General features: G+C 45.3%; 1 long non-coding RNA gene across 1 annotated transcript; it reads left to right on the forward strand.

Annotated features, from left to right (window-relative positions):
• The first annotated feature begins 18934 nt into the window (after positions 1 to 18934).
• Positions 18935 to 47920, forward strand: LOC131508794 (uncharacterized). Its single transcript, XR_009260152.1, has 2 exons — positions 18935 to 19563; positions 47494 to 47920. It is a non-coding gene; the product is annotated as an uncharacterized LOC131508794 (long non-coding RNA).
• The last annotated feature ends 9336 nt before the right edge of the window (positions 47921 to 57256 follow it).

Genomic DNA, 57256 nt, shown 5'->3' on the forward strand with positions numbered 1-57256 from the left:
CATGGTAGCCTGAACACATGCAGTTTTTCTGAATTCCTTCTCGAATACCCCTGTCGCTGAGTGAAATAATAGAAACAGGACAAAGAGAAGAGAAAGAAACCCCACTGCCCGGAATGGGGTTCGTTGCCTAGCGTTGGAAAAACCATCCTGAAAGCATGAGGACAGAGGCCCTCACTAAAGATGGCCTGAGACAAGCAGAAAGAAATCCTGGCACATTGATGACACCTGGGGCCTTGCTCCAGCCCTGGGCACTGCTCAGCAACATGCTTCCTGTGACCTGAGGACATGAGGACAGTAAGTATGGCTCAAGCCACTGTCATTTGGGTTTCTCTCGCCCTGCCCCTCCCTCCCTCTCACACTCACACACACACTCTCTCCCTCTTCCCTCTCAAAATAAATTAATCAAATAAAAATAAATAAATAATAAATAAATTAATTAATTAATTAAAGAAAAAATAAGTATATTTTCTAAAAATTATTTGGGAAGACAAGGAACAAATTAGCAATAGATGCAACACCATGAATAATGTCAAGAACAATAGTGAACAAAAGAAGCCAGATCCAATGACAACATTTTTTAAAGTTTATTTATTTGTTTTTGAGAGAGAGAGAGGGAGAACAAGTGAGCACTAGAGTTGGGGAGGAGCAGAGGGAGAGAGAGAGAGAGAGAGAGAGAGAATCTTAAGCAGACTCCAAGCTCAGCTCAGAGCCTGACTGGGGGTTCGATCTTATGACCATGAGATCATGACCTGAGCCAAAGTCAAGAGCCATACATTTAACTGACTGACCCATCCAGGTGCCCCTAATGACAGTATGCATGTATTTATTTATTTTTGAGAGAGAGAGTGTGAGTGAGTGAGGGGCAGAGAGAGAGAGTGAGAGAGAGGGAGTGTGAAGCCCAAAGCAGGGCTTGAGCTCACCTGATTCGGTGCTTGAGCTCACAAACCCCAAGATCATGACCTGAGCCGAAGTTGGATGCTTAACCCAGGTGCCCCTAATGACAACATTTATATGAAATTCTAGAAAGGGGAAAACTGATCTATGGTAAGAGAAGTAGATCTGTGGTTGTCTGGGATGGGGTGAGGACAGGAAAGGGCCCCAAAGGAACTGTTTTGAGGTGATGAAAATATTCTACATCTTGATCGTGATTTTGTGTATGTACACATTTGTCAAAACTCATTGACCTGTACGATTAAAATGGGTGCATCTTACTGTATACAGATTATTCCTCCCTAAGGATAAAAAATTAAAAAGAAGCATCTAAGTAAAACAAATCAATTTACTTAAAGAAAATATTGCGTAAATAGCCATTAAAGCGGTGCTTGGATTTCACGAAACCCACAGGATGGGTTTCACGTGGCTGTGACTCGAATGTCTCTAACTTCACTGAGAGTTTAACCGGTGCTGAGCTCAGAGTCCTACAAATACAACAGGAGTGCACGTTCCCTGGGCTGGAGGGGGTGGGGGTGGGGTGGGAGCTAGGGGGCAGCCTGGGGAAGGGGGTCCCAAAACAAGTGGAAGGGTAGATGACATCATTAGCCTACCTGAAGGCTGGGTTTTGGCCCACCTGGAAACATGGCAATTCTTTAGGAAAATGGGCCATTTGGTCATAGGGGTGAATACTTTTCAAGCGCTAACCTGTGCTTTTCTTTGGAATATACTGGAACCCCTTCCATGGCCCTTGCTGTCTTCAGATGACATTTGTTTGTTTATTTATTTATTTATTTATTTATTTATTTATTATTTTTCAGATGACATTTAAATGCCCGTTTAAACGGACCTCTGGGTCCTGTCTTCCACAGGCCCATCTCTGCAGGCTGTCCGCAGCCCTGCCCATGACCCCTGCTCTCCCGCCACACCCGAGAACCGCCTGCCATTAGCCTCCTGCTGTCCAGTTCCCATCCACCCTGCGGGTCACGGTCACGAGCTGCCTATTGGCCTGGAAGGAAAGCAAATAGTTATTTAGAGGGAATCTTTCTGTGGACAAAAACATCTGCAGCCAGCTCTGTCTAAGCCGGTCTCCCATATGCATTCTCCCTGTAAAAATCTCTGCTAGGACTGCCTGGCTGGCTCTGGCAGTGGATCATGTGACTCTTGATCTTGGGGTTGTGAGTTCGAGCCCCATGTTGAATGTAGAGATTACTTAAAAATAAAATCTGAAAAAACAAAAAAAATCTCTGTGCTCTTGATCTCCAGGTCCTGAGTTCGAGCCCCACTTGGGGCATAGAGTTTTCTTAATGTTTATTTATTTTTGAGAGAGAGAGAAAGAGAGAGAGAGAGAGAGAGAGAATGGGTAGGAGAGGGGCAGAGAGAGAGGGAGACACAGAACCTGAAGCAGGCTCCAGGCTCTGAACTGTCAGCACAGAGCCCGACTTGGGGCTCCAACTCTCGAACGGTGAGATTATGACCTCAGCCAAAGTCAGACATTCAACCGACTGAGTCACCCAGGCGCCCCAGAGTTTACTTAAAAAAAAAAAAAAAAGAAGTTAAAAAATCTCTGTGCATGGGATGTAAACAGCCACCCTTCTGAAATGCTGGAGGAGAATATAACTGTGGAAACAACAATAACAAAATGTCGCCTTTGGGCAGAGATCACCAAGGAATGTGGGGGGAAAAAGGCAAGGGTGATGTTATAGTGATAGAAGGCCAGGACGTTCCCTTCCTTGCAAAAAGTGACTTGTAGAACACATTTTTCGGAGGGCGATAAAAACGTCCTAGAACCGGATTATGGCAATGGTTGGGCAGTTCTATAAGTTTGCTAAGAATCACTGAATTGTATGGCACGTAAATTGTGCCTCAATACTCTGTAAGCTGGTTATAAGCTTTTACTTGTGCTCTGATATGATTTTAGCAACGAGTGAAACATTAGAAAGTAAAAAACAAACAAAATCCAAAAAATCTGAACGGGAATCAGGTGCTTTATCATTTCAGTGGTCGTACAAACGTCTGGGGAGGTCGTGCTGGGTGTGGGGCCCTGTGTGGTATGTGCGTGGAAGATGGTGGGATGATCAAGAAAGCTTATCTTCTAGGAGCTCAACTGAACGCCTCACCCGTGGACTGTGGTGTGTGCGACTCTCCAGGGCCAGACTGGATCCAAGTGATGAAACTTCTTTTTGCTTACTGGCAGGTGAATAATCACTTAATCCCTGAGAGCCGTGTCAGTCAGAAAGGAGGACCCCCCCCCCCCACCCTGCTCCGAACGTGCGAGGCCAGAACTGGGGGTCCATGGAGGGGGTGCCACACGTCCGGCTGCTGGAAAGGAAGTGGCATTGGGGTCGGGGAACGTGGGCAGGCCATCTGGGGCCCTCACAGCATTGACTGAACCAGGTAAACAGGAGCCTGAGTCACTCAGGTGACGGAGCTACAGGTCAACCCATGGAGACAGCCCGTGTTCACTGGGTTTTCTATTTATTTAGTTCTTTATTTTTTAAATGGTTATTTATTTATTTATTTATTTTAACGTTTTATTTATTTTTGAGACAGGGAGAGACAGCGCATGAACGGGGGAGGGTCAGAGAGAGGGAGACACAGAATCTGAAACAGGCTCCGGGCTCTGAGCCGTCAGCCCAGAGCCTGACGCGGGGCTCGAACTCACGGACCGCGAGATCGTGACCTGAGCCGAAGTCGGGCGCTTAACCGACTGAGCCACCCAGGCGCCCCAATGGTTATTTATTTTTGAGAGAGAGAGAGAGCATGCAGGTGAGCAGGGGAGGAGCGAAGAGAGAGGGAGAGAGAGAACCCCAAGCAGGCTCTAAACTGATAGCAGAGAGCCCAGTGTGGGGCTTGAACTCACGAACCATGAGCCAAAGTCAGATGCTTAACCAGCTGAGCCACCCAGGTGCCCCACGGGGTTAAAAAAATTTTTTTTTAATTAATTTATTTTTAGAGAGAGAGTGTGTGTGCGCACACAAGTGGGGGAGGGGCAGAGAGAGAGAAAGAGAGAAGAAAATCCCAAGCAGGCTCATGCTGTCAGCTAAAAGCCCAACTTGGGGTTCAAACCCATGAACCGTGAGATCATGACCTGAGCAGAAACCAAAAATCCGGCGCTCAGCCAACTGAGCCACCCAGGCGTCCCAATTAAGGGATGCATCTCACAACCTCCTGGCCCCGACCAACTTATCCCTCTGTATTCCACACTCTATTATTGTTGGGCCTACCCTCCAGCCTCGGTGCATCAAACCACACCCCAGAGGCTCCTCTAAAGGCATCTTTGGGGTTCATCTGTCCCAGTAGAGAACAAACAGAGGGTTGCTGGAGGGGTTGTGGGAGGGGGACATGGGCTAAATGGGTAGGGGGCATTAAGGAATCTACTCCTGAAATCATTGTTGCACTGTATGCTAACTAACTTGGATGTAAATTTAAAAAAATAAATTAAAAAAAACTGTGAAAACATTTTTAAAAATATTGATTTTGAGAGAGAGAGAGAGAGAGAGAGAGAGAGAGAGACAGCATGCACCAGCAGGGGAGGGACAGAGAGAATCCCAAGCAGGTTCTGCGCTGTCAGTAAGAAGCCCAACTCGGGGCTCGATCTCACAAACCGTGAGATTGTGACCTGAGCGGAGATCAAGAGTCAGATGCTTAGCTGACTGAGCCCCCCAGACACCCCAAAACCTTTTACAAATTATTACACTCTTTGGGTCTCTGATGAAAGTTATACATCTACGCTCACAAAAGTGCACACATTCAATATGCAATGTCAGAGTGTTCACTGACCCCCTAGCCTGACCACGAACTCAGCTTAAGAAAAGCTCTGAATCCGAGGAATACGGATGGCCAGCTGCAAAAGTCATTCAGGTGTGTCACATCTTCCCTCCTTTTCTCCACCTGCTTCTCTGTCCCTCTGTCCCATGCAGAGCTGCCCTGGGGCAGCAGTGCCTGCCCAGCCTTCAAAATTACCACACCCCCCTCCCCCCAGTCATAAAAACCCTTATTTCCCTAGATCACATCCAACAATAAGAAACGCATTAATATATTTTATACATCTAGTTGTGAGATGGAAAGTTACTCAGCTTTAAAACTGAGAATTGTACAGGCACGTGGGTGGCTCAGTCGGTTGAGCATCTGAGAATTGATTTCCACTCAGGTTCTGTTCCCAGGGTTGTGGGATCGAGCCCCGTGTTGGGCTCTGCATTGAGCACGGAGCTTGTGTAAGAGTCTCCCTCTTCCCCTCTCCCCTGCTCTCTCTCTCTCTCTTTCTCAAATTAGTTAATTAAATTGAAAATTGTTAAGCTGGGTGGTACAAAGGAAGTCTCCCACATAAAGTTCAGTGGGAAAACAGAAAGCAAAACAAAGACTGCACTTACGAGACAGACTAGCAGCAAATAAGAGTGTAGAGAATAAGCCAAGAAAACTGAAAATCTGAAGTTTGATATATCGGGACAGTGTCTGTGTTTCCTTTGCATCGCGTATATATAACCTCCAATACTCGTGTTGTAGTATTGTTTGGGTGATCATCAGAAATCTCATCCCTTCGTTGCTTCCAGATGGGCTAGTCAGAATAACGAAAAGCAGAGTAAACAAATCCCCGTGTGGTGTAAACAACCCCACATAAACGTCTGTATCTGATGTAAATGGAATTCTCCAGACCCAAAATGAACCTGTAAAGGGACGTTAAGCAACCAGAACGGCACGAACCCTCTGTAAAGCTGAGCTGCGGCTTCTTCCCATGGTTTTCCCACTTGAAAAAGGAAACAAGCAGGATGAAACATTTTCAGGTGTTTCTTCCACGCCAATCAGCCCTCCTCTTGGGGAGGCTTGGGTTTTGAAGGTGGCACTTGGTATTCACAGGCTGGGATCCTGAAGGATGTGGGCCCCAGGACAGCAGCAGGGGAGAGGCAGGGGGTGGGGGCGGGGTACTCCTGACACCTGCCTGGGCTCGTGCGCTGTGGGACAGGTGGAGTCAGGGTCTGCGCCTCCGGGGAAGGACTTTGTGCGAGGGTCTGCGGTGCTGAAAGCCCCCTTGCGGGGGCAGAGCAGCGGTTCTCGGTGTTTCCAGGGTTCTCCTTCAACAGGCTCTGCCTGGAACTTGCGGCCGTTGTCGAGCAGGCCCCGGGCTGAGACAGGGCCGGGGCGTGGGGAGCGCGGAGCCACCAACCACAGGGAACAGCCGGCCTTCATAACGACTCTCACCGCATCCTTGTCCAGGGGAGAGGATGGATCCCGCGGCATCCTTTGGTGTCAGGTGAGGCGGCAAGGCCCCCGCAGACTAAAAACAGGAACGCTCTGGGCGTTCTGGTTTGGACAGGCTGACCCCTCGGGAGCTTTTTTTCCGTTTTAAAATCTTACTTCTTTCTCCTCTGTACTTACCTCTTTCTTTCTGCCTACACCTCTTGCCCCATTCCCAGGACCAGCTCTTCCCACAGATCTCTACCCCCAGCAGGCCATGCTGGGGTGGAAAGGACCTGGGGGGGGGGGTGCTTGGGGATCTGGTGTTTTCCCCCACGCTGCCACCCCTTGCTGTGTGCAAGCCATTTTGTCTCTCTGCGGCTCTCTTCCCTCCTTTGTAAAACGGGAATGAGAATATCTTATGGGCCCAAATGGGCAGAAGTGTGAACGTGTAGGGCCCTGAGGGGACCTCGGTGCCACCGTTTGCTATGTTCCCAGTCTAGACTCGCCGTGGCCAGGACGCTCATCTTTCTCCTTTGTGACTCAAAACCAGTTCAAAAATTGCCTTGTTCAAAGTCTGCCTGTCGGTGAGTGCTGCATTATTAAGGGGCACTTCTGGGAAGTTTTATTGCCTTTTTTTGCATCCATGTTGAACTGTGTTCAAAGACAATCCTTTATAGTTGGAGTCAAATAATGTTGTCGAAAAGCATATAGTTTACAGCAAAACAGCGTTCAGCTCTGCAATATAGAAAATATCACGCCTATGAAACAGAGAGCAGGTAATAATAATTATTACAGTAATTAAGCACCGGCTGCTTGGGACCGTGCTAAGAGCAGTCCTTTATGCTCCAGACCGTTCTGTGAGATAGTACTATTGTTAGGCCTGTGTTTAAAACATTCATGGGGCGCCTGGGTGGCTCAGTCGGTTGAGCGGCCGACTTCGGCTCAGGTCACGATCTCGCAGTCCGTGAGTTCGAGCCCCACGTCGGGCTCTGTGCTGACAGCTCGGAGCCTGGAGCCTGCTTCAGATTCTGTGTCTCCCTCTCTCTGACCCTCCCCCGTTCATGCTCTGTCTCTCTCTGTCTCAAAAATAAATAAACGTTAAAAAAAAATTTAAAAAAATAAATAAAACACTCAGATGCAACTGACCTGTAACCTTATGTTAGCATCAGGTATATGCATAATGCAAATTCGATATTTCTACACATTGTGAAATGACCACAATAAGTCTGGTTAATATCTGTCAACACACACAGTTACATAGTCACAAATTTTTTTTCTCATGAGAACAGTTTAAGATTTACTCTCAGGTGCCTCTGGGTGGCTCAGTAGGTTAAGCAGCTGACTCTTGATTTCGGCTCAGGTCGTGATTTCACAGTTCATGAGGTCCAGCCCCGCAGAAATAGGTCGCTTAACCAACTGAGCCACCCAGGTGCCCCTGGAGGTTTGTACTTTTGACCACTTGTACTCGTTTTGCCTAACCCCTACCCCTCCCAACCCTCTCCATCCCCCTACCCCCACCTCTGGCAACCACCGATCTGTTTTCTGTATCTGTGATTTCGGTTTTTGGTTTTTGTCTTTTGGTTTAGATTCCACATATAAGTGAGATCATATAGGCATTTGTCTTTCTCTGTATATTTCATTTAGCATAATGCTAAGGTCCATCCATGTTGTTGCCAATGGCAAGCTTTTCCTTCTTTTTTATGGCTGAATAATACCCCATCATATATACCACAATTTCTTTGTCCGTTCATCATCAAATGGACACTGAGTTTGTTTCCATGTCTTGACTATTGTAAATAATGCTGCAGCGAACATGGGGGTGCGAGTATCTTTTCAAGTTAGTGTTTTCATTTCCTTCTGATAAATACCAAGTAGCGCGATTACTGGATCGTAGGGTAGTTCCGTTTTTTATTTTTTTTATTTTTTTTTTTATTTTTTATTTTTTTTTTTTAATTTTCGTCTTCATACTTTATTTTTTTATTTATTTTTTTTTTAAATTTTTTTTCAACATTTTTTATTTATTTTTGGGACAGAGAGAGACAGAGCATGAACGGGGGAGGGGCAGAGAGAGAGGGAGACACAGAATCGGAAACAGGCCCCAGGCTCCGAGCCATCAGCCCAGAGCCCGACGCGGGGCTCGAACTCACGGACCGCGAGATCGTGACCTGGCTGAAGTCGGACGCTTCACCGGCTGCGCCACCCAGGCGCCCCCCGTTTTTTAAATCTTGAGGAATGTCCACACTGTTTTCCACAGTGGTTGTACCAGTTTGCATTCCCACACGCAGTGTACGAGGGCTCCCTTTCTCCACAGCCTCACCAACACATGTTGTTTCTTGTCTTTTTTATAATAACCATTGTAGGGGTGCCTGGGTGGCTCAGCCGTCTGACTTCGGCTCAGGTCATGATCTCGCAGTTTGTGAGTTCGAGCCCTGCGTCGGGCTCTGTGCCGACGGCTCAGAGCCTGGAGCCTGCTTTGGATTCTGTGTCTCCCTCTCTCTCTGCCCCTCCCCTGCTCACACTCTGTCTCTCTCTGCCTTTCTCTCAAAACTAAATACACATTAAAAAATTAAAAATAAAAAAACCAATATAATAACCATTGTAGCAGTTGTGAGGTGATGCCTCACTGTGATTTCGATTTACGTTTTCCTGATGAAGAGTGATGCTGAGCACCTCTTCATGGACCTGGTGGCCATCTTTGCATCTTCTTTGGAGAAATGTCTATTCAGATCTTCTGCCCATTTTTAATTGGATTGTTTGTTGGTTTGCTATTAAGTTGTTTGAGTTCCTTATGTATTTTGCATTTTAATCCCTATCAGGTAGATAACTTGCAAATATTTTCTCCTATCCCACAAGTTGCCTTTTCATTCTATTGAAAGTTTCTTTTGCTGTTCAGAAGTTTTTTAGTTTGGTGTAAGCCCACTGTTTATTTTTAATTTAGTTAATTAACTTAACGATCTTAATTTTTTATTTTTATTTATTTATTTATTTTTAATTTTTTTTTTTAACCTGTATTTCTTTTTGAGACAGAGAGAGACAGAGCATGAACGGGGGAGGGTCAGAGAGAGGGAGACACAGAATCTGAAACAGGCTCCAGGCTCCGAGCTGTCAGCACAGAGCCCGATGCGGGGCTTGAACTCCGGGACTGTGAGATCATGACCTGAGCCGAAGTCGGACGCTTAACCGACTGAGCCACCCAGGCACCCCACGATCTTAATTTTTTAAAAGTAATCTCTACACCCAATATGGGGCTTGAACTTACAACCCTGAGGTCAAGAGTTGCATGCTCTACAGACTGAGTCATCCAGGTGCTCCCCACTGTTTATTTTTTCTTTTTCTTTTTTTTTTTTAATGTTTATTTATTTTTGAGAGAGAGAGACAGAGTGTGAGGAGGGGAGGGGCAGAGAGAGAGGGAGACACAGAATCCAAAGCAGGTTCCAGGCTCTGAGCTGTCAGCACAGAGTCCGACATGGGGCTTGAACTCACAAGCTGTGAGATCATGACCTGAGCTGAAGTTGGGCGCTTAACCGACTGAGCCACCCAGGTACCCGTATTTTTGCTTTTGTTGCCTTTATTGATTGATTGATTGATTGATTAGTGTCAAATTAAAAAAAAAATCATCACCAAGGCTGATGGTGAGGAGCTTACACCTGTTTTGTTACACTCATTTTATGTTTCATTTTTAAAAAGTTTATTTGAGAGACAGAGAGAGAGAGAGACAGAGCACAAGCAAGGGAGGGACAGAGGGAGAGGGAGACGGAGAATCCGAAGCAGACTGCATGCTCAGTGTGGAGCCTGATGCGGGGCTCGATCCCGCCACCCTGGGATCACGATCTGAGCCAAAATCACGCATCTGACTGAGCCGGCCAGGCGCCCCTATTCTTATGCCCATTTTAATACTGAGAAAACTGAGCCTAACTTGTGCATGAGCACACGTGGCTGCTAGCAGTAGAAATGGAATGTGATGAGTTGTGTCTCAGTCAGCTCAGGCTACAAAAACAAACGACCATAGACTGGGGGGCTTGGACAGCAAGCTTTTGTTTCTCAGAGTTCCGAAGGCTGGAAGTCTAAGAGCAGGGCGCCAGCAGATTTGATTTCTGGTGAGGGCTCTTCTCTTGGTTTGCAGAAGTCTGTCTTCTCACCGTGGCCTCGCAGGGTGGAGAGAGAGAGATCATCTCTCCCGTCTCTTTTTAGAAAGGCACTTGTCCCATTCATGGGGGCTCCACCCAAAGACACCACCACCAAATAACATCGTATTGGGGATTATGGATTCAAAATACGGATTGAGGGGGACATAAACGTTCCGTCCCTAGCAAGGTGACAGGAGCCTTTTGGTTTTAGCCTAGCAACCTTCTCTAGGCACTCGGGACCTTTCTCTGTATGTGACGTTGAGAGCAAGACGCCTGCAATTAAGTCATTGGATCCTGACAGCACCTATGCTATAGACGGTGGCATTCGTTTGTCATGAATATCCACCGGGTGTGCACTGAATACGGGAAGCTATAGGCATGCAACCTCACTTCTGCTGAGTGGTCTTGCTTATTTCCTCCTGGAGGAGGCAAGTGAAAATGACAAGCTGTTTCAAGGAAAGCCAAGAGACTGTTGCCGCTTGCTCTGGCTGTTTCCTTCCCCACGAAGTGACCTTGTGTGGCCTCAGAGAGCTCACTGTCCCCTGTTGTAGGCGGCCCTTTACCCTCCGCATGCCTGGCGGTTTCCTCCTCCCCCCCCCCCTTTTTTTTTTTTAATTTTTTTTTTCAACGCTTTTTTATTTATTTTTGGGACAGAGAGAGACAGAGCATGAATGGGGGAGGGGCAGAGAGAGAGGGAGACACAGAATCGGAAACAGGCTCCAGGCTCCGATCCATCAGCCCAGAGCCTGACGTGGGGCTCGAACTCACGGACCGCGAGATCGTGACCTGGCTGAAGTCGGACGCTTAACCGACTGCGCCACCCAGGCGCCCCTTTTTTTAAAAAAATTTTTTTTTCAACGCTTTTTTATTTATTTTTGGGACAGAGAGAGACAGAGCATGAATGGGGGAGGGGCAGAGAGAGAGGGAGACACAGAATCGGAAACAGGCTCCAGGCTCCGAGCCATCAGCCCAGAGCCTGTAAAGGTAATTTATTTATTTTGAGTGGGAGGGGGGAGGAGGCCGAGAGAGAGGGAAAAGGAATCCTCAGCAGGCTCTGTGCTGCCAGTGAAGAGCCCAATGTGGGCCTCGAATCCACAAACCGTGAGATCATGACCTGAGCTGAAACCAAGAGTCAGATGCTTGACCGACTGAGGCACCCGGGCGCCCCCTAGCAGTTTACTCGTAACCAAACTCTTAGCCACGAGCACATCCCTCCGTGCCTGATGGCATCACACGACCATCAATTTCCGTCAGTAATTGTCAGTCAAAAATTACATGTGTTCTTTTCTTGGAAATATATTCTTTTGCTATTAACATTCCTTACTACATGTACTGTTACACTTTTAACGCAGCTATTTTCTTTAGCAATTTTCACAAACTGAATAGCCTACCCTATAAATTGGATTGTGCTTATAATTTTCTTTAAAATGCATTGAAGTCTCTGTCTTTTATTTTTATTTTATTTTTAAGTAATTTGCACATCCAACATGGAGCTCGAACTCATAACCCCAAGACCAAGAGTCACATGCTCCTCGGACCGAGCCAGCCAGGTGCCCCTAAAATTCGGTAAAAGCTCTTCAAGTCATAAATAGTCTCTCTCTCTCCTTGGAAATGCCTCAGGCGGGACGTATATTTCGACACATCCGTCAAAATTTTGGGACAGTGGCATCACACTTTGCATCAGAAAAGTGGAGTTGAGTTCTGGTTGGGTCACTTCCCAGCTGTGCATCTTTGGGTGAACCATCCAACCTCTCCAGTTTGAAGTCCCTGATCTGTCAACTGTGCTACAGGGACTTTACATCATACTTTAGTGTTCTCATAGACTTTGGACAGAAACATAGTGGCAGGTAAATCATTTATTTGGCTACTTGAGGACCGAGGGTTTTTCTCTTTTTTTTTTTTTTTTTTTAATTTTTTTTTTTTTAACGTTTATTTATTTTTGAGACAGAGAGAGACAGAGCATGAACGGGGGAGGGTCAGAGAGAGAGGGAGACACAGAATCCGAAACAGGCTCCAGGCTCTGAGCCATCAGCCCAGAGCCCGACGCGGGGCCTGAACTCACGGACCGCGAGATCATGACCTGAGCCGAAGTCGGACGCTTAACCGACTGAGCCACCCAGGCGCCCCCCCCGGGTTTTTCTCTTATGCGTTCCTTGCCACAGTGCTTGCTAAAAGCGGGTGCCAGTAACTATTGATAATCTCCTTATTAAAATGATGGTGTTCATGACTTCATGTAAAGGATGGAAAAGAGAGGAAAACTCAAGGGTTAGCTCATGGACTTGCAGGATCCATTCTGAATTCAGGTGCTTAGGGATTAAAGGAAGTCCCTGAGGCAATTATTTAATTATTTAATTATTTAATTGCTGAATTATTTAAATTATTTAAATTTAAATTTATTTAAATTTAAATAATTATTTAATTAAATTTTTAATTATTTAATTTTAAATTTAAATTTAATTTTAATTTTAAATTATTAAATTAAATTAAATTATTTAAATTAAATAATTATTTAATTATTTAAATTGCTGAATAATGCCCAGATGAATACAAATCAAGGAACCCTTTGAAAATAGCACTGTCCAACAAGAGTAGTCTGGGAACTCATCAAAATGGTCAAGTTTGGAGTGAATCCTCTGTCCTGCTGAGTTTCATCAATATTCTTGGCAGTTTGGAATCGCACAAGGTTGGCTGCAGCAGATTAAAGATTAGAAACTGGGCACCTTTTGGTGCTTGCATGACTTCTGAAGCCACCTGGATCCCGTCTATAGTTGAGAACGTGGATCCTTGGAGATGAAAACTGTTCACGCACTCAAAAGTATTCTTGGGGGGGCGCCTGGGTGGCGCAGTCGGTTGAGCATCCAACTTCAGCCAGGTCACGATCTCGCGCTCCGTGAGTTCGAGCCCCGCGTCAGGCTCTGGGCTGATGGCTCGGAGCCTGGAGCCTGTTTCCGATTCTGTGTCTCCCTCTCTCTCTGCCCCTCCCCCGTTCATGCTCTGTCTCTCGCTGTCCCAAAAATAAATTAAAAAAACGTTGAAAAAAAAATTAAAAAAAAAAAAGTATTCTTGGGGCGCCTGGGGGGCTCAGTCGGTTAAGCGCCCAACTCTTGGTTTCGGCTCAGATTGTGATCACAGGATTGTGAGATCGAGCCCTGTGTCTGTGCTGTGCTGGGTGTGGAGCTTGCTTAAGATTCATATTCTCTCTTGCTCTCGCTCTCTCTCTCTCTCATTCTTTAGAATAAGCAACGCTTGTTTACAGAGCGTTGCCAGGCTAATGAAATGGATACAATTGCATTCCCAGCACTAAAGAGGTTCTAATTTGCCTGGGGACATAAGACACATTTATAAATTATTATAGAACAACAAAGGATATGTCAAGTAGTAACATACAATAAAGGTATAAAAAGGGTCTTTTGTGGTTCCCAAGAGGAAGGAACAGACTGAAGGGAGAGAATTGTCCCAGGAAATGGAATCAGCAAGGACCCTGCCCTTGGTTATAACCAGAGGGAACACACCCAGCCAGGTACCCTCACAGACAAAAAAGGAAAAAGAAAAAGTAGGCTTCTCACTAAAGGAATGCTGTGAAGTAGCTAGTCCTCTGAGGTTTCTAACAGGATAGCTGCTGTAAAGCCGTCTCCCAAAAGCCAGACTGCAAATCTGGCGTGAGTTTGGCTAGCATTCTAGTTGGACACATAAGACACGGGTTAGCCCAATGAGCAGAAAGTTTTACTCACAGTCTGATAGGTTACTTTAAAAAAAAAATTGTCAGGTTTTACATAAAGACCCAAATCTGAATTTGCTTTTGTGAGCTTGTTCCTTCCTAAATTTGCCCAAACACAGATGCTTTGATTTCTTTTCCCTTCCCTTCTCTTTTTTTATTTTTATTTTGTTTTAATGTTTATTTATCTTTGAGACAGAGAGAGACAGAGTGTGAGTAGGGGAGGGCCAGGGAGAAAGGGAGACACAGAATCTGAAGCAGGCTCCAGGCTCTGAGCCATCAGCACAGAGCCCCACGCGGGGCTCAAACTCAAAAACTGCGAGATCGTGACCTGAGTCGAAGTCGGATGCTTGACCAACTGAGCCACCCAGGCACCCCTCTTTTCCCTTCCCTTCAGGAGAATGTGTGAAAGAACAGTAATTTGATATTTTGTATATTTTCTAAACCCATCAAATCGAAATATTATCTGAGTAGAGGTGAAGTTTAACCACAACGAAGAAGAAACTATACTTTGTTATTGTGTTGATATTATTGTATGAGACACACCTAGAAATCAGAGCAAACAAGCCAGATAGCTTTGTAATGAAGAGCAAAGACCGAAATCTGACTGCCTGGCTTAGATTGCTGCCCTGGCATTGACTCTTTGTGCGCCCTGCCCTCCAGCAAACCTTCTCTGCCTCACTTTTCTGTCCATAAATCAGAGACGAGAGCACCTAATTCAGAGAGTAATCATCAGTGGACATGTCATACATTTGCTAGATACAAAATAAACTCGGCAGAATTCATTCATTGAATCATCTGTGTAATAAATCTAAAGCAAGCATTATCCCATTCACAATAATCACCTTGGAAGAATCATTCCAGGGATGTAGTCATTGGCGAAAAGAGATCGGAAACCAAGTGAAATTGTCTTCGGAAGCTGTGCCATAGTCTTTTTTAGTATTCCTTGTGGTGGTGAATCTTCCTCTTTGGAAGGTAGGGGTTTTTTTTTTGTTTGTTTTTGTTTTTGTTTTTTTTAGAACAGTCAAACAAAGTCAAGAAGGGTGAATACAATGAGAAGACGCTGGGATTGGTAAAAATGAGGATTGATTAAGCAGTTCACTTTCTCGTGTGGATCAGCCTTTGAGACTTTGGAAACAGAAGCCTTCGAAATCTGCTTAAGCAATGGCCGCGCTTTTTGGTAAAGGGCATGTATGTATCAGTTATCTGCTGCTGCCCAGGATCAAGCCCAAATGTAAAAACGTAAGACAAGCATTGGCCTTCTCACCATCTCTGGGTCAGGAATCTGGCCACAGCTGGGAGCTCAGGCTCGGGGTCTGTCACTCTGAAATGGGCTGAAATGCAGACATTAGCTGGGACGTGGTCATCTCTAGGCTCCACTGGAGAGAGCTGCTTTCAAGCTCATGGGGCCTCAAGCCTGACTGCTGTTGACTGCTGTTCTCTACCTTCTGGCCTCCTCCAAGAAAAGAGGAGAACGAGCAGGAAAGAGAGAGAGAGAGCACAAGAGCAAGCAAGAGAGTTCCAGAGGCCTCATAAAATCTACAGACTTTTTCCAGTCTAATCTTGGAGGTGACACCCATTATTTTTGCCTTATTCTTTTTCTCGGAAACGTGTCAATGCATTCAGGCCTCCCTCAAGGAGCTGGGAGTACACACGGGGATGGAGACTAAAAGGCAGGATCATTGAATAATTCCAGAAGTGACAAGGTTGGATGAAACCCTCATTTCCACAAGATCTCCCTCTAATTGATTTTTTTAAATTTTATTATTTTATAAGGATGCTACATTTTTTCCCTATGATATCTTTGTGGGAAGATTACCTGACACTAACAACATGATCTGAGGCATTGGCATCATAGGCCTGAGTCATGGGTTGGAATTATATAAGCAAAAGCTTACTTCTAGCCATCTCCCACACTACAGACCTCACCTGACAGGTTTTGAGTCATCTGAAGCAGGGAATGAAATGCCCGTCATGTTTACAACATTGACCAAGCTTCTGGTATTCTAACATTTCTAGACAACCAGACTTCTCGAATTTGGAGACTTTGTATCTTAATTCTTTTTGATTCAGGATTTAACTTAAATATTAAGTTTAACAAGCCCGACTGGCAGGAAGCACCCATTTTCAACAAGCCTCCATCAGCCTGTGAATGCAATCTGCAGGTGCTTCCCAGGTAAGTATGGTCCTCATTAACAAATGATGCCCTTTTTTGTCTGTCAAGATTTAGTGGACCTAGAACCTTTCCTTCGGGTTTTTCACGTGGGGTTGTTTTTTTTTCTTAAAGCACGTTCACAATAGAGGGTGCAGATTCTCAACAAAGCTGTCAAGTTTATTTCCCAATGAAGTCATCCAATGTGTTGCAACCTGTTGCTTAAATCTTAGTGTCAACTCTTAACAGATACAGCAAAGAACCAACACCTCGTCTCCAACCTGGTTTTAAACTGGGTATTGATCCCAGTCTTCCAAACCTACGCACTTTATATATGAAATAAGCAAGCCTTCGCAAAAAGCATACATTCTGAACTTACTCACAAATACCTACAAAATAATTAAATTTATGGCAACAAACTTTCTATATGTATTTTTAATTCTGAAAGGTTCTTTAAATGCCCTCCTTGAGTTATGTAAAAAGTGTTAACAATTCGATGTATATCTTCCAGAGTTTTTCTATCCATCTACAAACATGCCTGTATTTATATACACAGATACATGAGATGATACTATATATATATATTCTTGAAAGCAAGGTTCTTCAACTGATTTTTTTCCATCTTCCCTCCTGATTTATAATGAGAGATACATTGCTGTTTAGCCACAAGTTAACAATCTTCCTTATAGGATTTCTAAAATCCAAATATGCTCTTGAATAGGTTTAAAGCTAATTAAAACTGTCATTCTTGTAGGTTGTTTTTGTTTTTGTTTTTCTGCAGGCACTTTGACGGTTAATGCATAAATGCTGCTGGCAAGCTATTTTTACTAAAAAAATTACAGACAACTAGATGATTTTGAAAGCCTTTTCCTTTTCCCATCATAAACTAAGGTTACTTTTGTATGCACTTTGGTTAATTTATGTAAACATTGCCTATGGTGGCCACTCTAGATGGGGCAAAAGGCAAAGCCAGTCAAGTATGGTTGTGGGGGGAGACACTGTTAAACAGCTTAACAATAACCCACAACCCTCGGACCAACTATGAAATAAGCTGCGTCTCCGATTATTTATAGTTCCTATCCAGACTATTTTCTAAGTAAGGAGACTTTTCATGGCCTGTGCCATAAGCATGAAAAATAAGGCGTGTACAACTTCCCTATTAGAACAGAAGGTAAACCAAACAAAATCGCTGTTTTTAAAGTCGTATCTGTAAGAATTTCGTTACCTACTAACCTTTTTTTGCATTTCATTTTTACAAATGCATTGTGGGTAGTGCTTAGCTGAATATGAAAGTAAACCGGGAGGGTGGCTGGCAGCCACGAGGGTGAGGGTGGCGCCTGGGTCTGGGTGAGGACAGCTGGCCCTGGGCCGGGAGGGGTCGCGCGCTAAGCTGCAGAGGAAACCGAGCCACGCGCTCGCCTTGCGCCTGCAGGCGGGGCGCCCGGGGCTGTCCCGCTGTCCTGGTGGGTTTCGTGTCAGTGTCGCGAGCGTGTGGCCAGCCAGGGGAGGGAGGGGGCGCCGGCGCCGGCCTGCTGGTCGCTCTCCCGGGCCTGGCAGGTGCCACCTTTCAGCTTCGTTCCATCATTAGGAGCCCCTTCCCCCCCAGATCCTGGACGTCTACACCCACGTCTCTAGTGGTTAGGGATTAAAGGTGAGTTAGGGAGTGAAACAGGTGGCTCCAGCAAGACTCCCTTCTCCCCGCCCCAAACCTCGTGTGCACTAAAAGCCCTATCCTGGGAGTTCTTCAGCAGCTTGAATCACCCATAAATTACTTTTTCTAGACCCCCCCCTCCCCCACCAGAGGCCCGGGGTATTCCTTTAAAAGCACTGATTAGGCAAATGCAAAACCATTGGTGACCTTTCAAAGCTTTAAATATTCGTCGTGAAAGTTAACAAACTGAGAGGAGATTGCCCGCGGAGTATTTTGCACTTAAAAAACATTGCCAACGAACACTTGAAGTTCTTTTTCTTTAGGGAGAGGGCTTCGAGGGAGGATGTAGGGTTGAACCTTGGCTTTATACGTCAGATATGAATCACACCCTGGAAACCAAAATGTGAAATAGATTTAATAAATGAGCCCTTCGGATATCGGCAGCATCTGAATTTTTTGGTAAGGATAGTTTCTATTTGTTTTTTTTTTTAATTAAAAAAAAATTCCTGTTGGGGAAACTGACAGATTTCCTGCACTTCGTCAAACTAAAGCTCTTAATCAACATATATCTTAGGGTTTTCCTACTAACTTACTGTTCTTTCTTCCTGTAAGGACAAAACCAGGAAATTATTCAGAAAAAGGCTGAGCTGACTTCCTAATTCCCTATTGTGATTAGTGAGAAAAACTTTGGAAATTGGGAATTTTGGGGCTGGGTTGAGAATTTTGGAAAAATGGAGAAAACCTCCAATTTAAGGTAGTAAGATTTGAAAATTGTACTGCTAAAAATGTTCATACAAAAAACTTAGATTCTGAAGTCTGAAGTAGCTGTCTCGGTGATTAAAAATATATATAATTTAAGAAAGGCAGTAGATTAAGAAAGGTATTAGGTTGTCAAATGCTGTATTTTAAAGGCGGATAATTACTCTAGTGGCATTCTTATAAATTTTAAGATTCTTTGTTTTGACAAAGGTAGGAATTTCTGTAGTAGTAATCATTAGCTTGTACAACAACTCCACTTTTCTTTCTATATCTCTGGTATCTTTATCTTTAGAAGTTGGTGAAGCACATCAGCTTTTTCTCCCCTTTGTAATGCTTACAGTACTTGAAGGGAATCTGGATATGTCACCCCAAAATATGCCACTTCGACACGAAATTATTTTGAGTTGAGGGCAACTGAGAATCCACAGATGAGTATCGACTTTCTGGAGTTTCCCTTATCTGACCAGAAGCAGCAACTTCCGGGAAATAGGGTTGCCATAAATTTCCTCTTTGGGGAAAGTCTACTTACTCATAAATGCCCTCCCTGGGAGAGTTTTATGGCTCTCCAGAAGACAGAAAGACCCCGCCCCCCAAACCTGTACAGACAAACATTATCACAAACTTCCTCATCTCTGCATTTGTTCTCCTGAAAACCTATCTGTCTTTCCTAAAGAATCCTGTGTGTTCTTCCCACAGAGCCTTCCCCTCCCACTTCCTCTCCCCTACTAAGTATATAAATTCCAAATTCTAACCCCCACCTTGGAGTTACTCATCACGGAGTGTTCCCTCGGCTCTGAGTGCTACACACGCAAATCTACTCTGTTTTCTTCTCTTACTACTGTCTTTAGTCAGTGCAATTCATGGAGCAGGACACTGCAAGTGAGAGGGTCCAGGAAAAGTGTTTTCCTCCTCTACTGACCTGAAGGAATTAACAGGAAATCTCGGAGCAAGTACTGATCAAAGAGGTTGATGGGGTGTGGGAGTGGGGGAGAGGAGTTTAGCCCTTGATCTTTATAGAAACGGTCTCAGTCCTAGACCTGCAATGTCCAAGGTAAGTCAGCTCTCTTTTAATGTTTTTTGTTTTGTTTTGTTTTTTGAGATTTACTTCCCTGCCGAGCACTGTACTGAGAGCTTTACTAGTATTCGCTCATTTCACCCTCAAAACAACTCCATCAGGTCAGTAAATCAGAGAAAGTACATAACGTTTCCTGTTCTTTGTCTTGCCGTGGTTTGTTGGAGTTTCAGGTTTTCTCGCTCTTTCTGGGCTTTATCGTTCTTTCCAGGCTACTTTGTAGCAAGTTGAGTCCTGAGCATCAACTTCTACTGGAATCCAAAGATCTAGAAGGAGCTTCGGTCTGTGAATAGGCTTTCAATGGTATAATGTTTTGATAGTCTAGGATATTGGCTCTGTCTTGTCTTTTCTACCTTGATATCAGTGATTTGTGAGGAATCCTGTAGTTTGCATTCGAAGGACTTCAGGATGCTTTAGTTCCACTTTTTGATTTGAGCCAAGGAAGCACTAGTAGGTTTTGAGTGTTGCCTGGGTGTTTGAGAAGCCTGAAGTCATTAAGATAAAACCTAACAGGGGGCGCCTGGGTGGCTCAGTTGGGTAAGTGTCCGACTAGCGCTTTGTAGAGTAGGGCTCTGTGCCGGCAGCTCGGAGCCAGGAGCCTGCTTCGGATTCTGTGTGTGTGTGTCTTTCTCTTTCTCTGCCCTTTTCCCGCTCAGGCTCTCTTGCTCTCAAAAATAAATAAAAACATTTTTTAAAAGATGTTAAAAAAAAAAAAAGGATAAAACCTAACATCAAATTGGAAGCCAAGTAACTTGTGCAGGAGGCACATAGAGAAAATACTGGGTGGTTTGGCTAGACCATAATTATAACTAGGGCAGGGTGCAAAGACTAGATTTTCTGGTTTCCAAAAATTGGAATCGTGATGCATTTTTTTTTTTTTGATGTGCTAGTTTAATTTTCAGTAGCAAATGTGTATGTAGAGGGGTCTTATTAAAATTGAAACTTATTTGAAAACAAAACAAAACATCTCCTGGGGCCACATACTGTAAAAAAACCGAGCAGAGGGGGCGCCTGGGTGGCTCATTTGGTTGAGCATCTGACTCTTGATTTGTGCTCAGGTCATGATCTCACGGGGTTCATGGGATTGAGCCCCGAGTGGGGCTCTGTGCGGATGGCTCAGAGCCTGCTTAGGATTCTTTCTCTCCTCTCTCTCTGCCTCTCATGGTCTTTCTCTCTCTCTCTCTCAAAATAAATAAGTTAACATTAAAAAAAAAATGGAGTAGTTACCTTCTCTGAGCTACAGGGCGCTTAATCTAATGCCTCAATAAAGATTTGTTTGAATTCGTTCATTAGTGACTACTGAGTCTGATTCTCCAGAGTTTTAATTTTAATAACTGGCCAACATTGCATCAGTGTCCTCTTTTCCTTTCCTGTTATGCGTTTCTATTTTCCTGGATTTATGCTAATGATGCCTCCTTTTCTCTTTAAAAATTTTTTTCAATGTTTATTTATTTTGGAGAGAGAGAGGCAGAGTGTGAGCAGGGGAGGGGCAGAGAGAGAGGGAGACACAGAATCCGAAGCAGGCTCCAGGCACTGAGCCGTCAGCACAGAGCCTGACGAGGGGCTAGAACCCACAAACCATGAGATCATGACCTGAGCCAAAGTCAGATGCTCAACCGACTGGGCCACCCAGGCACCCCTCCTTTTGTCCTTAAAGCTATCTAGTCAAATACAATTGACTCTTGAACAACGCAGGGTTGAACTTTGCGGGTCCACTTATAGGTATGTATTTTTTTATCATACAGTACTGTAAATGTATTTTCTCTTCCTGATGTTTTGGTTAATGACATTTTCTCCCTGTAGCTTATTTTATTGTAAGAATACAACCTGCAATATATATAACATACAAAATAAGTGTAAATCAACTATTATCGGTCAGGCTTCTGGTCAACAGTAGGCTATTAGTAGTTAGGTTTTGGGGGAGTCAGAAGTGCTATGCGTATTTTGGACTGTGGCAGGTGGGGGAGATCGACGTCTCTAACTCCTGAGTTGTTCAAGGGTCAACTGTGTAGCCAGCCGTATTCATACAGCTAGAGACAGAAGTATCTGCCAGGTGGACCACACATAGGAATGAGACAACTCAGGTTTTTTATTTATTATTATTATTTTTTTTAATAAGAGAGAGCATGAGCAAGGGAGGGGCAGAGAGAGAGGGATAGAGTCCTAAACAAGGTCTGCACTGTCAACACAGAGCCTGACACAGGGCTTGAACCCATGAACCCTGAGATCATGACCTGAGCTGAAGTTGGACGCTCAACCGACTGAGCCACCCAGGTGCCCCTCATTTAACTGTTTAATCAATTTTATTTCAGTGTGAGTGATGAAAAGCCAGTCTCTCACCTCCCTTGCCTGGCTGTTCCCTCTTAATTAAGATTTCTAATTTCTGTGGGTTTTCTTAGCTTTAACACATCTCCAGGTAGCGTTAAAATAGTTACATTCTAGGGGCGCCTGGGTGGCTCATGTCGGTTAAGCGTCCGACTTCGGCTCAGGTCACGATCTCGCGGTCCGAGGGTTCGAGCCCCGCGTCGGGCTCTGGGCTGATGGCTCAGAGCCTGGAGCCTGCTTCCGATTCTGTGTTTCCCTCTCTCTCTGCCCCTCCCCCGTTCATGCTGTGTCTCTCTCTGTCTGAAAAATAAATAAAACGTTAAAAAAAAAAATAAAAAAAAAATAGTTAAATTCTATGCTGTAGGTTATTTTCTGAGAACAACCTGTGCTCTTTCAAGAACTAACGTGCTAAGTGACCCTGCGTAGCTCTTTCCACCAGCCTGGGCCCCAGAAATCCATAAAATGAGAGACACGCGCTGGACCTGCTTGCCCCCCGAGCATTCTGAGAAGCGCAAGTTTGGCAAGGCTCAATGAGAGAGGAATCCCATGGGCACATGTGTTTAGGCAATTCTGAGCTACGTCAGGTGTAATTTTTACATTTTATTTTCCCTCTAATATTATCGGTTATTCGGTAGCATTTAGTGATCACCTCCTAAGCCAGGCATCATGCGAGGCGGAGCCCCTCCCCCCCCCCACCAAGGAGACCCCGCCCAGTGAAGTTCATGGGTGTCACAAAAACACGCCACGGTGGATTCCAAGGGAGCTATGGAGGGGGAGTCAGGGGGCAGCGGAGGGGCAGCCGTCAGGAGCTTGGAGCCCTGACAGTGGTAGGTTAGGGGAAAAAGTGGCAGAGAAAAACGCAAATAACTGCTCCCTAAGTGAGAGGGCGCGGACTGCTGGAGAAATCGGAGAAAGGCCTGACTCCAGATCATTATGGAACTTTAAAAGCCTTTGGGGGGATTTGGGGCTGTATCCTAGGGCAGAGACAAAAAGCTATCGAAAATTTTAACTGGGGGAGTGACACTTGTGTGCATTGCAGAGACCCTTCTGGCTGCTTTGTGGGGAATAGACAGAACCGATGGGAGGCCTGTAATATTTTAGAGGAGGGGTACCGGTGATGCTGGGTGATGGGTGTGAAAACGGGGCAAAAGCGGCCAGCTCTGAGAACAGCTCTGAGGAGGAATTGCAAGAAGTAAGGGAAAGAGCGTAGTTAGAAACAGCGCCCCGGTTTCTGGTGGGATTGGGGGGGATCCGGGCACCCGTTCCAGGAGGGTGCCGCAAGTGATACTGATACGGAGAAGGTTTCTGAGGTGTGGAGGCCGATGCACTTGGTTTGGGAGCCGATATCGCGAGCCCATTTCTTCTTGGTAGAGCAGCCCTCTGGGCCAGGGTTCCACGGAACACGCTTTGGTAAACGCTGTACGAGTTGCTCTCAGAGGTCTGTTCCAGCTCAGATAGTATCTTTCCCCACGATGCTAACAATAACCAGAAAGCAAACCGCACCGCCTGATGTGTTACACTTTGAAATTCAAGTGTAAGGGACTTACAAGGTGCACAACTGAATTCTTATAGGGAGCAGGCCTATGTCACCGTCTGATTATCAGGTCTGTAAATCAAACAGCGGGTGGCCCCAGGGAGGCTGGAGGGGGTCAGTAGATCCCTCCCCAAACTCAGTGGCAGAGAGTGGCTTAGATGTCCCCTCGGCCATCCCTGTACACGGAGTGCAGCAAGAGTCTGGGGCACTTGGGTTCTTTCCTTGCAGAGAGGCTTAGTAACCAGCACACGAACCGGAGGAAGGCCTTCATCTAGGGATGGCCTTGCCCGCCAGGTGGCCGCCGTACAATCTCAGGAAGAAAGGGAAGTGTCCTCATCCACCTGCCCAGCAACCTCCAGCGGCTCTTGATTCCCTGGGTTAACGATGGAACCACACGGGGTCAGTATTTCTAGGGTTAACAAGTGCTTGAACATCAGCCTCTGCTTCCTGCCTCGGGAATGGACTGTAGATGCAGATGCCTCCGAGAGAGGCAGCTGGTGGCAGTTCAGTGTCTGAATGAATGAATGAATGAATGAATGAGTGATTGACTTCCTGGACTGAAGCATGCCTCCCTACCTCTTTGCATGGTTGACTCTCCAATCTGCTGGCCCCAGTTGCAATGTCTCATTCTTAGAGAAGCTATTCCTGTCCCCGGAGCGGGTCAGGCTCTCTCCTTATATACCTCGCACCACCTTCTACCCCCTCCTAACACTGAGCACCGTTCCCATCAGCGCTGGGAGGCCCCAGGCCCGTGAGGAGGTTGAACAAGGTAGCCTAAGAGCGTGGCCGCTGACGTTGGACCTCTGGGTCCAAGTCTCTTGCTCCGTCTACTGCTTACTAGCTGTGTGACCTTGGGCAAGTTACCAAGCTTCTCTGTGCCTCAGATCCTTTACCCGCTGAACGAGGATCAGAGGATGCTCATCAGAGTCCTGCTGTGAAGAACAGAGGAGAATATCCATGTAGAGTACGGGGCGCGCTGCTCCAAGAACCCGCACTGGACGAATGAACGCTGAGTGCGTCTGGCTGTTCCTGCTGAAGGTGGAGGTTCTGGGAGGTCTGAACATCCGAGGAGAGAGGCGGAAAAGCCAGCATGGGGTGGGGGAGGGCAACAGGAGGGAGACTGGGACTTCTAATACACGTTTCATTTTAGGGTAGGGCCTGACTTGCTTTTACTGTATAAAAACATGCTTCTGAGCACTTGTCCAGGTTAGAATGAGTCCGGCCAGTGTTTGGATATAAATGTCGCAGAGCCTATCCTTTCTGCCGGCTTCTGTCATGGGAACGCGGGTGGGGGTCAACTCTGTTGGTGACATTTGGCTCCTGGTGGCTACTGAGTCTGATAACCTAGTGACAATGTAGGACTGGAAAGGGTGGGGCTGGGCTCCGATGTGCATGTGATTCCTGTGGACGTTCGTCCTTCGCAAGGGGAGCAATCATGGCTCCTAGCACTGGAAAAGTCTTTTTTAATTCCTTTTTTTTTTTTTTTTTTAATTTTAAATGTTTATGGGGGTGCCTGGGTGGCTCAGTTGGTTGAGCCTCCAACTTCGGCTCACGTCACGATATCACGGTTCATGAGTTCGAGCCCCATGTGGGGCTCTGTGCTGACAGTTCAGAGCCTGGAGCCTGCTTCAGATTCTGTGTCTCTGTCTCTCTCTGCCCGTCCCTCACTCGCTCGCTCGGTCTCTCTAATATAAATTTTAAAAAACATGAAAAAAATAAAATAAAATGCTTATGGATTTGGTCTCATTCTACACGAAAAATATTTTTACGGTTTGGGGCTGTGGAAGCAGCAGGAAATTTCTGAACAAGCCTTTTAGTTTCTGGCCTAGTTAATATGTGGTTTTGAAGACTGTGGGGATTTGTCAGTTCTCTAGATCACTTCCAGCCCCGTAATTCTATGATCTAATAGAGTTTATGACAATATGTATTCCAGAAGTGACTTACTTTGAAGGGACTGGAGATGGTTCTGTAAGTATATACTTTTAGAAGAACATAATGCAATTTGCTTTCTAGCCCAAAGCCCTAAAAATAATTAGGTAGGAGTTCAGATGGGTGTTAAAAGGCGGTTGTTTCTGGTGAATCCAAATGGATTTAAAAAATCAATTTCCTTTATCCGCAGAGGAGGGTTTGCATTGTAGATTTCTTACGGTTTCTTGAGTGGTAAAGCACAGTGACCACACTCACATGAAAAAAGTAAGCGGGGAAAAAAATCAGTGCAACGTTGCAAGTTCAAGTGAAACATAATGGAGCGAGAAGAAGGAATTTCAGAGTGCTGGAGCGAGCGATGTAACCAAGGCCTCCAGTGTTTGCTTTTGGGGCTTCTTCTTCGGTCAGATGTGTGACTTCTACCTATGGCTTCTGTCTGATGATGTCTGTAGCCCCTCGTGCCTTGGAATCGCCCCGACCCATCTGGTTTCCTCTCATGAGATCTGAGGGAGACTCTGTCACTGAAGTTCAGGGCAGAGTTCAGCCTCCTCTGTGTGTAGAAGGGTGGAGACCGTTCGGACGAGGCAGGCAGGGCAATTGAGGGCATGGGAACAGTGGTGGCCACATGGTGGAGAGTCTTTGTGGAAGCACGAGGGACCCTTTTGGGGGTCTTCCATGACCTTTTATAGTAAAAGGAGGATACCTTTAATGTGGAAAAATTAGAAAAAACAGAGAAGTATAAAGAGGAAGTTATAATCTTGTTTTTTAGAGCCATTGTGATTGCTTCCCTTTTTTGTGGGGGGTGCTAGTGGAAGTGGGGAGGGACATTATCCAAGTGATATTTTTAGGAACGAATATGACATGGCAATTTAGGGTGTACCAAGGGAAGAGCTAAGCCAGGGAGACTATTTAGGAAGCTAATTCATGGGTCACTGGGCAAAATGGTGGTGGCAGCAGTGACTAAAAGGAGGAGGAGAAGATTTGAGGCAATTGGAAATGGGAGATCAGAGTCCGGATGAATTTAGATGTGGACAGAGAGACTGAGATGGAGTAAAGGTAATGTGGAGAGTTCCACTGGATGGTGGGAGAATACGACATTCATTCATTCATTCATTCATTCAACTGAAATGGATTGAGTTCCTACCACCTTCATGAAACTTACAGCCTAATGGAGGGGGACAGACAAAAAAGAAAAATAAATAACTAGAAGACATAGCATGTTAGATGGTAGTGAGTGTTGTGGGGAAAATTAAGCAAATTGAAAACAACCTGATAATACAAAGCCAAGGCCAGAGCTAGGAACTATGGGTCAAGCTCAGCATTTCCCAAGAAGCCATGGCTGTACCGTTGTATTCTCATTTTGTGACTTACCTCGATGAAGGATTGATCCTGCTGTAGGGCAATATATGGCCCTGTCACCTTTATTTAAAAATTTTTTTAAAAAAGATTGAATTTTTGGGGCGCCTGGGTGGCTCGGTCGGTTAAGCAGCCGACTTTGGCTCAGGTCACAATCTCGCAGTCCATGAGTTCGAGCCCTGCGTCGGGCTCTGTGCTGACAGCTCAGAGCCTGGAGCCTGTTTCAGATTCTGTGTCTCCCTCTCACTGACCCTCCCCTGTTCATGCTCTGTCTCTCTCTGTCTCAAAAATAAATAAAAACGTAAAAAAAAAAAAAAAAAAAAACTTAAAAAAAAAAAGATTTAATTTTTAAGTAATCCGTATATCCAGCATGGGGTTCAAACTTAGAACCCTGAGGTCAAGAGTTGCATGCTCTACCGACTGAGCCAGCCAGGCAAACCCCCCCTCACCTTTATTTAAAAATTTTTTTTTTAATGTTTATTTATTTTTGAGAGAGAGAGAGAGAGAGAGAGAGAGAGAGAGAGAGAGAGACAGAGCACAAGCAGGGGAGGGGCAGAGAGAGAGAGGGAGACACAGAATCCGAAGCAGTCTCCAAGCTCTGAGCCATCAGTACAGAGCCTGACGTTTGGCTCGAACCCACGAACTGTGAGATCATGACCTGAGCCAAAGTCGGATGCTCAACCGACTGAGCCACCCAGGCACCCCATCCCTACCTTTATTTTAAAGGGTGAATGAATGAGTAGCCAATTTAAATCTGCTCTCCGGCCAATGTTGAAATTCAGAAGAGATTCTAATATTTAAAGGTTCTTATGCCTTTTTTTGTGGCGTCAAGAAAGTCCTTGAGAATACGGTGGAAATTATGGATCTCATTTCCCATAAAACTGGACTTATTCTCATTACGTGCGGTACCCAAGAATTCACACGTGGGGAGTCAGCCAGCCTGTGAGGAGGTGGCCAACAGAGAACCTGAAGGCGTGGCCACATTTTTCCTATGAGAACTAATTAGAACTTCAAATCTTTACCCCAGAAAATACTGGGCCCACTTCATCTCCTATAGCAGGACAAAGAAGCTTTGGGCCTGGAAGTTTTCAAGGGCACTGGGGGGCCAGGGTGTCTGGTTAGGAGATGGCAGGCACCATTTAGGGGAGAGGCCATGAAAGCCCTACTGTGGCTCTGGGAAGGTCAAAGCCAACATACATTCAGGAAGGGCGTGGGTGGATCGGCTGCACAGAGAGTGAAGGAAAAAGGATACAAACAAGACTTGAGTAAGGGGTGTCTGGCTGGCTCAGCTGGTAGCACAGCCACCTCTCAATCTCCGGGTTGTGAGTTCAAGCCCCACGTTGGGCATGGAGCCCACTTAAAAAAAGAAAAGGACTCTGGGCTTGCAAGAGAGGCCCTGTGACCTAAGGCAAACAAGGGAACAATTTTGATGGCAGGTTCCATTTGTTGCTTATAGAATCTTTGTCAAGCCCATACTCAGTTTGGAACCTTCTAACCCTAATCACTGAACTCGTAGACATGACAGAAATGATAAATCGCATTCACGGGCATTCTGAACTTTCCTTTCATGGCCAACATGGACTTTAACTGCTGTTAGCTTCCGAGGTGTAGCTCGTCTTTTTCTGTACAACATCGGTCTTCATTTGTCGTTAAGACCTGTATGATTATATTGTACATAGTTCTGTGACAACAGGGCCCTAACGTTAAATGCAAATTGCTTTAAAAAGGTACTTATAGGGCATCTGGGTGGCTCAGTCGTCCCACTTCAGCTCAGGTCATGATCTCGTGGTTTGTGAGTTCGAGCCCTGCATGGGGCTCTGTGTTGACAGCTGGGAGCCTGGAGCCTGCTTGTGATTCTGTGTCCCCCTCTCTCTGCCCCTCCCCTCCCTGTGCTCCCTCTCTCTCTCTCAAAAATAAATAAACATGAAAAAAATTTTAAAGGGTACTTACAGTTTCTATCGAATACCCAACCTAAATCATAAAAGCTCAAAATTCTTGGAGCACAACGTGAAGAGGTTATACTGTGACGAAATTCAGATTGAATATACAGGCCATGTCTAAGGGGGAAAGGACAACCCTACAGACTTATGGAGGCTTAGGTTTAGAGAGTGACGTTTAGAATGGGGTGAGTTGAGGGGATCTTTTGGATCTTTCAGTTTTAATTTTTTTTAAGGAGGCTCTGCCCCCAACGGGCGGGCTCGAACTCTTGACCCGTTGACCCCGAGACCGAGAGTCACATGCTCCACTGACTGAGCCAGCCAGGCACGCCTCATTTAAGTCTTTTATTTTTTTATTTCATTTTTTTTTCAACGTTTTTAATTTATTTTTGGGACAGAGAGAGACAGAGCATGAACGGGGGAGGGGCAGAGAGAGAGGGAGACACAGAATCGGAAACAGGCTCCAGGCTCCGAGCCATCAGCCCAGAGCCTGACGCGGGGCTCGAACTCACAGACCGCGAGATTGTGACCTGGCTGAAGTCGGACGCTTAACCGACTGCGCCACCCAGGCGCCCCTTTATTTCATTTTTTAAGTGTTTGTTTATTTTTTTTATTTATTATTTTTTTTTAAATTTTTTTAACGTTTATTTATTTTTGAGACAGAGACAGAGCATGAACAGGGGACGGGCAGAGAGAGAGGGAGACACAGAATCGGAAACAGGCTCCAGGCTCTGAGCCGTCAGCACAGAGCCCGACGCGGGGCTCGAACTCATGGACCGTGAGATCATGACCTGAGCCGAAGTCGGACGCTTAACCGACCGAGCCACCCAGGCGCCCCTGGTGTTTGTTTATTTTTGAGAGAGAGGGAGACAGACAATCCAAAGCGGGCTCCGTGCTGATATACGCGCGGGGCTCAAACCCACGAACCGAGAGATCATGACCTGAGCCGAAGTCAGATGCTCAACAGACCGAGCCACCCGGGCGCCCCTCATTTGAATCTTTTAAATGGAGAGTGTAATTTACAAATTACTTGTGAAATTTAAAACAATCAAAGAAAAATGGAGGCAAAAACCTCAAGCTGGTGCAAATCGACACCTAGACCTTCTAGAAAGCGGTAAAGGTCAACTCATCCTCAGAACACTGTAGATAGACTTGCCTTTTTTGTGGTCTTTGGTAAAACTTGTGCTCATTTGGTTTGCCGGTGTGAGGAGTAAAATCAGTGCTGCTTTCAGAACTTCTACCTGAAGACGTAACCTGCCCTTCGGCAGTGCCCAGGACACGCCGTGGGCCAGGTGGCTGGACCCCCTCATGGGCCGGGATCTGTTCCACATCCACGCAAGGAATTGGCACTCTCGATGCGTTCTGTTCTCAGACTGTGACCGAACTTGTCCTGGGTGTGAACCACCAAATGTGGGTTAATCATTGCCCCACCCTTTCTGAGCTGGTTTTAGAAAAGAATTGAATGGAAACGAATTATAACCAGAGTTTTCTAGTTATTTTACACAAAAGGCTCCCCACAGTCCTGTGGCACCTGCCTCACAGCCTGTTTTATTTTTTTATTATTTAAAAATTGTTTTAATCGTTATTTATTTTTGAGAGAGAGAGAGTGTGTGAGCGGGGAGGGGCAGAGAGAGAGGAAGACAGAATCCGAAGCAGGCTCCAGGCTCTGAGCTGTCAGCACAGAGCCTGATGTGGGGCTCGAACTCATGAACCAAGAGATCGTGACTTAAGCCGAAGTTGGAGCTTAACCGACTGAGCCACCGAGGCGCCCCCCAGCCTGTTTTATACAGTGACAAAAACTCTCGGGAAGATGAGGGGTCTCGTCCAATGTCTACACGTGCCTGGGTCAGCCTCCTATGGCTGTTTTAACAAAGTGCCACCAGTTGGGGCACTGAGAACAACTGAACTAGATTGTCAGTTCTGGAGGCTGGAAGTCCAAAATCAAGGTGTCACCGGGGTCAACCTCTCTTTGAGACTCTGGGTAGAATCCTTCCTTGCCTCTTCCCGCTTCTGGTGTGGCTGGAAACCCTTGGTGTCCTTGGCTTGTAGATACATCTCTCCAACCCCTGCCTCCTCCAGTCTCTGCGTCTGCAGTCACGTGACATTCCCTTGTGTGTCCCATGGTGGTCTTCCTGCTTCTTGTAAGGACAGCAGCCATATTGGACTAAGGGCCCACTCTACTCCAGTATGACCCCATCTTCACTAATTATATCTGCAAAAATCCTATTTCCAAATAAGTTCCCATTCTGGGGTGCTGGGGGCTAGGACTTCAATATATCTTTTTCCACCCCATAATAACATAACAAAGAACTAGGGCTCCGTTCTCTCCTTCCCACCAAACCAACCTTATAATGACTCACTTCCCATCGCTCCTCCCTTTAAAAAATCATTACCTGTAGACCTTGGTAACTGACAGTATTGGGTGCACCAGGAAAGTTCTGGAGGGAGGATTGCTGGGGGAACTAATCCTGGACAGAGGAGAATTTACCTGGGGGTGACATCCTGGCAGGAAATTGTGGTACGAACTCCTGGCTACTGTTAAAACACTTCTGACTCTTCATCGTGAGATTTCGCCAGCCGAGAACATTGTAGTAGCCATGGCTGATGTCATTTGAAATTCTGTAGGCTTGACATCTCATCAGCTGAGCGAGTGTGTGTGTGTGTGTGTGGGCGTGGGCGTGTTTGTGTGTGTGTGTGTGTGCATGTGTATGTGAGGTCGGAGTTTTGATGTGACGATGATGTCAGTAGACAGTCTCAGGATTTCTACAGAACATCTCCTGCTAAGGGATGCCTGATCTAGAGCCTGTAGATTTGAATATTATGGCAAATTATACGGAGGAGTTTAAGTGATTTTCTTCTTTTAGCGACTAGTGGAAGTCAGGATTATTATTCTTTTTTTAATGTTTATTTATTTTTAAGAGAAAGAGAGAGACAGAGTGTGAGTGGGGGAGGGGCAGAGAGGGAGGGAGACAAAGAATCCGAAGCGGGCTCCAAGCTCCGAGCTGTCAGCACAGAGCCCGACATGGGGCTCGAACCCACAAACTGTGAGATCATGACCTGAGCTGAAGTCGGGCGCTTAACGGACTGAGCCACCCAGGCACCCCAGGTGACCTTTTAAATAAAGCTTTGGGATAAGAGTGGAGAGAGCAGAAAAGCTACCACGGGAAAAATTAAGAAAGATTCGCTTATGTATTACAGAGTTAGTAATTAATTTCAAAATTTGTGTAAAAGATGTGTCATCCTTTTTAAAATTTTATTTTATTTTTAAATTTATTGTTATATTTTAATGTTTATTTATTTTTGAAAGAGAGAGAGAGGGGCGCCTGGGTGGCTCAGTCGGTTCAGCATCTGACTTAGGCTCAGGTCATGATCTCACAGTCTGTGAGTTCAAGCCCTGCATCGGGCTCTGTGCTGACAGCTCGGAGGCTGGAGCCTGCTTCGGATTCTGTGTCTCCCTTTCTCTCTGCCCTTCCCCCATTCTCTCTCTCTCTCTCTCTCTCTCAAATAAATAAAACATTTAAAAAATTTAAAAAGAGACCAAGAGAGAGAGAGACAGAGTGCAAGCAGGGGAAGGGGCAGAGGAGAGGGAGACACAGAATCCAAAGCAGGCTTCAGGTTCTGAGCTGGCAGCACAGAGCCCGATGTGGGGCTCGAACTCATGAACTATGAGATCGTGACCTGAGCCAAAATCAGTAGCTTAACCAACTGAGCCACCCAGGCGCCCCAAAAGGTGTATCATCTTAAATCCAGCCCTTGTGGTAGTTGTAAACATGTCTGTACACGTAAGGGTGTATTTACTATTAGACTGTGCATTGAAGGCATCTCTGATCACGGGATAGTGACAACCCTCCGTGAAAACTTGGGTCACCTTGGAGCTGCCTCTCCGGTGAGAATGGTGGAGGTGTTCGTTGGGTCAGATTCACCAGGTCAGAAAGGAGAGAGCGGTGTTTTTAGAGATCAGACCATTCATCCCAAGGCTTGGATATTAGAGTCCGTAGTCTTAGGAAAGGAATCAACTATCCACTTAACCTCTTTACCGAATACATTGGTAAGACCAAAGTAAACTGTAGAAGTAAATTAAAGCAAGGCCTATAAAAAAAATTCCTTTGGAGGCACAGCCAAATAAGTAGGGAGGTTTGCGTGTGAGGTAGAACTTCACCAAATCCTAAAGCCCCAGGAACTACAGTGAGACTGGATGTGAAACAGACACCCAATTCCTGGCAGGGTTTCTGGATAGATTTCCTCTCACAGGGATGGTTGTGTTGGCATTTTCCAAGTCAGAGTTAGGAAGTGGGTAAGCCCTTTATGGACAAAGAGGAATTTGAAAAATATGGCCAATATTAATATTATTCATATGTTAATTCAACAATGAAAATTTATTGAGTGTTTGCTCAATGCATGCATTTTCAGTACGTGCGATTTTTTAGACGCCTGCTTTTTAAATTATACTTCTCTTGCATTCCAAGACAGTGCTCTCTTTGTTTTGTTTTGTTTTGTTTTGTTTCAGGAAAGCCTGTCTGATTTTATAAGGGTAGGATTCATTTAGCAGGAATTCAATTTAAGAAAACTTTAAAAAATTATAGTCAGTGTAAGGTAAGAGATGTCTACATCCACGGAGAAAGTGATATTAATAGGTACTTAATCAGCAAAAATGCTTACTTGATATCCAGTATGTGAGCTTAAATCACTAAAGAATAAAATGCTTCACAGTATGTTCTTTTTCTTTTTAAAGTTTATTTATTTATTTTGAGAGAGAGAAAAAGAAAGAGAGAGAGAGAGAGAGAGAGAGAGAGAGAGAGAATCTCAAGCAGGCTCTGTGCCATCAGCAAAGAGCCTGGCGTGGGGCCCTAATCCCCCAAACCGTGAGATCATGACCTGAGCTGAAATCAAGAGTTGGATGCCCCAGGTGCCCCCAGTATATTCTTTCTTAAAGGGAGAAACCATGTCCTAAGAGACCTCTGCAAAGGCAGAGACCACACCCTTACTACCTTCGGTTCACCCACAGCCCCCAGCTCAGAACTTGGAATATATAAAATATGCTCAAAGCATGTTCTTGGAAGGAATGTTTGATTTGGGTATCCAAACCTGGAAGTGCCATTTCTTGACCTACGACTGTCAGTTGTTTTGTTTTGTTTTTTTTTAAATGACATTTTCCCTGCTCTCGGTGATAATTAATGCTCAGTTCAGACTGCAGGGTCTGGATGAAGAAATCTGAACAATAGCTAGGCAAGACAAAGCCTGTTAAATCTTCTGCAGGCTTCTCCCTGTACTAATGTGGTTTAGAATTATATGTTAGGAGCATTGTATACCAGAAGAATATTGATTGCATTTCAGATAATGCGATTTACAGTTAATAAGATGGTTAGGCTGGTCCAGGGAAATATTTGTTTTGTTCAATAACGTTAGACAGAAAACATACATTTTAATAAATACTGCATGAGAACAATCCTTTTGGGTGAACTTTAAGGAAATAAACATACTTACCATATGGCCACACGTCGGCAAATTTTCACATTTCTGAAATCTGGAGAGGTATATTCTCAGGAATTCTTTGCTTTACAAATATATGATTTTTCAATTGTTCTCGTTTTAGCATCAGAACCTTTGCCTGGCATTTCTTTTTTATGCAACCTTTGATATCTAAGGGCAGTTGTTACAGACCAGAATACATAGTATGATTCCATTTGTTTAAATATATATATTTAATATGTATATAAATATACACACACACAGACACACATACACACATCTATAGGTACACACAGCTCTGGAAGATGATCTAACCTCAGTGCTCACGATGAGGAGCCGGGCAGAGTGAGATGAGGCTTCTTTTTACCTCTCGAGTTACAGATTTCGATGATACTCAAATTTTACAACAAGTGTGTATTTCTTTTGTAATCAGAAAAAGACATATTAATATACAGAGCTGAAGTGGGTGACATCGACAATAAAAACAGTATTGCCAAGAGCTTGAAAGTAATCTACTTGCTATAATCCATCAAGATTGCTTCCTTCCTGCGTGCGCTGTCTGAAAGGGCAAAAGGTTTGCCACCATTTGAAAATCCATTGTCAGAGGGAGAGAAGGAGGACATTTGGACGTCTGTCTGTCTGGCCAGACTAGGAAAGGGGGGGCACGAGATGAGAAGCTGGTAAACCTTAAGGGGAGCTGTGTCACATGGGGGGGGGTGGCGAGGAGGGTTTGTGTCTTTGCCACATGGTTTTCAAAAATGTAAATATTAGGGGCGCCTGGGTGGCGCAGTCGGTTAAGCGTCCGACTTCAGCCAGGTCACGATCTCGCGGTCCGTGAGTTCGAGCCCCGCGTCAGGCTCTGGGCTGATGGCTCGGAGCCTGGAGCCTGTTTCCGATTCTGTGTCTCCCTCTCTCTCTGCCCCTCCCCCGTTCATGCTCTGTCTCTCTCTGTCCCAAAAATAAAAAAAAAAAAAAAAAAAAAAAAAAATGTAAATATTAAAAGGCTCTGTTTAGGGCCACCCCCTCCCCCCCAGTTATCGGTCAGGATAGGACAGGATTCTGGTGGGATAGTTCTTGTCTCCCCCCGGTGGCCTTCTCCCAAGGGTGTCTGTTATATTCTTCCCCCAAACAGGGCTTCTCCAACCATTGAGGGGGAAACACCGGTTTTGTTTAGCTTTTTTTTTGTTTCCCCCATGCCTTTGCAGACTGATACTTGAATAAAATCATTAAAAATGAATTGCTGGAGAGATGAAATTAAAAAACAAGGAAGACGTACAAAATTCAAGGTCCAATGTTTTTAGTATTGGATTGAAAAGATAGAAAATCCCTTGGGCAAATTGCTTTTAAAAAGGGGCTCTCAACTGGCAGGGGGGTGGGCATGATTCTGCGCCCAGGGGACAGGGGGCAATGTCTGGAGACATTTTTTGGCTGTTGCAGCTGGGGAGGGGGTGTTTACTGGTGTCTGGTGGGCTGAGGCCAGAGATACTGCTAAATGTCCCACAATGCACAGCACGGGCCCCGCCCCCCACCCCACGAAGGAATAATCAGCCTCAAAATATCAGCAGTGTCAAGGTTGAAAAGCCTGGCCTTAGAAGTTTTGAGGTGGTTAGTTTTTGTATTTTTCTCTGGGCAGCTTGGTAACAGTTTGGACCCAGCTCCTCAGACTATGCTTTGGGAAGTCTGCCCTTCCTGATGTACTTGCTTTGAACACTGACCCAGGAAGGTTGCTGGACACTTCCCAGCCAGAATTCTCTAATGCTTGTAATTTGTGAGACTTCTGCGTAAACAGGAGACTAGAATGAGCACAGGAACATGAAGTGTAGCCATGTGATCAAATGAAACAAGAACAAATTATTCTCGTAGACAGCCAGGAGGGGCTAGCTGAAGGAGCCTGGGAAGGCTAGTTACTATCTCTGGGCCACCATTTTCGCATCTGTGAAATGGGAACCCTGCCCTCTTCTTGAGGCGATTGCGAGGAAGAGGTGTGAATCAGAGGACCTGAAAACGCCTGATCCACAGGGGCACCCTACACACAGCCTTAGGTTACTTCTCTCCGCAACTCCTCTGTCGAAGGACTCCACCTGACCCAGGCCATCGCCAACCTCAGAGCATTGTCTGTTCTTAATCTTTCCTTTTTTTGTGGTGGGGCGGCGCGCAACATTCCTGACACCTCTTTAGACAAGACCGGGGCTCACCAGAAGCTTTCGGCCTCCAAACCAGAGAAGGAGAGCAGGGCGGGAGCAAAGCCTACCTTTCCCTGGAAGACAGAAGGGACTAGTGATGCAGAAAGTACCAGGCAGATGGGAGGAGCCACCCCTTGGTTCGGCGGATATTTACGAGATGCCTTTGAAAGAAAGCAGTGGGAAAGGAAACTCGAGGGAAAGAGAAAAGTCTCTACGAAGCCTGCTGCCTGGTCACCAGCTGTGCCTTTTGTCCGACCCAGACCTGTGTGAAGAGCAGAGCCAGGCTCCCGTTGGCTCACTGGCAAAAAGGACCGGGGAGGAAAAGACAACTAGGGGAGAAGCTTCTTGTACAACTCGTGAGGCAGCCGCGGGGCAACCAGCTCAGGCTTTGGCAGGACCTGCTGGCGAGGTGTCACCCAGCAGATTCCTGCTCCACCTTCACAAGTGACGTCCAGCTGGCTCTCGTCCTCCTGCGGGAAGGGAGCAGCAGGCCCAGTGCCTGGGACCTGGCACCGCTGACCGTGCTGCAGGGAACCAGGACACGGACCCTCACTGTCCCCGATCTGGGAACCGGGAGGGGACGACGCGGGGCTGTGACAGCTGAACTGCCATCTTCCGTGGGTGGACGGGGGACTGCAGCTGGGATAGGAGATCCTGTCTGGGGGTGGGGGGACCTCTCCCTTCTGCGCAGAAGGACCCCTGGCAAGGGTACGGCCCAACGGAGGTGCACTAAGATCTCTGCTTCCAAAACTCTTTTTCTGGAGAAAATGTCCCTCTCCTTCATCACTGCCACGTCCGAGTCACGCTCCAGACTCCGCGGAAGCTGGTGGGAAGGAGGACCTGTGGTCGGAAGGCGGTTCTCTGCTCCCGTCCGAGTCTGGGGCAGGTGCTTCGGGGAGACGGCTGCCCCGGAGGCTGCCGTCGTCGGGCGGCGGGTAAGGAGGGCCTCACCCAGCAGTCCAGAGGCTAGAAGTTACCCCGCCAGCCGAGACAGGGATGGATGGGGAAGGTATGAATGAACGACAAATTTGTTAACAGTTACCCATAGCTGCCTGGGAGGAAAAATCTGTTCTGTTTCAAATCCCCGTTATTTCGGCTCCCTCTTCACGTCTGCATCACCCACAGCATCTTTGTTGCTGTCGGTGGAGGGACTGGAGAAACACGGCTCATTGATCACCTTCTGTACCCGAGGCACGGGCAGACCCTGGGTACACGAAGACAGTTAAGACATAATTTATCTCCCCACAGATGCTCACAGCCTAGACAGGGACATGAACTATAAACTAATAATGACTATGCGTGGGTCAAGTGCTATAAAAGTGCATTTCACAAGGATTTGGGAACAGAGGGAAGGAGCCCATGAGCGTCCAGGAACAAAGAAATGGTCCCTGCGTGCTCCTGACACGCTTGGAGCCCACGATTGATATCGTGCTCTGACGAGGTAGCAAACACTTTCTCATTTTATGACTCTTTAATTCTGACTCATATTCTCGGATTTTGCTACGGCAAATCATACGGTCTGAAACTGTATCTTAAGCCCACTTACCCAGATTTTCTCCTGGTACATTACTGAAGCATCTTTTTACCCAGCACATGCTTGGTGTCGCTATTAACTTACATGCTGTATCACGTGCCTTTCTTTTCCAAAAGCAATTCGTTCATACAAATGTTCCTGCAGGTTATTAAGTGTTGTACCCTGGTACTGGGCATAACTGGAGGCTGAATCTAATACACATCTGAAACCCACAATTCCAACACATACCCATACAACATTTGAGATCTCTTCCTATTTGCAGAGAAAGTGATGTATGAGTATATGCTATATACACATATGTATATATTATATATGTGTATGTGTATATATAATATATCACTTATATGTGATGTGTACTTCTATTTTGCATGTTAGTCTCAAATAATTATTTTTTTTTCTATTAAATCAGGCAATGAGTGCCTTTCCAAGCCTGAGTGAGTTCTTGGTAGGTGAGCCCTGTGCTTTATCTATGCCACGATGAGATATTCTAGGGGCTTTTAAAAATATGGAGACATTATTAGGACTAGCAAAAACAGCAACCTCAAAGTCATGCAAACTGAAAGTACAAAAAAAGTCATTTTTAGCTTTTGATGGTTTGATGAAACTTTCTATTCACTGGCTTCATAATTCATAAGCATCAAAGTCAAGGAAATTGTGGTGACATAATTTGGCAGTTACAACTTCTGAGTCTCAGAAATGCGTCAGCTGAGTCGAATGTAATATTTCTTTTTCATTGAAAATGGGTAAAATATAGATTCATGGTTTTAGAATCAGAATCCACTTAATGACTGGAAAAAGCCTTTGAGAAAATTTGTCCCAAGCCCCTCATGTAACAGATGAATACTATCAGAATACAGCTGGTTTATGACTGGAAGTTCCTTTCACCTCACACGGGTTGACTTCCTGGGCTGTGAAATGAGACATTGGTCTGTGTGAACACTTGATCCCCTACTGCTGCCACCATATTGTAGGATTCTAATGTATGGTTGTTGAATAATGCAGTTAATGCCCAGAGAGGCTGGTTGATTTGCCTGAGATCACACAGCTCGTCAGGGACAGATACAACTCTTCTGACTCTTAGCCTTTGGTTATTTATATAGCACAGGCTTAGAATAAAGACCTTGACTCTTGTAAAAGTAGACATTAATGGGGAATACATCATAAGAAAGACAGAGCAAAACCCAATTTAAATCTATACTAAAAGCAAGTCAAACAATCTTCCACTCACATTTCAATTATCTGCATATCCACTTTTTAATCACAGGCTGACTTCCTTTAGATAGTCAGCTTATGTCCCTTGTGTACAAGGGTTGTGGGTTAAATTGTGTCCCCTCCCCCCCCAAAAAAAAACATGTTGTAGTTCTTTTTTTTTTTTTTTAATTTTTAATGTTTATTTATTTTTGAGAGACAGAGACAGAGCACGAGTGGGGGAGGGGCAGAGAGAGAGAGGGAGACACAGAATCCAAAGCAGGCTCCAGGCTCTGAGCTGTCAGCACAGAGTCCGACTCGGGGCTCAAACTCACAGACCGTGAGATCATGACCTGAGCCGAAGTTGGATACTTAACTGCCTGAGCCACCCAGGTGCCTCAATATGTTGCATTTCTAACCCTCATTTGACCTTATCTGAAAATAAGATCTTTGTCATCAAGTTAAGATGAGGTTATTAAGGTGGGTCCAAATCCAGTCTAACCGGTGTCCTCACCAGAGGAGGGAAATTGGACAGAGACAACAGTGAAGAAGGCCATGTGACATTGGAGGCAGAGATCGGAATCTTGTTGCCATGAAGCCAAGGAATAGCTGGAACTACCAGAAGCTGGAAGAGGCAAGGAAGGACCCTCCCCTAGAGGTTTCAGGGGGAGCACGGCCCTGCTTACACCTTGATTTCAGACTTCTAGCATCGAGAACTGTGAGAGAATGAATTTCTATTGTTTTTAGCCACGCGGTATGTACTACTGTGGGAGGGCAGCCCTAGGAAATGAATGTACCTCTCAAAGTTCTGTAGCTTCCTGGGCTCAGTTGGGTCCTTCTCTCTCAGGAATCTCAGATGGTGGCTGGGACTGGAGTCATCTGCAGACCCAACGGGGCTGGATGTCCAAGATGGTATGTCTCCCATGGCCACAGTTGATGCTGTGTTTGGCTGGGGGCTTAGGTGGGGCTGTGGGCCGGAGCACCTGCGTGTGGCCTCTCCATGCAGCGCGGATTTCTCGCAGCAGGGCAGAAAATTCTCTTCCATTCCCAAGAGGCGGGATGTGAAAACTTTAGGGCCAGTGAGGCTTTGGTCAGAAACTGCAATGACATCTCTTTTGCTGCATCCTATTAGTCACACACATCAAGGGGATGGAACTCAACTCAAAGCCAAACTTTACTGACGGAAAGACAGTTCTTTGAGTTGGTCTGAGCCACTGTCTCTGAGCTGTCCGCACAGAGCCCGACTTGGGGCTCGAACTCATGAACCATGACATCATGACCTGAGCTGAAGTCAAGCATCCGATGCTTAACCCAGGTGCCCCTCCTTGATTTTGAATCACTTATTGCAACTGTTATACCATGTTCAGCGAGTCCCTAGCTGATGAGGAGAGAATCCCCCTACAGGCCTCACGATTCTTTATTCAGTGTGCCTTTGTTAAATACCTCCGGGGGTTCTGCACTGTGTTGGCCTCTGAGACAAGGAAATAAATAGGAAATTTAGTAGTTAAAAAAAAAAAAAAGCCTGCCACCTAGGGAGACAGAACCAGGAAACCTCTTTTTCTCTTTCGTTCTCTTTTCTGAGCAATGGAAGGTGTAGGAGCTCCGGGCCCCAGAGCTGTCGTGGCCACGTCTGTCTCTAAACACTCTTTCTCTTCCCGCAGGGTAGCTGGCCTGAGATGCTGTCTGGGCCAGAGGGGATCCCCCGGAGGTCTGGGGCAAACACGTTCTAGTTATGCGAGCTCCTTACGACCTAAAAGGTGTCAGGCGGGGCTAACGCCTGGAAGGATCGTCCTCTGGGCGGTAGATCCCTGCTATCCATTTGGGGGAGGAGTCCCAGGAACGGAAATCAGAGTGGGTGGAAGAAAGGGCCATACCCCGTATGTTAACATACCCTGCGGAAGGCTGCTCTGGGTTCTTCACAGAAGGGGTTGCCCTCTCGTGGTGGGGATGGTGGCTTTCATACTGCCTGTGCCTTGAAAGACCCTTGGTGGCATCAGGGACCTCCAAAGGGAAGAGTGAGGTGGGGGTTGGGGGGGACCAGAGACCCCTCATCCTTTCTAAAAGAAAATTTCTGGTGTCTGGGTGGCTCAGTCGGTTAAGCATCTGACTTTGGCTCAGATCATGATCTCATGGACCATGAGTTCGAGCCCCACGTTGGCCTCTGTGCTGACAGTTCACTGCCTGGAGCCTGCTTCAGGTTCTGTGTCTCCCTCTCTCTCTGCCCCTTCACTGCTCATGCTCTGTCTCTGTCTCTCTCCAAAATAAACATTAAAACTTTTTTAGAAAATAATAAAAGAAAATTTCCATGGACTTTATTTTTAGAGCAGTTTTAGGGTCACAGGAAAATTGAGAGGAAGGTACAGAGACTCCCCACATCCCTCTGCCCCCCACACACGTGTAACCTCCCCGCGGTCAACACCTCCTCCAGAGTGGGACGTTTCTTACAAGTGATGAACCCACACTGACGCATCATCACCCCTCAGAGTCCATGGCGGACTTTAGGGTTCGCTCTTGGTGTTGTACATCCTATGGGTTTGGACAAATGTTCAATGACACATATCTGCCATTATAGTATGGTACAGAGCCATTTCTATACCCTAAAAATTCTCTGTGCTTCACCTGTTCATCCCTCCCTCTAACCCCCTGCAGCCACTGATTTTCTTACGGTCTCCATAGTTTTATCTTTCCCTTTATTCTTTTCTAACCAGAACAGATCTGTTGTTGTTTTTTTTTAAGTGGGTGGCTCAGTCGGTCAAGTGTCGGACACTTGGTTCCAGCTCAGGTCATGATCTCACGGTTCATGGGTTCAAGCCCCCCATCAGGTTCTGTGCTGATGGTGCAGAGCCTGCTTGGGATTCTCTCTCTCTCTGCCCCTCCCCAATTTGTGCTGTCTCTCTCTGCCTCTCTCAAAATAAAATAAATAAACTTAAAAAAAAAAGTGTATGTATTTTTTTAAGTAATCTCTACATCCAACATGACGCTCAAACTCATGACCCCGAGATCAAGGGTCGCACGCTCTTCCGGCTGAACCAACCAGGCGCCCCATGAGAGCAGATCTGTTTTATATGCTGGGCTTTTGTTTCAGATTTCATTTGAAGACTAGGTTATGCTGCTTAAACCAGGGGAAAAAAAAAACAGTTTATGTTAATGGGCAGTGTCTTGACCTCCTCCTTATTAGCTGTGTGACCTCAACAAGTCACTTCACCTCTCTGAGACTTGATTTCTCATCCATGAGGTGGGGCTAATGAAGGCTGCCTCACATAAATCCTACTATGTATGTGCAGTGCCTGGCACACAGCAGGGCCTCAACCAGGGTGAATTTGCCTCTTTCTGCCGCTCGTGCTCACTTCCCACATTTAGTGCCCAAGGTCTGCCTATTTCGTCTCTAGAATTCTAGAATTTCTCCCTTCTCTCATCTGTATTACAGCTCCTTTTTCGTCTAGCCTTGACCTGATGCAGCGTGTTTGAAAACAGGCCACACACCGCTGCTGAATGCTCACCTTTAATGCAAAGAAACAGGGAGACATTATTTAGCGATCCAGAGATGAACACGGGCAGAGCATAGGCAGGAGTAGGCAGGCAGTTCTCTGGGGTCCTTCCCCCTCACCCCCCACGGTCCCTTGACAAACCACCAGGACACCTGATGGTCTCTCCGAGTCTGAGGAGTTATCCTGGTGGTGGCATTTAGAGCCCCATCTCCAAGCTCCTTTCATGCCAGCCTATCTCTACCCTTGCTAGCGCTAACCTCACAAGATGCAATGGGACAGAAACAACCACATCCACAGTCTTGGGGCGCCTGGGTGGCTCAGTCGGTCAAGTGTCCGACTTCGGCTCAGGTCATGATCTCACTGCTCATGAGTTCGAGCCCCGTGTTGGGCTCTGTGCTGACAAGTTCTGTCTCCATCTCCCTGCCCCTCCCCTGTTTACATTCTCTCTCTCTCTCTCTCTCAAATATAAAATAAAACGTTAAAAAAAAAAAAGAAACTGGGAATGAAATAAATTTTTGAGGAGGAATCTCAACTCCCACAATTGGTGACAATGTCACCAAGTAGAACAGAGATCACAGGGAAACAAACACGCAGACTTGGGGACCTCTGCTCAGCACGTGGCACTTGTGGGACCCACGATTAGGGGTATCAATGTTGCCTCTAAGCTTCAGGGAGTCCCACGTGGGAAGATGGCTTTGATCTACCCCAGCTGATTTTTTCTATATTTTAAGGGTCTCAGCTTCCTCTTATTTTTTATTTCTTGGGCAGGGATAATTCACTCTCACTCATGTCCTATTTACAAGACAATTCTTGTATGACTTGGCATCTAATGTGATGTTGGGGGAAATGCCAAGTATTTGCCTCTGAACTATTAGCTTATCATGTGGCTGAATTGACTAGTTATTAGCGTTTCGATGTGTGAAGACATATTACAAACATTGTGAAAGATTTACCTTATGTACAAGCGATAAGATCATAGATTCCTTCGAAAGGAGAATTAGATGTTGTATAATCCTATGCCCTCAAGCTATCAGGTAACTCAACATGCATTAATTGAGCACCCTCTGTGTGTATATGAACACACAGAGAATGAATGTGAAATGTTAACATTCAGGGAATCTCAGTGAAGGATGTATAAAAATTCTTTGCAGGACACCTGGGTGGCTCAGTCGGTTGAGCGACCGACTCTTGGGTTTCGGCTCAGGTCATGATCTCGTGGTTTCATAGGTTCGAGCCCCACATTGGGCTCCATGCTGGTGGTGAGGAGCCTGCTTGGGATTCTCCGTCTCCCTCCTGTCTCTGCTCCTCCCCTACGCGCGCTGTCTCTGTCTCTCTCAAAATAAACTTAAAAAAAAAATTATTTGCGCTATTTTTTCAATTTCTTTCTGTCTAAAATTTTTTTTCAAATTAAAAATAAAAAGAAGTTTAATACATGCTACCTTACACCTTAAGGACCGAGAAGGGGTGTGGTTACGAGCTGTGCCAGTGGTGGGTAGGAAGCAAAAAACCTCAACAGGGTTTCCAAGAAATTGGTGATCGCACAGCCAGTTTCTATGTAATCACCTGAGCTTCTCAAATGTTTTGAGAAGCCGTCTTTTTGGTTTTTCCTAGATGCAAAGAGATGTAGTTGAATAAATCAGAACAGAAAATGAAAAGATTCTCTAGTTGCTGCTATAGTGATTGTGAAATAGGTATAAATCTCAGCCCAGGAGGAATTAATATGACTAACGTAGATGTAAAATCAAAATTAATAGGACCATAATCCCTTGGGGGATCTGTATTTGTTCTGAACGATCTTATCAAATGTTTTGGGGACACAGGACACGATATTATTGTTAAGCTACGCGGTGGGCTCGGCTGTGAGTCGGATGGAAGAAAGATACTGGTGGTCATGTGCTCGCCTGGCTTGGAGAAACCCGATGAAAGGTTGAGATACCAACTATAGAGCTTGGACTGTGGAACCGGGAACCTGACCCCAGGAGCCTCTTACAGATATGTTTACCCGGACTGAAACACAGATGTGGCCAGAGCATCTGGTCCTGATTTGTATCAGGGAACTGGAGGCTTATGGATGATCCCCTGCCTCAAAGGAAACAGCGAACACCCCTAAATGAGTTAAGGTCTTACCCCCCACCTTCTATTCTGAATGATAGTCTTGCTGGTTAAGGTCTTAATAAAGTCTAGCAAGATCTGCTCCCAAGGGGCAAGCCTCATCAGGAAGAGAGTCAAGGGAGGGCTGTTTATTCAGTATTAAATGAGTGCCTTCTATATATTTGGCACAATGCAGAACAATAGAATAATGAATGCACGATAGGATGAATAGCATCTACCCCATCTGGTGGCTTAGGAACTGGCCAGTTAACCAAGGCGTTTTCAAAGAACTTACCCCATCTGTGAAAGGGGGAAACCTCTCTCCCTCATATATGAAACACAATGATTAAGTGAACTGATGTATGCAAAGTGAGTAGTAAACTCGTGGCAGGTTTCGGGCTCACTCTACTTGCTGGTTCCCCCTCTCTCTTTTCTTTGATGCAAGAGCCTGAGCTCCAAATCTTGTCCGCTCTGGTCTTTCACCGGGACAGTTCCATGGCCCCCGCTCTAGACCTTCTACTCTTGTCTTAACCCAAATGCTGAACTTGCCCTAATGGTGCCCCCCCGGGCCCCACACCAAGACTGCTCACTACAGAGCAAACATGTATGTGGTGAAGAAAGTCAAGTAGTTTTCAAATGTGAATATATTCGGGCTGCAACAGTGATTTCAATTTGTAGATTTCACCACGGCTGTGCTATCAGGCAGTGTTCAGGTTTATTAATTTTATATGCATTGGAGTCTTTGAAATTGTTGGTTCATATGTATGGAAATAAATTTTCATGAAATGGACCACCAGCCCTGTTATCTAGGACAACTTTAAAATTTTTTTTTTTTTCAACGTTTTTTATTTTTTTTTATTTTTGGGACAGAGAGAGACAGAGCATGAACGGGGGAGGGGCAGAGAGAGAGGGAGACACAGAATCGGAAACAGGCTCCAGGCTCCGAGCCATCAGCCCAGAGCCTGACGCGGGGCTCGAACTCCCGGACCGCGAGATCGTGACCTGGCTGAAGTCGGATGCTTAACCGACTGCGCCACCCAGGCGCCCCTAGGACAACTTTAATACTGGAGTAAAATAGCTTTTGCATTACTGGAATGGCAGGTTTCTGCGATAAATTTGTAGAGAGAAAGGGGAGAGAAAGGAAAAGAAGAAGAAGAAAAGAAAGTAGATGTGAAATGGCTATACTTCTGGTCAACCCAGACCTGTCCCCACCCTATGAAGCCCCGTAAAGGCTGCGGTTATTTATGCTCGGGAGAAAAGTTGGGACGGCAAACCAAGTGGTTCCTGAACATAAATAAGCCACGGGGGCTGACGCTGAGCTAGAAGGACACCATAAGGGGCCGAAGTAAGTTTGCGATTGCAGGCGGCCTCCAGCAAGCATCTGCTTCAGATAAATGGGCTCAGACTGGGAGTAAACAGGATCTCACAGTCACCGGGCTGGAACCAGAGCCCAGAGCCTCCCTGGATGGAACCAAGGCCCTGCTGGCTGAGCTGTGGCCCAGGGGGAGGGGTGGATGTGTCCCTTCCACGGTTCTCGCTGAGATCACATCAACCGCTCCGCCTGAGAATAGGGCTGCTCAGACTGCTCTTTCCTCCTTTGAGTTCATTCCTCCTTCTGCCCTGGGCCACAGGTTTGCGGGAGATATTTCATGACAGCGCACAGAACGATCCAGGTTTTTACAAGATCAAAACTAATGCAAAGTACAGGATCCCATGGAGACCAAGAGAAGGAGTCACGGAGAATGTCTGTTGGTAGAGAGGAAATGTGGTAAGTTGAACCAGAAGCTTAGGATTTTTTTCTTTTTTAAAAAAGCCTGAAGTTGCCCATGATGTTGCTTTACTGGACCGACAAAGAAGGCAAGATCGAAAAGCAAATTCTTTTAATCTAGGCAGAGAAAAGAATTTCCTTTACATTTTCCCCCCAATTTTCTGTTCTATTTCTTTTATATACTTGTTTTTCTCTGCCTAAGAATAAATTTTGAATCATCATTCTGTCTCACATTATTTCGAGGTGTGACTGCAGAGTAAGGATACTAATTCTCCCAGCCATGAATACAAATCACTGTTCTTATTTTATAATCAAAGCATACGCAGTCATCTGTTTCTGTAGAGTAGCAGATGTGATTTAGGACACACATCACTGGCAATCTCTGATTTTACTTGTTGGAACATGGAGTGAAGACTTAACTACCAATTCCAGTGCTTTGCATTTTCAAAAGAGGTTCCACTTCTAAAAGTCATCACGTATTATTTAATAACTTAACATTACGCCCTCCCCTTTGATGGCCCAAATGAGATTATTACCAGATTGTCTCAGATTACAGATTCTCAGCCGAGGGAGCCAGGTTCATGCAGTTTCCGTGTAAAATACTCTGTAATCAGATGCTTGATAATGACTTTGCTTTGAAGAAGGAACTCCGTTTTTAACTTTTGGTCTCCGTATTTTCAACATAATGAACCATGAAAATCTGATTTTTCTTGCTCTGCCATTTTAGATGTTCAGTTTCCTCGATGGCGAGCTCAGTTACGGAGAGATACTACTAGGTTCAGAATCAATTTCCCGGTCTCCCTTTCATCGAGTCGTGTTGTGGGCATGTGTTCCCTTTCTTGCCAATGAAATGCAAGAGGGAATCTTCAGGGAAGCTTCTTGAGCGTTTTTACTTTTTTGCTACATGAGAAAGCAGTGGCTGACTCAGTAGTAGCTTCCCCCTTCTTTCTGCCTTGAAATTGCATGTGATACTTGGAACCACAGCAGCCATTTTGCAACCATGAGGTGACATGCCTGGGGATGATGGCCAATATGCAAAGTGGAAAGACAGAAAGACTGAGGTTGTTGGTTTTTTTTTTTTTTTTTTTAATGTTTTTATTTATTTTTCAGAGAGAGCAAGACAGAGAGCAAGCAGGGGAGAAACAGAGAGAGGGAGATGCAGAATCTGAAGCAGGCTCCAGGCCCTGATCTGTCAGCACAGAGCCCAAAGTGGGGCTTAAACCCATGAACTTTGTGAGATCATGACCTGAGCTGAAGCTGGATGCTTAACTGACGGAGCCACCCAGGCGCCCCTAATTCTGTCTTTTCAAAATGTACCAGCGGTATCTAGATGATGTTTTCATTGGATAACACTACCCTAGGATTATGCTAAAAACATACATGTAGAAAATGTTTGGGAAGAATCCGGAGTGGAAAGCATGAATCCTCTGGACCAAATAGTGTTCTTTCTGATATAAAGGATAGTGGATTTTACCTTATTTTTGGTTAACAATACTTAAATCAATAAACAGAAGTAATTATAGGAAAAGAGACATAATTAATGTAATTAATTTTAAGTTTACATGCTTTTCTGTTCCAAACATTACTATTTTTATAAACCCGTGCTATCCTATCCCGTTGCCTACATACTGAAATAAAAAACTAATCTGCTAATTAAAGATTAGATTTGCGTTTCATGTTTTATTTATACTCTAGTAACTTACTTGGAAAACTTGAGGCAGGAAAAAGCATATTCTCCTCTAGTAAATTTGGTCACATTTTTTCTAGGCTATTTGTGTAAACTTATGTATTACTTCATATGTATCTGTATCTGTTTTTATTTATGGATTTTAATTTTGAATTTTTATTTTTTTTAAAGATTAAAAACAATTTTTTTAAATGTTGATTTATTCTTGAGGGAGAGAGAGAGACAGAGTGTGAGTCGGGGAGGGTCAGAGAGAGGGAGTCACAATCGGAAGCGGGCTCCAGGCTCCGAGCTGTCAGCACAGAGCCTGACACGGGGCTCAAACTCACGAGCAGTGAGATCACGACCTGAGCCGAAGTTGGACACTTAACCGACTGAGCCGCCCAGGCGGCCCTAAAGATTTTGTTAATGTTTATTTTGAGAAAGAGCACACACAAGCAGGGGCAGAGAGAGAGGCGGGGGGGGCGGGGGGACCAGAGGATCTGAAGCGGGCTCTGTGCTGATAGCAGAGAGCCCAACGTGGAGCTTGAACTCACGGACTGTAAGATCATGACTGGAGCCAAAGTCAGATGCTTAACTGACTGAGCCACCCAGGCGTCCCTATTTGTGGATTTTTTTAAAAAGCTTTCCTTACGGGACACCAAAAGCGAATGGACTGGAATTTCTCAGTTAGCTTTGGCTGTGTAACAAATGCCTCCCAAAGCTCAGTGGTTTTAACAGCAGTGATGTGACCACTGCTGTGTCTGCAGGTTGGTTGGTCCAGCCTGTGCTTGACTGGATTTGGCTCTGAGTTACAGGCTGGATCCAGGTCTGGTTCACATTTCCTGGACCAGCAGGCCGGCTGGGACACGTTTTTCCCATGGCAGGGACAGAAGTGCCAGATGCTAGAGGGCGAGCCCAAATATACACTTCAAGCCTTTGCTTGTATCACATCCACAAACATGCCATTGGCCAAACTGAGTCATAGGGCCTCCAGGGTGTAGGAAAGGGACCTGAGTGCTGGTAGGAGGGACTATGCAGTCAGGGGCAGAGCTCACAGGAGGAGGGGGCAGAGAAGAACGGGAAGACAACGCCGCCCTGTAAGGGAAGGAGTTGGTAACAAAGGAACAGCCTCTGACATTGTTCTGACACAGTTCTTAGAACCCGACAGGACTAAGAATTAAAGGAATTTTCTTCGGGGAGAGAGATGCCCAGCACTTCTAGTGTGGGAGATACAATTCCTCCTCCTGAACACAATTAGGCTATGCTTACAGGAACGATCTCAATAATGCTTTTCCAAAAGATCATCTACCATTGGTATTCTCTACAACTAGCCGTGTTTCTGTGAAAGGAGATCAGTTATTTTATCATTATTATTGTCATGGTTTGTCTGTACTCTGGGGTGATACAGAGATTGTATTCACAAGATCCATCCGTGTTAATGACCAGTATTTCTTTAAAAAAATTTTTTTGGGGGGGGCGCCTGGGTGGCTCAGTCGGTTGGGTGTCCGATTTCGGCTCAGGTCATGATCTCACGGTCTGTGAGTTTGACTCCCACATCAGGCTCTGTGCTGACAGCTCAGAGCCTGGAGCCTGCTTCGGATTCTGTGTCTCCCTCTCTCTCTGCCCCTCCCCTGTTCATGCTCTGTCTCTCTCTGTCTCAAAAATAAACGTTAAAAAAAAAAAATTTTTTTTTAACGTTTATTTATTTTTGACAGAGATAGAGAACGAGCAGGGAGGGGCAGAGAGAGACAGACAGAGAGACAGAGAGAGAGAACAGGAGACACAGAATCTGAAGCAGGCTCCAGGCTCTGCGCTGTCAGCACAGAGCCCGATGTGGGGCTCAAACCCACAAACAGTGAGATCATGACCTGAGCTGAAGTCGGCTGCCCAACCGACTGAGCCACCCAGATGCCCCATGACCAGTACTTCTAACAATAATGGCTAAAACAATAGCCATATTCTTCCCATGCATTCTTTTGTTCAAATCTTCACCATAACCCTATGAAGTGGTAATTATTTATTATTTCCATTTCACAGATAAGGAGATTGAGCCCCGGGGTGGTAAATAACCCGCCAAAGGTCCCAGGTCACAGAGCCAGAACATGAACCCGGTTAGGCTCAGTGAGCGCTTACGTGCTTAACAAGACATGCTGTTCCTTCTTCTTCTCATGCCGGTGCTGTTCTAGCCCCGTCCGGCACGTGAGGCCGCTGCAGCCATGTTGAGATCATGAAATACAATGCTGTGAAATAAAATAAATCATGCACCTGCCTTGCATTTTTGTGTGTCGTAATACAGAAAATCGCCCACCTGAATTGCTTCTGAGCACTGGATCCTGAGGATGTGGGTTGATTGCTGGCAAAAGAATGCATTTTACAAAACAAGTGTGAATTTTTGAACACTCAGAGCCTTGTCACTGACCGGGGCCATGGTTTTCACTGGCCCCATTGGCTTCTCAATCCAACGTGGCCTGGGCCAGCCATGCTCACGGTGTACAAGCAGCCTGAAGCCTTGATCCCTGTCACTTTCTGCCATTCCTGCGTGGCAGGGCCCAGCCGCAGGGTCCCTTGCTCCCCCGTGGACCACTGAGGGGCGTCCGGGTGACTCTTCATGTGTCGTTGGTGCTTAAAAGCTTTTCATCTTTGTTCTCCTTGATTCTCCATTTTGTTCTGCGTACTTTTCTGAAGCCTGGTGTTAGCTCCGCATGTGGAGCAAATTCACATCCTCAAGGAGCCTCCTTCTGGATCTGAATTTCGCTCTTCCATTTTCAAACTCATCCTTTGTTCATCGGTCCGAAAAAAATGAATGTCTGGACTTTCAAATGTTTTCTTTAAAAAAAAAAATCCATTCATTCATTCATTCATTCATTCATTCATTTTTATTTCATTTTAGAGGGGTGGTGGAGAGGGGCAGGGGCAGAATCTTAAGCAGGCTTCATACTGCGTGTAGAGCCTGATGGGGGGCTCAATCCCATGACCCTGGGATCATGACCTGAGCTGAAATCAAGAGTCCAACACTTGACTGAGCCACCCAGGCGTCCCTTAAACATTTTCAGCAGTTACTTGAGTGATTGTCCTTTTCATTTCTTTTAAGCTATACAAATTAATTGCTTTAAAAAAGGCATTCTTGGGGTGCCTGGGTGGCTCAGTCAGTTGGGCGTCTGACTTCAGCTCAGGTCATGATCTCGCGGTCCGTGAGTTTGAGCCCCACGTTGGGCTCTGTGCTGACAGCTCAGAGCCTGCAGCCTATTTCAGATTCTGTGTCTCCCTCTCTCTCTGACCTTCCCCCATTCATGCTCTGTCTCTCTCTGTCTCAAAAATGAATAAACGTTAAAAACAAAATTAAAAAAAAAAAAGGGTATTCTTAGGGGTGCCTGGGGGGGCTCAGTAGGTCAAGTGTCTGACTCTTGATTTCAGCTCAGATCATGCTCTCACGGTTCATGAGATCAAGCACCGCATCCGGGCTCTGCGCTGACAGTGTGGAGCCTGCTTGGGATTCTCTCCCTCCCTCTCTCTGCCCTCCCCCTGTTCACACTTTCTCTCTCTCTGTCTCTCTCTCAAAATAAATAAACTTAAAAAAAAAATACTTCTGGTATGAACTGGAAAGAGTAAAGCACATCTCTTAAACCCAAGAATGTTTTCACATGACCCACAAGTCAACAGTTATTCCTTCAACTGTGTATTTTCGTGTAATGAGAATGGCATAATTTGGGGGGGGGTCCTTTGGGGGGATGGCTAATGGAAATGGGAGGGCGATCAAGTCCTCTGGGGGGGGTGAGATTCAAATTATTTTCATAACTGGGACAGCACAAGCGCTGACCCATCAGAATAGATACTGGTCACCAACAGCCCATGTGGCTGTACCGATGTCACCTCACTAGCAGACAGGGCAGTTCTGGCAAGTGCTCCACACCCCCCAGCCCCCCCCCTCCCCCGCTGGTTCCAAATTCCCCTCAGGCACTTTTGTAAATGGAACCGACTGTCGGGAGGAAAAGATTGGTCACCATTTAGGAGATTCCGTTTCTGAAGGCAATTTCAAAAGGTTTTCAAAGAGAGTATGAGCAATGACTGAAAGAACTTATTCCTTCTTGAAGCCGACTGCTGGTTGCGAGAGTAGAAATTCTGCCATGTTTATTCGGGGACCAGTATTGTTATTTTGTCATACTTCCTGGTGACTGATCTACTTCGTAGCAGCTTCCTAGACGTGACTATCATTTTGATGAAATGTCAGGTCAGGTGACAAGATATCTGACTTATTTGGAGAAACCTAAGCCTAGAGAGGAAAGGAGATTATGGTCAGATTAGAACGGGACGTGTACAATGATCATGTTACAAAGAAGAAAGAGTCAAGCTTGGAAAGAGAAACCAGCTATCCCAGTCTGGCAAGCAGGGGTAATGGGACAACCCGTGCTGTCTGCGTCCAGCATGTGGCCTGAAAGATCGATGGTGTCTGGGGCGAAGCTAGAGCCCCGGAGCAGGATTGTGAAGAGCCCAGCCCTGGCTCAAGGCTTCTTTGGCCTCCAGAAGATATTCTTTTCACAGTGGATTTGCAAATAAGTTCTCTGAAAACAGAGCCAAGTAAAGAAGACGTGCGAAATGTGGGGTTGGCTCTGGAGTTTGTGACTATGCTAGAGTATTCCACCAAGGTGACTGCACCTTTTTTGTATCAACTTATTTTAACTTTACCTAAAAAGGAAATGTAAAAATGCTATTTGTTCTCAAATGCCCACTCACCGGGGACAAGCTGAATAATTACAGCATGTCTGCAATATAGACTATTAATCAAGGGAAGCCTGGGTGCCTCAGTCTGTTAAACATCCGACTTCGGCTCAGGTCATGATCTCACAGTTAGTGGGTTCAAGCCCTGCCTCGGGCTCTGTCCTGGTGGAGCAGAGCCTGCTTGGGGTTCTCTTGCTTCCTCTCTCTCTGCCCCTTCCCACTTGTGCTCTCTCTCTCTCTCAAAATAAATAAATAGGGGCACCTGGGTGGCTCAGTCGGTTAAGCATCTGACTTCGGCTCAGGTCATGATCTCACAGCTTGGGAGTTCAAGCCCCGCGTCAGGCTCTGTGCTGACAGCTCAGAGCCTGGAGCCTGCTTTGGATTCTGTGTCTCCCTCTCTCTCTGCCCCTCTCCCACTCACACTCTGTCTCTTAAAAATGAATAAATGTTAAAAAACAAATAAAAAATGAACTTAAAAAAAGAATATTAATCAGGTGTTAAAAACTATGTTTTCAGAGGTGCCTGAATGGTTCAGTGGGTTGTGCGTCTGACTCTCGATTTAGGCTCAGGTCATGATCCAAGGATAGTAGGACTGAGCCCGCATTGGTCTCCATGCTGAGCTTGCAATCTGCTTGGAATTCTTTCTCTCTCTCCCTCTGCCCCTCTCCCCTGCACCCCTATCAACTAAACAAACAAACAAACAAAAGCCATGTTTTCAGCAAAGCAATGCTATATATTGTTCTGCACACACCTATGTTATGTAAAATGTCTAAAACCTGCACGGAAATGACAAACACCGAATTCAAATCAATGTGTTACTGATGGGGAGAGAGAAGGGACAATGGGGTTGAAGAGTGTGCCAAAGGAGCTTATTAATCCGTAATTTACAACTGGGACAGCTCAAGCATTTCTCCAGCTGGATGGTGCGTCCATGGGTGTTCACCATATGAGTTTCCATGTTTTTGTATGCTCGAATTATTTAAAAAGTCACGTTTTCGAGGCTCCTGGATGGCTCAGTTGTTTGGGCGTGGGACTCTTGATTTCGGCTCCGATCGTGATCTCGAGGTTTGTGAGATCGAGCCCCGCTTTGGGCTCTGTGTGAGCTGACAGCACACAGACTGCTGAGGATTCTCTCTTCCTCGCTGTTTGCCACTTCCACACTCCTGCACTTGCTCTCTCTCTCTCTCTTTCAAAATTAACCAATAAAACATTTTTAGAAAACCATGTTTTCAAACTCTGATCACATGCTACTGTCATGATAAATATGAAATGAAAAATCAATCAGGGTATAAAATATATACGCAATATGATCTCAATTTTGTCTTAAAAATATATATACATATACATGTTTATCTGTATACATATACACATACATGAATAGAAGAAAGTACGAGAGGCTATCTCTGGTGATTTTTTATCTTCTTGATCCCATGTTTACGTTATCTGAATGTTTTATGATCACATGTCTTTCATCATCTAAGAGGTGGTATTTTTAAAGACTAAACGAATATGTTCTCTGACGGTGATGAAGCGCGTTGGACAGTTTCGCCTTTTAAAATTGTGTAAGTGATACATGAATTCGTTCTTACTATAAAGAGTCAGGTCAGCCACAGTGACCCTGAGCTGAGTGTGAGGCTCCCACCCCTCCGTCCCCCTCTGTGCTCTTGTCCCAGGGGGTGACAGTTTTGTGCACATCCTTCCAGCCCCTTTCTGTGCATTTTTCTTCGTATCTATGTGTGTATGTGCATAGATGTGGTCATACCATACACACTGTTCTAGAATTTACCTTTTTTAATTTTATACTGTGTCCTGGGAGATTTGTAAATATCAGTGTATGTAGGTTTACTTCCTATTTTTAATTCAAAGCTTTAAAAAATAAATTTGACCTAAATTCACTTAATCTCATTCATTTTAATAGCAACATAGTATTTGTAACATATATAAATATATATAATAAAAGTTATATTACCCTTCATTTAACTCTACGCTTAATGATGGATATTAAGCTATTTGCTAATTTTTTCTATTATAAACAGTGTTTTGGTGACTATCCTTATCTTTAGGTGCATGAACAAGAATTTTTGTAGGAAAGATTCCTAAATGGAGGAATGGGCCCTCTGGGGGCCCATTATGCAATAATGATAAATATTCCCACACTGCCTTCCTGAAAGATTTGTCACTTAGCACTCCTGACAGGTATGAGTCCTGTGTCCTTGGTCCTCACGTTTCACTAACATCATATTTTGAAAAAAACAAGTTTATCAAGAACGTTTGACCGAGCTTTGCGTCGGGCTCTGTGCTGACGGCTCAGAGCCTAGAGCTGCTTCAGATTCTATGTCTCCCTCTCTCTCTGCCCTCCCCTGCTCATGCTCTGTCTCTCTCAAAAATTAAAAACATTTAAAAAAATTTAAAAAAAAGAAAAAAAGTTTTAAAATTAAATTGCAGCACGTGGTTGGCTTAGTCCGTAGAGCATGTGACTCTTGATCTTGGGTTTGTAAGTTCAAGCTTCACGTTGGGCGTAGGGACTACTTTAAAAAAAATAGGGGCACCTGGGGGGCTCAGTTGAGCTTCTGACTCTTGATTTCAGGTCAGTTCATGATCTCAGATTCGTGGGATCGAACCCCATGTCTGGCTCTATGCTGAGGATGGACTTTGCTTGCGATTCTCTGTCTCTCTCCCCGTTGTTCGCATGTGCTCTCTCTCTCTCTCTCAAATAAAAATAAATTTAAAAAAATTAAAAATCTTAAAAAAATCAAACCAAAAAGTTGCTTTTCAAGACTGAAAGCAAATGCACCAAAATGGTGAAATGGTTCTCTTTGGAAGACAGGCTATGGGCAAGTTTCATTTCTTTATAATCTGAAGGGGAAAAAAAAGTTACAATTAAAACAAGAACGTTAACGTTCAAACACAAATGTTACAGAAAACAAGACAGAGAGAGAGAGAGAGAGAGAGACGTCATAGGTCCTGTCTGGTTAGCCATGGGATAGAATAGAACTGGTTTCTTTATACTGTGAAGCAGTATTGGGACACTTGGTACACAAAAACAGTGATCTGGAATAGACATTGGTTCTTTAAGATATTGCTATTAAAAGGCATACGATTATTATGCTCTGAAAGTAGTGATGACTTAACAACCTAGTGAAAAATTTAGTAATCTCATTTTGTGCCAGAATCCAGCCTGCTTTAAAAGAACCTTGGCTTACAAAATAATATGAGGTCTGATGGGGCGCCTGGGGTGGCGCAGTCGGTTAAGCGTCCGACTTCAGCCAGGTCACGATCTCGCGGTCCGTGAGTTCGAGCCCCGCGTCAGGCTCCGGGCTGATGGCTCGGAGCCTGGAGCCTGTTTCCGATTCTGTGTCTCTCCCTCTCTCTCTGCCCCTCCCCCGTTCATGCTCTGTCTCTCTCTGTCCCAAAAATAAATAAAAAAAGTTGAAAAAAAAATTAAAAAAAAAAAACAAAAAACAAAATAATATGACGTCTGAGAAATAATAAAATTATGGGCGGAATGAATGTCTTTTTACTGAGAAGTTCCTGCCAGTGTGCACTGACTGTTAGATACTATTTTCTTTTGCATTTATAACCTAAAAAGTATGGAGCAATTGATCATTCTCTTACGATTATCCTAGGATGATCTTGGTATGAAAGTATTCCAAAAGTGACTTATGAGGTCCATTTCCAGTAATGTTCTAAGCTTAGGGATTTTTTTTGCAAACATTTCACAGGTGACATGGATGTGACAGCAGCACATGATGAAGTGAATCAGCTCTATCATTGATATATTGTCCTTAGTTTAAAATGGCTGCTTTTTTTAAACATATGGTTGATATATTGTCCTTAGTTTAAAATGGCTGCTTTTTTTTAAACATATGGTTCCCGGCTGACGTTTTATCGCTGCTACAGGTTTTCCTCCCAAAAGATTATACACCACATTGATAAATTTCATCAGCGGGAAAATATTTTCTCCTCAAGTGAGGAATGAATTTCTGCAGTTGGAAATGCTCCTTATATTAAAAGTGTTGAATTGGAACATACTCTTCTTGTAATGGTAGGAATGTCTTCAGTCAACAGTCAGAACATGGCAATTGTTTGCGGTTGCAAAGTGACGTGTCAATAGAGTGTCGTGGAACTTGTACGGAGCCAGAGTTGCAAAAGGAATTGCCTTACTTGTCCATCCAGCCTGGTGTCCTGTGCCAGAGAAGGGGCAGGACACCAGCCCTGAGTGTGTCCAGTAGCCCTCTGCCCACGGGTCCGCAGGTGCAGGAGGACACTGGGTGACCCAGAGAAATCTTCCGGCTCGGACTCACTATGACATACAGGCGTTCGAGGAGGGCACCACTCTGGAGTAGGAAAAGCAAGAAATCAGGTTGAGGATCTTGTTTCCGGAAAGATTTATTATCCAGAGAGAGAGAGAGAGAGAGAGAGAGAGCTCACCCCAGACTTAGAAATTCCCGTCAGAAACCTCATAGAGCCTGGTCCTGAGTTCAGGGTCCT

Source organism: Neofelis nebulosa, chromosome 4 (genome assembly GCF_028018385.1).
Source record: "Neofelis nebulosa isolate mNeoNeb1 chromosome 4, mNeoNeb1.pri, whole genome shotgun sequence".
In the NCBI taxonomy this organism is placed as follows: domain Eukaryota; kingdom Metazoa; phylum Chordata; class Mammalia; order Carnivora; family Felidae; genus Neofelis; species Neofelis nebulosa.